This window comes from Manis javanica, chromosome 6, assembly GCF_040802235.1.
Source record: "Manis javanica isolate MJ-LG chromosome 6, MJ_LKY, whole genome shotgun sequence".
Taxonomy (NCBI): domain Eukaryota; kingdom Metazoa; phylum Chordata; class Mammalia; order Pholidota; family Manidae; genus Manis; species Manis javanica.
Window position 1 is genome coordinate 128,163,286 of NC_133161.1, and position 72,089 is coordinate 128,235,374.

General features: G+C 39.1%; 2 protein-coding genes across 2 annotated transcripts; one reads left to right on the plus strand and one right to left on the minus strand.

Moving 5' to 3' along the window:
• The first annotated feature begins 34,258 nt into the window (after positions 1–34,258).
• On the plus strand, positions 34,259–35,197 carry LOC140850281 (olfactory receptor 4P4-like). The gene has a single exon (XM_073240018.1). It carries the CDS (start codon positions 34,259–34,261, stop codon positions 35,195–35,197), a length of 939 nt encoding a protein of 312 aa, XP_073096119.1.
• A 4,902-nt stretch (positions 35,198–40,099) lies between these two features.
• On the minus strand, positions 40,100–41,035 carry LOC140850186 (olfactory receptor 4S2-like). Its single transcript, XM_073239954.1, has one exon. It carries the CDS (start codon positions 41,033–41,035, stop codon positions 40,100–40,102), a length of 936 nt encoding a protein of 311 aa, XP_073096055.1.
• Between the last annotated feature and the right edge of the window lie 31,054 nt (positions 41,036–72,089).

Consider the following 72,089-nt stretch of genomic DNA (forward strand, 5'->3'; position numbering starts at 1 on the left):
AGGAGGGAGAATACAGAAATAAAACAATCTCTGGAAGGACTTCAAAGCAGAATGGACGAGATGCAAGAGATCATTAATGGAATAGAAAACAGAGAACAGGAACACAGAGAAGCTGAATCAGAGAGAGAGAAAAGGATCTCCAGGAATTAAAGAATATTAAGAGAACTGTGTGACCAATCGAAATGGAACAATATCCACATTAGAGGGGTACCAGAAGAAGAAGAGAGAGAAAAAGGGATAGAAAATGTCTTTGAAGAAATAATTGCTGAAAACTTCCCCAAAATAGGGGAGGATATGGCCTCTCAGACCACAGAGGTACATAGAACTCCCATGACAAGGGATCCACGGAGGGCAACACCAAGACATATAATAATTAAAATGGCAAAGATCAAAGACAAGGACAGAGTATTAAAGGCAGTCAGAGAGAAAGAAAAGGTCACCTAGAAAGGAAAACCCATCAGGCTATCATCAGACTTCTCAACAGAAAATTTACAGGCCAGAAGAGAATGGCATGATATACAAACGCAAAGAAACAGAAGGGCCTCGAACCAAGAATACTGTATCCAGCACAATTATCATTTAAATATAAAGGAGGGATTAAACAATTCCCAGACAAGCAAAAGTTGAGGGAATTTGCCTCCTACAAACCAACTCGACAAGACATCTTACAGGGATTGCTATAGATGGGAGCACTCCTAAAAAGAGCACAAAAGAAAACACCCAACATATGAAGAATAGAGTAGGAGCAATAAGAAGGGAGAAAAATAAAGAATCATCAGACCATGTTTATAATAGCTCAATAAGCGAGATAAGTTAGACAGTAAGATAGTAAAGAAGCTAACCTTGAATCTTTGATAACCATAAACTTAAAGCCTGCAATGGCAATAATTACATACCTTTCAATAATCATCCTAAATGTAAATGGACTGAATGCACCAGTCAAAAGACACAGAGTAATAGAATGGATAAAAAAGCAAGACCCATCCATATGCTGCTTACAAGAGACTCACCTCAAACCCAAAGACATGCACAGACTTAAAGTCAAGGGATGGAAAAAGGTATTTCATGCAAACAACAGAGAGAAAAAAGCAGGTGTTGCAATACTAGTATCAGACAAAATAGTCTTCAAAATAAAGAAAGTAACAAAAGACAAAAAAGGACATTATGTAATGGTAAAGGGCTCAATCCAACAAGAGGATATAACCATTATAAATATATATGCACCCAATAAAGGTGCACCAACATAAGTGAAACAAATACTAACAGAATTAAAGGAGGAAATAGAATGCAATGCATTCATTTTGGGAGACTTCAACACACCACTGACTCCAAAGGACAGATCCACCAGACAGAAAATAAGTAAGGACACAGAGGCACTGAACAACACACTAGAACAGATGGGCCTAATAGACATCTACAGAACTCTGCATCCAAAAGCAAGAGGATACGCATTCTTCTCAAGTGCACATGGAACATTCTCCAGAATAGACCACATCCTAGGCCAAAAAAAAGAGCCTCAGTAAATTCAAAAAGATTGAAATCCTACCAACCAACTTTTCAGACAACAAAGGCATAAAACTAGAAATAAACTGTACAAAGAAAGCAAAATGGCTCACAAACACATGGAGGCTTAACAACACACTCCTAACTAATCAGTGGATCAATGACCAAATCAAAACAGAGATTCAGCAATATATGGAAACAAACGACAACAATAACACAAAGCCCCAACTACTGTGGGATGCAGCAGAAGCAGTCTTAAGAGGAAAGTATATAGCAATCCAGGCATATTTAAAGAAGGAAGAACAATCCCAAATGAATGGTCTAATGTCACAATTATCGAAATTTGAAAAAGAAGAACAAATGAGGCCTAAGGTCAGCAGAAGGAGGGACATAATAAAGATCAGAGAACAAATAAAGAAAATTGAGAAGAATAAAACAACAGCATATATCAATGAAATCAAGAGCTGGTTCTTCAAGAAAATAAACAAAATAGAAAAGCCTCTAGCCAGACTTATTAAGAGGAAAAGAGAGTCAACACACATCAACAGAATCAGAAATGAGAAAGGAAAACTCGTGACGGACCCTGAAGAAATACAAAGAATTATTAGAGAGTACGATGAAAACCTATATGTTAACAAGCTGGGAAACCTAGGGGAAATGGACAACTTCCTAGGAAAATAAAATCTTCCAAGACTGACCCAGAAAGAAACAGAAAATCTAAACAGACCAATTATAAGCAACGAAATTGAAGTGGTAATCAAAAAACTACCAAAGAGAAAACCCCAGGCCAGATGGATTTACCTCGAAATTTCATCAGACATACAGAGAATGCATAATACCCATTCTCCTTAAAGTTTTCCAAAAAATAGAAGAGGAGGGAATACCCCAAACTCATTCTATGAAGCCATCATCACCCTAATACCAAAACCAGGCAAAGACCCCACCAAAAAAGAAAACTACAGACCGATATTCCTGATGAACATAAATGCAAAAATACTCAACAAAATATTAGCAAACCAAATTCAAAAATACATCAAAAGGATCATACACCATGACCAAGTGGGATTCATCCCAGGAATGCAAGGATGGTACAACATTCAAAGATCCATCAACATCATTCACCACATCAACAAAAAGAAAGACAAAAACCACATGATCATCTCCATAGATGCTGAAAAAGCGTTCGACAAAATTCAACATCCATTCATGATAAAAACTCAGCAAAATGGGTATAGAGGGCAAGTACATCAACATAATAAAGGCCATATATAATAAACCCACAGCCAACATCCTACTGAACAGCGAGAAGCTGAAAGCTTTTCCTCTGTGATTGGGAACAAGACAGGGATGCCCACTCTAAACACTGTTATTCAACATAGTACTGGAGGTTCTAGTCATGACAATTAGACAAAACAAAGAAATACAAGGAATCCAGATTGGTAAAGAAGAAGTTAAACTGTCAGTATTTGCAGATGACATGATATTTTACATAAAAAAAACCTAAAGACTCCACTCCGAAACTACTAGAGCTAATATCAGAATTCAGCAAAGTTGCAGGATACAAACTTAACACACAGAAATCCGTGGCATTCCTATACACTAACAATAAACTAATAGAAAGAGAAATCAGGAAGACAATTCCATTCACAATTGCATCAAAAAGAATAAAATACCTAGGAATAAACCTAACCAAGGAAGTGAAAGACCTATACCCTGAAAATTATAAGACACTCTTAAGAGAAATTAAAGAGGTCACTAACAAATGGAAACTCATCCCATTCTCGTGGCTAGGAAGAATTAATATCATCAAAATGTCCATCCTGCCCAAAGCAATATACAGATTTGATGCAATCCTATCAAATTCCAACAGCATTCTTCAATGAACTGGAACAAATAGTTCAAAAATTCATATGGAAACACCAAAGACCACGAATAGTTAAGCAATCCTGAGAAGGAAGAAATAAGTTGGGGGGATCTCACTCCCCAACTTCAAGCTCTACTGCAAAGCCACAGTAATCAAGACAATTTGGTACTGGCACAAGAACAAAGCCACAGACCTATGGAACAGAGTAGAGACTCCAAACATTAACCCAAACATATACAGTCAACTAATATTCGATAAAGGGTTCATGGACATACAATGGGGAAATGACAGTCTCTTCAATGGATGGTGCTGGCAAAACTGGATAGCTACATTTAAGAGAATGAGACTGGATCACTGTCTAACCCTACACAAAAGTAAATTCAAAATGGATCAAATACTTGAATGCAAGTCATGAGACCATAAAACTCTTAGAAAAAAAACATAGGCAAAAATCTCTTAGACATAAACATGAGTGACCACTTCTTGAACATATCTCCCCAGGCAAGGAAAACAAAAGCGAAAATGAACAAATGGGACTACATTAAGCTGAAAAGCTTCTGTACAGCAAAGGACACCATCAAGAGAACAAAAAGGCACCCTACAGTATGGGAGAATATATTCGTAACTGACAGATCCGATAAAGGGTTGACATCCAAAATATATAAAGAGCTCACACAACTCAACAAACGAAAAGCAAATAATCCAATTAAAACATGGGCAGAGGAGCTGAACAGACAGTTCTCTAAAGAAGAAATTCAGATGTCCAGCAGACACATGAAAAGTTGCTCCACATCACTTGTCATCAGAGAAATGCAAATTAAAACCACAATGAGATATCATCTCACACCAGTAAGGATGGCTACCATCCAAAAGACAAACAACAACAAATGTTGGCGTGGTTGTGGAGAAAGGGGAACCCTCCTACATTGCTGTTGGGAATGTAAAGTAGGTCAACCAGTGTGGAAAGCAGTACGGAGGTTCCTCAAAATGTTCAAAATAGAAATACCATTTGACCCAGGAATTCCACTTCCAGGAATTTACCTTAAGGATGCAGCAGCCCAGTTTGGAAAAGACAGATGCACCCCTATGTTTATCTCAGCACTATTTACAATAGCCAAGATATTGAAGCAACCTGAATTTCCATCAGTAGATGAATGGATAAAGAAGATGTGGTATGTATACACAATGGAATATTACTCAGCTTTAAGAAAAAAGCAGATCCTACCATTTGCAACAACATGGATGGAGCCAGAGGGTATTATGCTCAGCAAAATAAGCCAGGCAGAGAAAGACAAGTACCCAATGATTTCACTCATATGTGGAACATAAGAACAAAAGAAAACTGAAGGAACAAAACAGCAGCAGAAACACAGAACCCAAGAATGGACTAACAGTTACCAAAGGGAAAGGGACTGGGGAGGACAGGTGGAAAGCGAAGGATAAGGGCTTGGAAAAAGAAAGGGGGCATTATGATTAACATGTATAGTGTGGGGGTGGGCATGGGGAAGGCTGTGCAACACAGAGCAGACAAATAGTGATTTTACAGCATCTTACTATTTGATGGACAGTGACTGTGAATGGTTATGTGGGGGGGACTTGGTGAAGGGGGGAGCCTAGTAAACATAATGTCCCTCATGTAATTGTAGATTAATGATACCAAAATAAAATTAAAAAAATATATATATATATATGTATATATACCAAAGGGGTAGGCAGTAAGTTGATTGTAATACCTGATTTGCATCCTTAAAAAATATCACGGCAGCAGTGTGTCCAATGGATTGGAATGAATGGGAAAGACAAAACCTCATTGTCCTTCTAGGAAAGATTTGTTCTTAGCATGTAAGCTAGTGACTGACCACCCAGGGTTCCCAGTTTCATCCATGGTTTTCTCATGGCATTTTTCACCTCTGCATTCCTCAAGGTGTAGATCAAGGGGTTTCACATGACGGTGATGATGGAATCACACAGCCATCACCTTGTCTAGGGGTAAGTGGCCATGGGCTGTATGTTCAGAAAAATGCATGGCACAAAGAACAGGACAACAGCAGTAAGGTGGGAGCCACAGGTAGAGAGGGCTTTGCACCGCCCCTCATGCCTGCAAGACTTCAGCGGGCAGAGGATGGCCACATAGGAGGCAATGAGGATGAGGATGATGGTCACATGCCTCACCCCACTGTTGAGGATGACCAAGAGGCCCCGGGTGTGGGTGTCCATGCAGGCCAGTTTCAACAATGGAAACAAATCACACCTAAAGTGACCAATGGCATTAGGGCCACAGAGGGTAGTTGATACATGAAGAGAAGTTGTACCCCTGCATGGATAAATGCCCCCAAACAGACCCCTCATAGCAGTCAGTAGCTCACCCGAGGGCTCGTGATGGTTGTGTAGTGCAGCGACTTACCCGTGGCCACGTAGCAGTCACAGGCCATGACAATGAGGAGGAAGATTCCCATGTCACCAAAGAAAAGCTCTGTTAGGAGCTGAGTCATGCAGCCTTCAGGGGAGCTGGTGGTGCTCTCAGAGAGGGAGTCCACAACTGCTGAGGGAGGGGTGACAGAAGAGTAGGGGCATCCACGAGGGACAAGGACGTAAGGAGAATATACACTGGTGATCTCAGACTCTGACATGTGATCACAGCTTCCACAATGAGTGGACATGTACATGTTTAGAAATATAACAGAGAGTATTTTTCACAGGTCAGGGTTCTCTGTGCCACCCAAAAGAATGAATTCTGTCACATTGTTTTGATATCCCATTTCTCAGGTGCATTCACTGTTCATGTCTCTGGGTAAGATTTCCTTAGAGAGGTGATTCATTTCATGTTTAAAAAGAATTGAAAGCCCCTGCTGTAAGTAAAAACTAATGCTCATCTGTCCTATGGCTTGGAGCCTACAGTGATTTCTCTATTGATACAGTATAGAACTGAAGTTCTCTTTAACATTCAACTTCTATCACAAGGCCCCCTCTCTTGCTTATTCAAATTCATTTCTCTCCTCTCTGCACTTTGTTTATTCCACTGTCATCCCATCCACTTCCTGCTAGACTCACACCTTTTCTTTCCACATCTGCCTTCTGTTTGCAGAGGGTGTCATTGGATCCAGACACAGCAAACCTACCTCTAGGTCAGAGCCAAGCCACTCACTGGCTTAGTACCTGAGACTTCCAAACCTCAGTTTCCATGACAGCACAGTTAGTAAATACAAGCCATAGATTCCGTGTGTATTGCTTCCTATTTGAAAGGAAGGCCCACAGGGCTGTTTCTCATTTAGTCATCACACACAGACACATGCTGTAAGTACAGCTGACCCTTGAACAACACAGGCTTGAATTGTGGAGATACGCTTGGACTTTTTTCAATAAAAAACTATTTTTATTCCTAGATATGCTTCAGCCAAAACTGCTTGCACCACTTGTTCTGCATCAGCAAACGTCAGCGGAATGTGCCATCTCTGGGTGACTTTACACATGGTTCTAGGGAATACTTGTCCTAGCTTCTTATGCGCCCATGGTCTCATATCCATAGGGGGCAGTTCCCAGTGCATACGAGCCCTGGTCAGGGTGCTGGTCCCGTCATTCCCAGGGCTTAATGCTGGGTGGTGTCCTGACACGTGATGTATCAGGGCACCTTCCTTTAACCCACGGCTCCACCGGTCCTTCCACAGGGGGCAATGGTTGATTCCCCAGTCCTGTGCTGCCCACTGAGGGCATCAGGCAGTGAGGCCCCAAACACAGCCCAACTGTCAGTGCAGACAGTTATCTGAACTGATTCCCTGGTCAAAACAAGCCACAACGGATGTAATTTAGCCCGTAGGCTAGATTGCCCTACCCCAGACTCATACCAGAGCTCTTTCTGTAAGGACTGAATGGTGATGGCCACCCTTGTTGGTGGGTGGCCCTTTGTGGATTCATCTGCATTACAGTGCTCCGCTGGTGACATCCCTGTCCCCTCCTCATAGAGGCTTACCATTGGCTCTTCCATGCTCGGTAAGGTGGCTGTGGGTTTGACTGCAAAGGTTAATGGTCCCAGGACTTGCTGCAATTCCTGTGAGAGAGGGATTTGGGGAATCTATCCTGTTGTTCTAAATAGACTTCCCACTTGGTCAGGGTGAGTGCCTGGGGAACCCCAGTACAGGAAGCTGTGGCCCAGGCTCGCACCCACCCCTCAATAGAAAGGGCAGTAATGACCTGTACAGCTTGTGTTCCTGTGATTCCTTCAGTCGCCAGAAGGCAGCATCTGCTGTTGCCAGCTGTTTTTCCAAAAGCAAAGAGCAATATCTGCTCCCTTCCACAACTGAAACCAAAACCCTATTGGGACTTTGAGGGCCCCGTTCTTCTGCCATAATCCCCACCCATAACATCCGTGCTGGCAGACACCATCAGCAGGAAGGGAATGGAGGCGCGAGTGACTCCCAGTGTCTGGGCCTGAGCCACTGCTCTTTCTGTCTCTGAAAAAGCCTTTTCTATCTCTGGCATCCAGCCCATGCTTCTCCTTGCTTTATAAGGTGATGCAGTGGCTTCAACAGCATGGCTAAGTGAGGGATAAACATTTTCCAATACCCTAACAAGCCCATGTGTTTGTAGCTATTTAACAGTTCCTGGGGTGGTGGTGGGTACTGCTGTATTTTAACAATCACTTATTCAGGTAATAGTTTTTTCTTACCTGACCAGACAGCACCCAAGAACTTGATGGACTAACCAGGTACCTGCTCCTTGTCTTCATTGATGGCCCATCCCCTGCCCTGGAAGGCCTGGTGCAAGCTGTGAGCTGCAGCTTGTAGATCTGGAAGAGAATAAGATGTTAACATTATATCATTAATACAATGGAACACTTGCACTGAGGGTGGATGGGGACAGGTGGATGGTCACTAGCCACCAAGCCATCACACCAAGTAAGACTGTGCAGGTATCCCTGTGGGAGGACCACAAATGTCCATTGGTGGCCCTCCCATGTGAAGGCAAATTGATCTCGGCTTTCCAGTGCAACATCAATGGAATAAAAGGCATTAACCAGATCCAACACAAAGTGATAAATCCTCAGAGTCACAGTCAGTTTATCCATCAGGTCAGTAACGTTCGGTACTGCAGCATGCAGTTGGGGTGACACATTGTTTTGTTCCGGAGAGTCTACTGTCCTTCTCCAAGTGCCATGTGGCTTCTTCACAGGCCACACTGGTGAATTAAAGAAGCTGTGTGCTGGGCAGTTGCTTCCTCCAACTGCAAAACAGTTTGACCGATTTCCTCCTGTCCACCAGGCACCTGGTATTGTTTAATGTTCACTGTATGGGTGGCTTGTGACAACACCTGAGGTATGTGGTGGGGATGACCTCAATGCACCATTGTCACAGGTTACACACACAACCGATACTCCTGCAGAGTTGTTTGCATCACTTGACCAGGCAGTATATCCGCACGATAGAATGCATTCCACTATTGGAGATACATTAACCACATATTGATGTGGGGACAAGTGTCCAGTTCTCAGAGTGAGAGTCACTTGTCACACATGCTCTGGTGCCCACCATAGCCCTCTATGGCTGCAGAGGGAGCCGGAATCTACCCGGGTTGCCATAAAGGAAAGTTGAGTCAGCGCTTATATCCACCACTGCCAACACCCGCCGACACATGCTGTACATACTCTGGGCAGCAGTGAATGGCAAGATTAACAAATGGCCTCTGGTCGTCTGGTGTCCCAGTACGCTGGGTACCTCGGGCTCACCCCTAGTCAGGGAGGAAATCAGTCAGTGCATAAGGTGTGAATTCCTGGTCCAGCACAGTATTTGCCTGCACCTGCTTTGGGGGCTGTGGGTGATAGCTTGGGTCAGGATGCAACTGTCTCCATAGCCCCATCAAGACCTCTAAAGGCTGTCCATCAAGCTTTTTATGAGCCAAACCAGCAGCCAAAAGGTCAGTCCATACCTGTCTGTGGCTCAATTTCAGCAGTCCCTCCACGGCTATCCCCAGAACTGTTTGCTGCTCTTTTTCCTTTTCCCTTGTGCTGCTTCACCACGGACCTGCTTGAGCTCACTTTACTTCTGTGTCCCCCAAGCAAGCTAACACCGACACTGCTTCATTTATTGGGCAGTCAGTATATGGCACTTGCAAGGCAGCAACAGTTCCAGAGGTTCCTGCGGGACCATTGGCTAGAACAAGATCTTTCATATGAGACGTTAACAGTTCTTCATCTGGACTGCGGTAATGGGGAGCAAGCATCATCTGCCTCACAGCCATTTCACTGAGCACACGCATGAGCTCCAGTTACATGCTGCACTTTGTTATGTGTAACAGCATGTCCCTCCCCCGGGGTATCCCACACCTCCTTTGCTGCAGCCATTAACCAATTTATCAGGATCTGATTGTCAGCATGTGCATCTGTGCACCTAGTGCCCTGCAGTACATGCTGCAGAGAGGGCACAGCTGTTGTGCTGGCATGTTGCAACACCTCAGAAGGTGAGAGCTGCATATTTCCAGTGTCCTCATCCCACAGCTGAAATAGCCAGGCACACACAGATTTCCCCAAATGTTGCTTCCACTGCTTAGCCAAGGCCCACAATTCCATGGCCATATATGTCATGTACATCATTTGCCAGGTAGCTATTTGGGAGCCGCCTGGCTTCACCCTGTGGCTACAGGGTCTGGTATCCCCACACTTTGCTACACAGAGGGTGAGCATACAAACCCAATGGTGCAGTTCCACACTCAGAGATTTCAGCCCACGATGATGGGGCAGTACTCATGCATCCCTGTAACATGTTTGGCTGCCTCCAGCTGTTGCTGCAAGTCTTCTTCCTTCCATTGGAGACTCTGCACTCGCTGCTGCTACTCTGGTGTCTCCAGTGCAGTCCACATAGCCTCTGGGGACAGCTGTATGGACATCCAATCTTCCGGTGCCACCTAAGCGGTCAAGCACAAAGAGGCTAGGGCCACATCTTCTCCACCCGCCTCTCCGTGTACAGGGAAGCAGAAGGACTATTGTTCTTGTGACCATCTACCTCAACCTGCTCACAGCACCAAGTGTCAGGGTCTGGGGGTTGCTGCTGAGGTCTTAGGGTAGTGCAAAGAGCAAAGAAAGAGGCTGGAGTCATCATGCAGGGTGCTCAAAAGAAGCCACTTTATTCTGCATAAAGCTGTACTTTTTATACTGCTGTAATGCTGATTCATGGTTGCATAAGTATTGAAGACATGAATGCATGTGGCCTTCGGCACCTTCAAGGCCCTTATGTAGCTCCTTACTCAGGGGTACAACACACTGTTTTCAGTGGTTCATGGTCAAGACCAGACATATCTGGCTCCATTACAAAGTCAGACACATCTTGGGTGAAGCAGCAGAATGCTGTCCTCATAGAACATAGGTAAAGTGGGAGTGACGGGTCCTCCTCCACAGTGTTGAATGGCATTTACTTCCATTCCAAGAACCCACAGGCCCTAAGGTTAGAATTTTCCACTCCAGTACTGAAATGACAAAGAGTGGGATGATGACTCCAAGTCTCATCAACATCCACTCCAGTCTGAGAGCACATTTCATGGTGGATTCTTATGCCCTAATGGCAGGGTGGGGTGGGGGTAGGAAGGGCTCTGATTCTGTGTTCCCAGAGGCCTGGGTTCCCACACAATGTGCCCCACAGAGCCGACCCAAAATATCTCTCATGAGCTAACTTTCCCATACACCACTGATATGACAGTCACCTCCCTACACACTCCCCAGCACCCTTCTCTGACGCCACACAGCAAGAATAGGAGTTTTGGCAATTGTTAGTTCTTTAGTCTTATCCTAGCATCTGGGAACAATAGGTCAGTTTCTAATGCAACATGCCCTGCTGAGAAGCAATCCAGAGAGATCATTTTGGGTACTGGAAGGAATACCCAGAACACCCACCATCCATCTGCAGGTGGTCGTCCCACAAACTGATTATTTTTCTTTCCTCCAAAGATTGTGCATTTTTACCTTGACCCATTTATGTTTCCTCTTCTTCCTTTCTATCTTATGCTGGAAACGTTCCTCATCATCTCATCAGAGGAAGTTACCAAAACACCTTCCAATGGTCATCATGCTCTACAAATACCCAAACTGAACAAAAAGTAAAAATGTTTCTAAAAGATAAATTGCATATACTGCAAGAGATTTAAATATTATAGAATTAAATCCTACAATTTAAATAGTATTGAACTGTGCTAGACTTATCAACTTATCAGATACTGTTGTTAATTAGCTAAAGTCAAGAAAAAAATGGATTCCATCTTTATCATGAGATGTTAGGTTAAAAAAATGAAAATGTGCAATATCATTTTACTTGTGATCCTATTTATATTTGTTCTTGAAGTGATTTCCTGCAAACTGCAGCAGCGGCTGTCACATCTGTGTTCACATTTTGGAAAACAGGTTAGTATTATAATTGTTAATAATATAAGAATATTTATGTGCTTAATATTTCATATTCAAAAGAAAATCAAGTGGAAAAACAAGGAGATGCATTCCCAGTCACACCTAGAATGTTCACCCATATTTTAGAATAAATATTCATATGTTAACAATCTAAATGCTATGAGTAATTTGTAATAGTACCATTATGTAGAGCGGACATGGGGGTAACCTATGCATTCATATCCCTGAAAGGCAGAGATACTGGAAATGACACCGATGTAAGGACTCGGTTCTTCAGCCTTTCAGACACTAGAGTGTAAGCTGTTAAATGATTTTGGCTCAGTACCAAGCCTGATGCTGCACTTCAGAGCATCCCTGTTAAAAATCTTCAGCAAGATACTCAAATTTGTGAAAGAAGTGTCCACACCTTTATAAGGTACCCTTGGGTGCCATATATATAAACAATGGTAACGTCAAAGGGACACACAGTCTTGAATGTGAAGATGGCAGGGTTCCCATGCTCTGAATGGCAGGAAGGGTAAGAAGAGGGATCTCAGGAAGATGTTCTGTGTAAAGTGAGAGTTGGCGTGGACTCATGGACAGGGAGAAAGGAAAGAGGTCTCAGTGGCACCTCAAGGCACTGGAGACAGAGACACCATTCAAAGGACTGATGTAATGTCTTCAGAGAATCCTTTATTATGTTGGGGAAATTGGAGCAAGCTAATAGGAGCCATTTTCTGTAGCTCAGTAGTAGGATTCAGCTCTGAAGATTCTTGCCAAGAAAGCACTGGTTGCTAGAAGAAATCATCACAGGGGAATTGATAAACCAAAGGGCCTGTTAGTGTACAAGTGGTTTTGGCACCAAGTATTCTGTATAATTAAAGCATTGCATCATCCTTGGAGATGCAGAGATCATGGCATAAGGAGATACTGACCACAGTTGGCTGTGAACCTGAGGGAATCCACTTTTCCTTCACTGCTTCAGGAGCCACAGGCAGGGCCTGGAGTTGCAAGGCATCTGTAAGGAAGGCTGATCTAAAGAGTACATCATTGCTGCTGGCTCAGTATAGCTCATCACCCCAGGAAATTACACCTTTGAGGAATACCTGGCATATGTGTATAACAGTATATAAATCAGCTAATAAATCATGGTAGATTTTTTTACTAGAGACTTAATTTTTAGAGCAGTTTTAAGCTCATAGCAAAATTGGGCAGAAAGTTCAGAGATTCCCCATTTACCCCCTGTCCCTGACACATACATAACCTCTCCCATTATCAACTTCCCCTACTAGAAAGGTACATTTGTTACAACTGATGAACTTATATGGACACATCCTAATCACCCAAGTCCACAGTTTACTTTGGGGTTCTCTCCAGGTGTTGAACATTCTTTGGACTTGACAAATGCATAATGACTTGTGTCTATCATTGTATATCATACAGAGAGTTTTAACCACCCTAAAAATCCTCTGTGATTCACCAATTCATCTCCTCCCCTCCTCTTCATATTGTGTTTTTAAATTATGAAACAGGATAAAGGGAAATATATCTTTAATTAGGCCATCTCTTTGGGTTCCTCATTCTTAAGGAATTTCTTATAGGCTAAATAACCTGCAGTATTTCACTGGAAGGCATCAGGCCTGCTTAGAACTCAAGGTTCTTTAAGTTCCTCTACTTATAAAATTCTGTAACAAGTCAGTAAGAGAGTAAAGGTGATACATCTTATTATGATTTTCTATATAGAAGATCTTTTTCTATTTGGAGAGGCTTTTGAGACCAGACTGTATTCTGAAGAACAAAGAACTTTCTGATACTATGTAATACTCTGAGGTCCTTCATTACCATGCCTTTCCTAACCTCTGTAAGCTATTTTGAATTAATATGTAGATATGCAGGAGTAGATGGAAATATTTTTATAAGTGTATTATAAATTTTAATACATTTTCACAGATACTTGTACATTTTTTATATTTTTATAAATATTCTCATTTATAGAAGCATACTTATATTCGCTCAAATCAAACTTTCAGGATCACTATTTTAATAATATTTAATAAGAAAGGGGAACTCTTTTTGACTCAAAGAAACTCCTTCCTTCATGGGAAATGTCTTTTTTAGTGTTCAGAAATTTTTATTTTAAATATGACACAGATGAAGTGGCTAAGAAATTACAGTTTTTAAATTGACATTAAAAACATAAACCCAGATTGTTTTGTGAATTACAGATTTATCCATGTTCTTAATTAAAACAACAAGAAAATAGGACATTCTTTTGCTTAATCCTTCACTCATTGTGTGGCAGTTATTAGATCTTTTCACAGATAGTCTAGTTCTCTTCTTTTTTGGCACATAGTTAGATTGAACTTTCTGGAATCCTTCTGGAAATTTATGCTATAATCTCATAAAGCTGAATATTACCACATCTTGTAACCTACCAATTACAGTGTCCTAGGAGACATGCTTAAAAATGTTCAGAGTTACTTTTCATAGCAGTTAAATATTCATTGACAGGATAATGGATAAACACATTTTGAAATAATCACACAATAGCATAAGTTATAGCAGTGACAATGAGTCTACAGCTATATTCAGCAACCAATATTAAACAGTGCATCATATTCAATGAAAACACATGAGCAGTTCCTAGAAGTCCGCATACTGCATGCTAAGTTCTTTAAAATTCAAAACCAGCAGAGCCAGAATGGTGGCGTGAGTAGAGCAGTGGAAATCTCCTCCCAAAAACACATAGATCTATGAAAATATTACAAAGAAAACTCTTCCTAAAATAGAGACCAGAGGACACAGGACAACATCCAGACCACATCCACACCTGCAAGAACAAAGCGCCTTGCAAAGGGGCGCTTCACCCTTTTGGAGGAGTAGTACCAGCAAGGCCACGCCCAGAGCAACAGGGGAGATAAATTCCATAGCTAACGGCAGGTAGCAGAAGCCCTCTCTGCGCAGAGCTGACGAGCATAACCCACTAGAGGTCGCTATTCTCCCAGGAGAGGAAGGCCACAAACCAACAAGAAGGGAAGCTCTTCCAGCGATGACTCGTACCAGCTCTGCAAACTATATCTATCACCATGAAAAGGCAAAACTACAGGCATACAAAGATAACAGCAACAATTCCTGAGAAGGAGACAGACCTAACCAGTCCTCCTGAAAAAGAATTCAAAGTAAAAATTATGAACATGCTGATGGAGACGCAGAGAAAAATGCAAGAGCAGTAGGATGAAGTCCGGAGGGAGATCACAGATGTCAGGAAGGAGATCACAGAAGTGAAACAATCCCTGGAAGGATTTACAAGCAGAATGAATAAGATGCAAGAGGGCATTGAAGGAATAGAAACCAGAGAACAGGAACATATAGAAGCTGACATAGAGAGAGATAAAAGGATCTCTAGGAATGAAACAACACTAAGAGAACTATGTGACCAATCCAAAATGAATGATATTTGTATTATAGGGGTACCAGAAGAAGAAGAAAGAGGAAAAGGGATAGAAAGTCTCTTTGAAGAAATAATTGCTGAAAATTTCCCCAAACAGGGGGAGAAAATATTCGAACAGACCACAGAATTACACAGAACCCCTAACAGAAAGGATCCAAGAAGGACAACACCAAGACACATAATAATTAAAATGGCAAGGATCAAGGACAAGGAAAGAGTTTTAAAGGCAGCTAGAGAGAAAAAGGTCACCTATAAAGGAAAACCCATCAGGCTAACATCAGATGTCCCAACAGAAACCCTACAGGCCAGAATAGAATGGCATGATATATTAAATGCAATGAAACGGAAGGGCCTTGAACCAAGGACACTGTATCCAGCACGACTATCATTAAAATATGATGGCGGGATTAAACAATTCCCAGACAAGCAAAAGCTGAGGGAATTTGCTTCCCACAAACCACCTCTACAGGGCATCCTACAGGGACTGCTCTAGATGGGAGCACTCCTGAAAAGAGCACAGAACAAAACACACAACATATGAAGAATGGAGGAGGAGGAATAAGAAGGGAGAGAAGAAAAGAATCTCCAAACAGTGTATATAACAGCTCAATAAGCGAGCTAAGTTAGGCAGTAAGATACTAAAGAAGCTAACCTTGAACCTTTGGTAACCACGAATCTAAAGGCTGCAATGGCAATAAGTACATATCTCTCAATAGTCACACTAAATGTAAATGGACTTAATGCACCAATCAAAAGACACAGTAATAGAATGGATAAAAAAGCAAGAGCCATCTTATATGCTGCTTACAAGAAACTCACCTTAAACCCAAAGACAAGCACAGACTAAAAGTCAAGGGATGGAAAAATACATTTCAGGCAAACAACAGTGAGAAGAAAGCAGGGATTGCAGCACTAATATCAGACAAAATAGACTTCAAAACAAAGGAAGTAACAACAGATAAAGAAGGACACTACATAAGGATAAAGGGCTCAGTCCAACAAGAGGACATAACCATTCTAAATATATATGCACCCAATACAGGAGCACCAGCATATGTGAAACAAATACTAATAGAACTAAAGAGGGAAATACACTGCAATGCATTCATTTTAGGAGACTTCAACACACCACTCACCCAAAGGATAGATCCACCGGGCAGAAAATATGTAAGGACACATAGGCACTGAACAACACACTAGAACAGATAGACCTAATAGACATCTATAGAACTCTACATCCAAAAGCAACAGGATATGCATTCTTCTCAAGTGCACATGGAACATTCTCCAGAATAGACCACATACTGGCTCACAAAAAGAGCCTCAGTAAATTCCAAAATATTGAAATTCTACCAACCAATTTTTCAGATCACAAAGGTATAAAAGTAGAATTAAATTCTACAAAGAAAGCAAAAAGGCTCACAAACACATGGATGCTTAACAACATGCTACTAAATAATCAATGGATCAATGAACAAATCAAAATAGAGATCAAGGAATATATAGAAACAAATGACAACAACAACACAAAGCCCCAACTTCTGTGGGACGCAGCGAAAGAAGTCTTAAGAGGAAAGTATATAGCAATCCAGGCACACCTGAAGAAGGAAGAACAATACCAAATGAATAGTCTAACAACACAATTATCGAAACTGGAAAAAGAAGAACAAATGAGGCCTAAAGTCAGCAGAAGGAGGGACATAAAAAGATCAGAGAAGAAATAAACAAAATTGAGAAGAATAAAACAATAACAAAAATCAACGAAACCAAGAGCTGGTTCTTTGAGAAAATAAACAAAATAGATAAGCCTCTAGCCAAACTTAATAAGAGAAAAAGAGAATCAACACAAATCAATATAATCAGAAATGAGAATGGAAAAATCACGACAGACTCCACAGAAATACAAAGAATTATTAAAGACTACTATGAAAACCTATATGCCAACAAGCTGGAAACCTAGAAGAAATGGACAACTTCCTAGAAAAATACAACCTCCCAAGACGGACCAAGGAAGAAACACAAAAGTTAAACAAACCAATTACGAGCAAAGAAATTGAAACGGTAATCAAAAAACTACCCAAGAACAAATCCCCGGGGCCGGGTGGATTTACCTCGGAATTTTATCAGACACACAGGGAAGACATAATACCCATTCTCCTTTAAGTGTTCCAAAAAATACAAGAGGAGGGAATACTCCCAAACTCATTCTATGAAGCCAACATCACCCTAATACCAAAACCAGGCAATGACCGAACCAAAAAAAAAATTACAGACAAATTTCCCTGATGAACATAGATGCAAAAATACTCAATAAAATATTAGCAAACAAAATTCAACAGTATATCAAAAGGATCATACATTATGACCAAGTGGGATTCATCCCACGGATGCAAGGATGGTACAACATTCGAAAATCCATCAACATCATCCACCACATCAACAAAAAGAAAGACAAAAACCACATGATAATCTCCATAGATGTTGAAAAAACATTTGACAAAATTCAACATCCATTCATGATAAAAACTCTCAGCAGAATGGGAATAGAGGGCAAGTACCTCAACATAATAAAGGCCATATATGATAAACCCACAGCCCACATTATACTGAACAGTGAGAAGCTGAAAGCATTTCCTCTGAGATCGGGAACTAGACAGGGATACCCACTCTCCCCACTGTTATTTAACATAGTACTGGAGGTCCTAGCCACGGCAATCAGACAAAACAAAGAAATACAAGGAATCCAGATTGGTAAAGAAGAAGTTAAACTGTCACTATTTGCAGATCATACGATGCTGTAAATAAAAAACCCTAAAGACTCCACTCCAAAACTACTAGGACTGATATCGGAATACAGCAAAGTTGCAGGATACAAAATTAACACACAGAAATCTGTAGCTTTCCTATATACTAACAATGAACCAATAGAAAGAGAAATGAGGAAAACAATTCCATTTACCATTGCATCAAACAGAATAAAATACCTAGGAATAAACCTAACCAAAGAAGTGAAAGACTTATACTCTGAAAACTACAAGTCACTCTTAACAGAAATTAAAGGGGACACTAATAAATGGAAACTCATCACATGCTCATGGCTAGGAAGAATTGATATCGTCAAAATGGCCATCCTGCCCAAAGCAATATACAGATTTGATGCAATATCTCTCAAATTACCAGCAAAATTCTTCAATGAATTGAACAAATAATTCGAAAATTCATATGGAAACACCAAAGACCCCGAATAGCCAAACAATCCTGAAAAAGAAGAATAAAGTAGGGGGGATCTCACTCCCCAACTTCAAGCTCTACTACAAAGCCATAGTAATCAGTACAATTTGGTACTGGCACAAGAACAGAGCCACAGACCAGTGGAACAGATTAGAGACTCCAGAAATTAACCCAAACATATATGGTCAATTAATATTTGATAAAGGAGCCATGGACATACAATGGGAAAATGACATTCTCTTCAACAGATTGTGCTGGCAAAACTGGACAGCTACATCTAGGAGAATGAAACTGGACCTTTGTCTAACCCCATATACAAAGGTAAACACAGAATGGATCAAAGAACTGAATGTAAGTCAGGAAACCATTAAACTCTTGGAAAAAAACATAGGCATAAACCTCTTAGACTTAAAAATGAGTGACCTCTTCTTGAACATATCTCCCAGGCAAGGAAAACAACAGCAAAAATGAGCAAGTGGTACTACATTAAGGTGAAAAGCTTCTGTACAGCGAAAGACACCATCAATAGAACAAAAAGTAACCCTACAGTATGGGAGAATATGTTTGAAAATGACAGATCCGATAAAAGCTTGACATCCAGAATATATAAAGAGCTCACATGCCTCAACAAACAAAAAACAAATAACCCAATTAACAAATGGGCAGAGGAACTGAACAGACAGTTCTCTAAAAAAGAAATTCAGATGGCCAAGAGACAGATGAAAAGATGCTCCACATCACTAATTGTCAGAGAAATGCAAATTAAAACTACAATGAGGTATCACCTCACACCAGTAAGGATAGCTGCCATCCAAAAGACAAACAACAACAAATGTTGGCGAGGCTATGGAGAAAGGGGAACCCTCCTACACTGCTGGTGGGAATGTAAGTTAGTTCAACCATTGTGGAAAGCAGTATGGAGGTTTATCAAAATGCTCAAAACAGACCTACCATTTGACCCATGCATTGCAGACAGGTATAACTTCTATTCACTGATGTAATACTTGCAATTTGCAAGTATTTTTTTAATGGCAATCATATTACAATGTATTCATGTATCTAATTAACATGTTGTAACCTTAAATTTATATGAAATGTTAAGAAGGAAGACACAGAGCCAATATTGTGTCACTAAGCCAAGTCACCAAGCCAGGGCCTAATGATAAACACAATCCGAGTTTCAAGCTCCTCCAGAAATGTAGTCAGGGATATTCTGGTCGGCATCAATGATAAGATCCTCTGTCACAGGAGCTTCCCCATCTTCTCTAAAAGAAGAGGATGTGATCTGCATTATAATTCCCCTGCTCTTCCTCATAAGAAGAAGTGACCTTGCCTGAAACAATCCCTTCTTTTCCTTTGCTAATAACCTTTCTCCCTTCCTCCTTTCTATAAAAACCTTCCATTCTGTCCAGTCTCCCTGAACATCTCTATTTGCAGGATGAATTGCTGACCAATTCATGAATCCCTTGATAAAGCAAATTAGATCTTCAAATTTATTTGGATGAATTCTGTTTCTTAACAAATGTTATACATCAGGTATATTTCAATTAAAACAAGGAATAGATTCTTTTTAAAAGGACCATCTTGAAGATAAATCTCAATTCAAACTTTAGAGGAACTAAGGTAACCTTGAAGGACAGTGGAAAAACCACAATCTCCTATGTGAGATTCCTTAAATAAAAATTTATTGGCTTTAAATAAATTTGCCTATGTTACATATAATTAAAAAAACCTTTACACTTAAAAAATACCGATATGTAGTCTGGAGATTGAAGAGATTTTTGATATGAGGCATTCACCCATGACTTGGAATTTGATGTTGTCATGGGTTGAACTGTGTCCCCCAAGAAAAGAATATATTGGAGTCCTAATCCCCAGTTTAGAATGTGACCTTCTTTAGATGTAGGGCTTTATGTTATAAGTCCCTGATGTCAGGCTTTTTGATAATAATGCAAGTGTTAGATATTAAGCTTTGGATTTCTGAAGAAACCATTTCAAATACACCCATTTGGAACAAACATATGGCCATCTGCACTTTAGATAAGGAGCAAAACTGCCTTACCCATGAAGCTCCCCATTTAGAAAGCCCTGGATGACCTATACCTGAGCGTTAGGGTGTCTCTGCATTTTATTTTAATCCTACTTCTCTGTTTTGATTCATCAGTAAAAAGTGAACCCTTGAAACCTTCAGCCCCCCCAGTCTCAAACCCAACGAAGGCAGAACTCCAGGTTCACGGATCCCACATCCCACCTCACTGTGTGTCCCAGCCACACCCTGGCTCTGGACAGTGGGTTAAATGCCCATAAGGATGTTGCCCCAGGGCAGAGGCCCAGGTGAGTGTCCCCAGGTGTTCTAGTGAATAGCATCACTATCTATAGGCTGTGACCTACATAAACAGGTCTTTCCAAAGGTATACAAGTTAATATAAGGTCTTTATGGTAAGCCCTAGCCCAATATGACTGGTGTCCTTATAAAAAGGGGAAATCTGGACACACACAGACACACACACAGGGAGAATGCCTTGTAAAGATGAAGACAGAGATCGGGAGTGACCATCTACAAATCAAAGGAAGTCAATGGCTGTTAGTAAACTACCGGAAGCTAGAAGAAGGGGCGCGGACCAGATCGTCCCGAGCTCTCAGAGGAGCGAGCCCTTCTAGCACCATGGTCTCAGGCCTTTAGCCTCCAGAACCGTAAGACCAAACATTTGTAGTGCTTGAGCCACCCAGTTTGTGGTCCTTTGTTATAGCAGCATTAGGAAGCTAATATGCATGTTCTAGAAGCATCTGGAGCTGGCCATCTAGGCACATACAGGTCGGGAGCTGCACTGGTTTTCTAGTGTTGCTGTAATAAACAAAACCTATTAGCGAAAAATATCACAGGTTTATTATCTCACAGTTCTGTAGGTTGGAAGTCCCACAGAGATCTCACTGGGCTAACAATCAAGGTGTCAGCAGGGCTGTGTTCCTTTCTGGAGGCTGTAAGGGAGAAGCCGTTTCCTTGGCTTTTCTAGCTTCTAGAGGGTGCCCACATTCCTTGGCTTTGACCTCTCAGTTCCTTCTTCATGCAACCAATGTTGCATTTTTGACTATGCTTTCATTGTCACATCTTCCTCCGACTTTCTTCTCTGCCCTTCACCCCTTCTACTTTGAAGGACCCTTGTGATTACACTGGGCTCACCTGAATAATATTGGATAATATCCCTGTTTTAAAGTCGGCCTTAATTGTCACCCCATTTGCCATGTAAACCAGTATTTTCATAGGTCCCAGAGATTAGAGTGTAGACATCCTTAGGGGCATTTTTCCGCCTACCACAGTAGAGCTCAGTAAATGCAATGGAGATACAGGAAGTTTCTTGGCATAGTGTTGAGGAAGACTCACACTAATAGTAGAATCTAAAGCCAGAGAGCCCACAAGCTGACTGCTAATGCTTTCTGGGAGGGCCCAGAACACACCCCCTTTACTAATGCAATAGCTGTGTACTGGTAAGGGGAGCACAAACATTTTTGAGAAGTTTGGTAGGATTTAGAGGTAAAGATGCTTCCCTAGACCTTTGCTCCCAGTTATCATTGGGAATGGTGGGATTCCAGAATGGCAGATGGTGACAGTTGATATCTTTTAGAGATAAGGTAGATATAATTAGATTGACAACAAAATCAAAGTGTAACCGGGTGCCTTTTCTCATCTGGCTCTTTGACAATGGCAAATACATCACGGTGTTTCTAGGGGCAAGATGGACAGAAGCCAACTGGATGAATAAACAAGCAACTGGGACATTGCAGGACCTGTTTAATAATAGCAAGAAAAAGAGCTGATGAGAACTGTAATGTCAGTCACCACACTGGAAAATTGTGGCTCCTGACCCAAGTCCAGAGTTAACTGAATTTTCAGAGCCCAACAATTGGATGTTATTTTAAATCTCTGAGGAAGTGTTAGAGTAGGTAAATCACCAGATATGAGCATGGAGAGGGAGGTGGACTTTGGCTGACTGTTTACATTCCACCCATTCTGTGTAAGCTCTTGTTATGGTAAGGGATGTGTTGAGTGAGGGTACAGATAACAGGCCAAATCTGACTGATTACAACATGGAGGAGAAGTTGACCTACACTTCACCCCAATATGTATTGTACTCTCATTAACATAGCACAAATCACACCTCCCCTTTCCATAAGAGTTCTGGTGAGAATCAAACATTACCAAAACTCCCCCATCTGGCAGGAGATTGGAGCAAGCCAGGAGTCTGAAAAGACTGCTCCTATTCCCTTAGTTCCCCACTTAGTGAATGTACATCTCCCTTTACATAGGAAGCTCCATAGAGTGTCCTCAAGTGAGTCCTACTGGGTCTTCCCGAGCTCAACCATTAGATGTGTACTTTTTTTTTCTCTATATGACTCTTTTCCAATAAATTTCTAAAGCTCAGTTCTTTTTGTGTCCATTCTTTAATTCTTTCTCAAGACAAGACCAAGAACCCATCTCTGTTAGCAGTACTACTGAGCAGAAAATATATAAGTATCTCTTTGATCCTTCCCCCAAAGGGCCTGTACCACCAGGGCAAACTGTGTAATATGTGGGTAAACCTGTGCCATGATGTGCATAAAATTTCAGTATTTCCAGAATCTCTCACTGGGCCTTAGTCCATCTCCATTCCAATAGATGTTTACAAGGGGGTGGAGAGAGGTGTTAGGCATGTATTGTGTATTTTCCTTTATTCTTGTCCCCTCTGCAACAAAGAATTGAAGGCCTAGACAGAATAGTGAAACAGGGTAAAAGTTTTATTTAAAGTTACTTAAAGAGAGAAAAAGTATAGGTGACCTCAGGGAGGGAAGCCACCTTGTAAGGTTTAAGTTTTGTTGAAAAAAAGTCTATGCACTTAGAAAGGGTGGCTGATCTCAGAGAGAGGTGTGTGCTTAAAGATATGGAAAAAGTCAAAGTTATGCACTCACAAAGTGTGGGCAACATCAGAGAGAGGAGCACCCTGAAAGGCTGGGGGTTCCCCCTTTGGAGAATTTTTCAGGAATGTGACAAAGCGCTGGGGGTGCAGACTTGTTAAGTGGTTTCAGGATGTTTATCTTTGATTTGATGAGACATTAAGTTTCTTATCAGTCCTCAGGGTAATTCTGCAAAATTAGTTTAACACACGAAATTTACTGCTCTGGTTCCCTCCCAGGATAGTAGCGTTCTGGTCTGGGAGCGTATCAGTCAAGACCGCCTGCCCTGCCTCGAAGATGGGCTGAGTTATTGTCTGTTTGGTAATGAGAATGTTAAGTTACTTCTTAACTTCTTGGGTTTTAAAATGCAATTTTAGCTTTAAGAGGAATCTTCCTGTCTTTATAATTCTGTTTATAGCTGGGCCTTTTAGCAGGCCAAAGTAAATCTTACAATGGTATGATCTAATTGACACAATGAAGACGTAGTCTGTGCTTAGATATTTCTCCTTATCTGGGAAATATTCAAACATCCCAGGCCAAGTTGCTCCTGGCTTTTTGAGCTTTAACTGATTAATTCACTAGTTCTGAGTATTTTCTGGCTTTCCTGTTTTAACTGGTTAACTCTTAGTACTTTCTGGTGGGATTTACTGACCTATTCTCCTTCCACCCTGCTCATAACTTTTTTCCTGCCTAACAGAAGTAGTCCATCTCCACATCAATAGGGGTGGCAGAAGAGGTGAGATTGTGCTTTGGACTGGAGAGGTTTATTGGGTGCCTCCCAGCAAGGATGGTGGAGATGTGGGCCAGCAGGATAACATGAATGGAGCCAGGATTCATCAAGCAATAAAAGACCTCTTTTTCCTTCAACTGATTTCAGTTTCACTGTTTTGTGGTTTATTTACCCTGTGCTGGGAACATATTTTTCCCCTGGAGTTACACCTCGCATAATTGGCAGGATCTCTGGACCTGAAATCTATCTTCATAGGTGGTGTGATGCTTGGGCAAGCTGCCTCTAGAGATGGTGGCGAGATACCCAGAACCCTCCCTGTGGATAGTGGGGAGCCCCGAGTTGCTGCTGCAGTGGGGAACCACCATGTTGATGGTGTGGCCTCACCCAGGGAGCCCCCATCCATGTGTCTTCCATTCGCGGAGCCTCTAGTGGTGAACTGACCTAGGGTAAAGTGCCTCCTAGACATATGGGCCCTTGCATAGAAATGGGGATGGGTGGAGACACTGGAAGCTGTGGAGTTAACCCTCCTTGAGGTAGAAGACTGCTTAGAGGCCCTGAGTGGTTGTGTGGCAGTTGGAATTGTGGGTTTTTTATTTCTCAAGATACTGGAAAGGGTTACCAAGGAAAGGGTCTGTTGGAGGAGCTGGGTGATGAGCTATAGGATGCCTTTAAGAAAGAGAGACAGCTATTGGGATCTGAGGTTGCTTTGCTGAAGGACATGTTAGCAGGGAGGGAGGAGGCAGCAGGAGAGTCGTGCTGCAGGAGGTCACAGGGGAGAGGAAGGAAGGAGTGGGGACCTCAGGCCTGGACATGGTTATTAAATTTTTACAATTGTATTTGATATACTTGAATTATTTGTGTATGTGTGTCTCTGTGGGCCTGGACTACATAGGAAAAACAATTTGTTCTAAAAGCGCTCGGCTATTTTAAAGAAAACTATCACAAAATCTATTACCTTTATTCTAGTATTCCTTGCTAGAGCTCAGGTAAATTGATAACAAATACTGAAGATACATTTAAACTTATCTTGGGTAATAAATCAAGCTTAATAGATAGTAAACCCAGAAGGTAAGTAGTTATTGTGATTGTTTCAGATTTCTATTGCTGCATATCAAGTCACCATAAAGTTAATACCCTAAAAAACAACCACTTGTAATCTCAGTGTGCTTCCTGCCAGGAGTTTGAGTGGCTGGTTTCTGTCACTGATAAGGCTAACATCGAGGATCCACTGGGCTGAGCTCCCAGGTATTTCTGGGGAAGAGTTTCTTCCAGGTTCCCATTCAGGTTGTTAGCAGAATTCAGTTCCTTGTGATTACAGGACTGAGGCCTTAATTTCCTTGCTGCCGCTCACAGACTAATAAGAAATTTAATGTCTCTTCAAAGATAAACATTTTGGGACCACCTAGCAGGTGTAAGTCCCTAGCCCTTTGTCTCTCAACTGCCTGTAAAACCCCTAGACAGCGAACCACCCTGGTTCTCCCCTCCTGGCATGAGCCGGAGCTCCTTCCTCTCGCTCTCTCTAAATGAAAGCCACTGCCTTCCGCTCACATCATGCTCTCTCAGGAACTGAACGTCCTTGCGTGTGGCCCCTGGGTGTTCAAAGACAGGGATGGTGCATTTAAGTCTTCTTCTACTTTGAATCTCTCTACTTACTCATCTGTTCATAACCAGAAAAAATAATTCTCTGTCTTTAAAGAGTTTATGGAATTAGGCAGGGTCTATACATATAAAGGTCAACTGTTTGGTAATATTAATTATATTTTGAAATCCCTTTTCACACATAATTCAACCTAGGTGTGTTATATTATCACATTTACACTCCCAGAGGATATCGAAGGAAACCTTGAGGGGAATTTTGAAATTATGTCTGCCACAGTGATAATGGAGTTTGGAAAAATCATAGCTTTAACACAGGAATCAGAGAATTTAAGACTCAATATTTCTAAAATGGGAATAATTCTACCCCTTCTATTAAATATGCTACCTTTGCACCCTCCTTCAAAATGTTATCTGTGAGAAAACATGACATTCCCTTAGGCATGGAAAAGAGTCTTGGGGGAAACAGAAGTGACATTTTGTATTAATTTAAACAGTCACTGGATCCAATTAAATATATGATGATCATCAAATATCTTACAAATCACTTTAATATAACAAGTTATCTACATGGATGAACATATAAATTCCATGATTGGGGCCCTAAGTGGGAAACTGAAATTCCAATTTCACATAGTTTTGTATTGTGAGCTATTGTTTTATTTTATCCTTATATATCATGTATTTCAGCCTGAAGATTGTAATCTGAATACTTTGTCTTTTTAATATTTCCAAGTTCTCTTCACTAACTTTCTTGGAAATTGCTTCAATGTTTCTGATAACAACAAATATAATAGCAACAACACTAATTATAACACTAATAGAGAATACATATTACCTATGTATGGTAAATATTCATTCTTACTATAGTTTTAGGTGAAGAATCTGAATTCCAGTGAAATAACATCTTACCCACAGTCACATAGCTGGTTAAAGGCACATCTAGGATTCAAACTCAGATATCCTGGCTTCACCATCTTAGGTGGTAAACATTAAATCATCCTGGACCTCTGGTAAATGCATCTCACATAAAATAGCCTCTTTTTCTTTTGAATACTTAGGATGTATATCTAATTATTTTGGCTCTGTTGCTGTGTTGCAGCTTTTAGTCACCTTCCTCTTACCATTCACACCCATGTGCTCACTCACACACACAGCTTGAGGATAACCATTCCTCCTTGTAGTTCTTTCTGACATCAAAAGCATAGAAACTAAGTTGTTTAGGCAGTGAAATAAAACTTTCAGTAATTCAAGAAAAATCTGAAGTAATTCCTTTAAATTGTATGTTACTTTTCCATCATTAAATATTAAACTGAAGATTATCTTAATAATTTATTTTGTTATTGCTATTAAAGTTCTACTATGAGTGGACTAACAATTTGGAGAAAAATGTATAGCTTGAAACTTAACTGCATGATTAAAAATATAAACATGATTTTGAAATATTCAGGACATTATCTTAATATCTCATTATAAAGTTAAAATCCAGATACATTTATTAGGTGCTTACTATTTGTAAAGTGTTAGTAAAGCATCTTAGCCAGGGTTAAATTCTAACATTAGTTACCAGCTTGGTAGCCTTGTCACATGACCTCTTTGTGCCTCTGTGGAAATATTAATAGGATCATCTTATGTAAGTTTTTTATGTGCCTTACATGTGAACATCCTTTTAAAGTCCTTACCACGATTACTAGCACAATGTAATGACTGTTTCCAATTATTTATATTATTCTTTCTACCATTAAAATTTAAATTATTAGATACAAGAGTTCTCCCCTCCTGGCATGAGCCGGAGCTCCTTCCTCTCGCTCTCTCTAAATGAAAGCCACTGCCTTCCGCGAATAAGAACCCTGGCATCATTGGGAGTCTAATGGGATGACCTGGGGCATGAAATTTGGTTGTAGGACAAGTAACATAATGAGGATACACTTTTTGGAAATGAAGAAATTTAAATTTGGACTGATTATGTAAGAAAAAACTGAATACTTTCAATATTAACAAATAATTTGCTTTGATAATGGAAGCAGAGAAAGACTCAATAAATATAATGAATGTTATAGTTTATTCCCTGTGTAGAAAGTAATAAGGCTACTTGTAAAACATTTTGGTCACTCACCATAAAACCTACATTTGATATTTAGCATCATTTATTTGAAGCAATCTAAAAGAATCTATTTTTAAAAGGACAGTTGAAAAACCAAAGCAATAGTAAATTAAAATCACCACAGTTGATTTTTACTAGCCTTGCCAAGAGTTGGCAGAGGGATTGCCAGACGCATTGCACCAGTCCCTCCAGTGCCTTTATATATTCTTCCTCTTTTCGTGCAGCTTCTCCAAGGGACACGAACGCCGTGCGTTGTGGGAACTGGACCCCGCTGCTCCTGAGTGCATGGAACGGTGAAAGGACAAGCCAGGAAGGTTCAGGTGCATTTGACGTTTCCCCTGCAGTGCTGGGATATAATTCCCATTCCCATTCCGGGTATGCATAAAGTAAGCTCTTACGATCTTTTTATTTTAGACACAATTTGAAAGCTAGAAACAAAGCATGAGATTTCTGTCCTTTATTTTTTCCCCTAAGAGATTTATTGATTACTTTGTAGAACAGATTTTTTTTTCATTTGTTGTCGTGAGTTCCAGAAGACAAAGACATCCCTTCAAATACTGATTGGATTTGACTATTAATAAGTGAGGTTTTTTTTCCTTTTTCCTTCTTTTTTCTTCCTTTCTTGTTTTTGCATGCTGGGTGTATGTAAGTTCATCTCTTTAAATAGCTGTGTAACCATTTATCCTCACCTCTCTGTTTTCTAAGGTAATTATTTTTTCCGTGAACATGTATTCTAAAAATGTATCTGCTTGGTGACTATTTATTTCTCTTAGGACTTTTACAGCTTCAATTCATGTCACAATTTGGCATTTTAATAGTTTACAGAAACTTTGAAGATGTCTATTCCAATAGGAAATGGAAAAGGTGAATGCTACATTGAAATCCTGGTTTCAAACTAGGGTTTGCTAGATGCTACGCTAGTTCAGGAGGCTAAGAGAAATTGTGGAATGCTTTGTACTCTACTTTGCATAGAAAAATAATGATTGAAAAAACTATAAAAATTCAAAAAAATCAAATAATTGAATAAGGCAAACAAACAGAATAAAGATAGGAAAATGGTGGAAATTAATAATTTTGATAAATGATTTATTTAATTGGTTGATTTATTAAAATTTAGTTATTTGCAACTAAGAAGAACCCATAAAAATACGATTCCTCACATTCTTAAGGATATGAATGCCTACAGAATTTGAGGGGCTTTTTCCTAAGTCACGTGTCAGAGAATGGCGATCAGGATCAGAACCTCCTTCCTTGCCATATTGCATCAAAGGTGTGTCATACTTTGCGATGATTCCTAATGTTTGAAATGAATATGGGTTAGTACAGAAGGAAACATTAGTGGATACAGTTGGAAAAGTTCAAATTATATAATTAATGGCTATTTCCTTTACAAAGCCAGATGATACACATATTATTAAAATTAAAAGAAAACTACAAAATGACCTAAGTAAAAAATGAATAAATAAAATAATTCTTTTCCTTAAATATAGGATATTAAAAAAATTTAAAAAAATAAGTAAATAATTATTTTCCTTAAATAGAAGATTCAATTACTCCCAATTATAAAAATGAGATTTTCCTTTGTAGTGTAGGAGATCTTTACAAATAAATTTGTACCTTGATTTCAGTTTTCCAAACTGTGAAATGGGAAATCTTATTTTCTGCCCTATGTCCTGGTATTAGTTTGGGATTTTCAGTAGTGGTTAGTTGTAAAAATAGTCTGTAACTTCTGTAGAAATCTGTATTTGGTGGCATGTTAGACTCACTGAAGAAAATTTATTACTCGAGTCCTTCTTATAGATGGGAAAACATTTATACAGTAAAAATCATTTTAAATTAACAGTGAAAGAGTTCATATTTGGTTAATTCTTATAATGTATGAGATGCAATATCTGTACCTAAATGTTTTATATGGATCTTTTGATTTGATTCTCACAGGTACTTTAAGGGCTAGATATTATTATCACTATTGTAACAATGAAAACCCCAAGGCTCAGAGAGCATGTAACTTATCTAAGGTTATTCAGCTGTTAAGTAGTAGGCATTTATTGGAACCCATTTAGACCCAAGGCTCAGAGAGCATGTAACTTATCTAAGATTATTCAGCTGTTAAGTAGTGGGCATTTATTGGAACCCACTTAGTCTCATTCAAGCAATCTCACCGCCCACCCACCCCCCATGAGAATCTGTTTCTCTTTTGGATAAAAAAGCCAATTTTATTTTAGTCAGTCTTGTTTCCTAAGAAATATTTTCTGTGAGACAAAACTAGGATGATCCTTACCATCAGGGTCTGAGTTATTTTTCTTTTTCCTCTTTCTACCCGTTTTTAGAAGGCAGGGTGACATTAGTGTCCTGATATCCCTTCAGGATGCTGTCCCGTGTAGATTTTCTTAATGAATTTTTGCAGCAGAAATGATGATTTCAGGGAATTAGAAGTTTTAAATCTGGTTGCATTTTATTAAGTCCATGCATGCACGTCAGAAGCTGTGAACCTTGCTGTAGCACACCCTGACTACTTGGCATCCTCTGTTACGAATTTGTTTACTTCCATTAGAACTAAATAAGAGCTAGTAGTGTTAGCTCAGCAAAGCAATGAGCCATGAAAAAGAGCAAATTATGAACTTCAGTTCTCAGAAATAGCAGCTGCTAGATTTATCAGATCACCTTGGAATTTATTTAAATCTATTCAGGATTGTAAAAGTGTAACTAGATGTTGTATGTTGATGTGAAACCAAATCCAGATATGGGTATAAAAAGAGATGCAGTTATTGGGATAAATGTAGATGCAGATACAAATGTGTCTCCTGTGTCCTTCTGTCAAATAGCAACCTGTGGAGTAATGGGGGAAGACAGAATGTTATCTGTCTACTAATGCTTACTTTTATATGACAGTTGACGGCACACAGTGCTTGGGGAATAGCATCTGTGCATGCATTTTTCCAAATGTAGTAACTGAGGAAACAGTGTGGTAACTAGTGAAGACCAAGTTATCTGAGTTTACTGAATTTCACTAAAGGATCATGGTTTATTTTTATTTTGTTTAACTTCATTCAGTATGTATTGTGTTCTTCTTAAACCATATTATAAAATAATGTTTTTAAATTAATTATTTAAGTATGGAATACTGAAATATAACCTCTTTAATAAAGAAATCAAAATATTGTATAGATCTAAAATTCCCTTTGACCATCACTCCCTTTATTTCTGAGAGGTAAATCTTTCCTTCCTCACCTTTTCCTATGAATTTACAAACACACAAGTTCTCATAGAAACCACATGGTGTTCTGTGGGTGTTATTTTTTTAAACATTTAAGTTTCACTTTATTATTTTTTGCTCAAATATATGCCCTAGTGTCTTATGGATACAACATTTAAGTTTCTCTTTTGTTCCATAATAAGAACATACCACACCTTATTTTCATTCTATTGTAGGTATTTAGATCACTTCTATTTTCCATATTTGAATCTATCTGCAATGCATATCCTTTTGAATACTTTCTGGGGTAGTTTTGCTGGGACACTCATTTAATTTTATATGGACAGCCATTTAGATTTTTGATGTTAAATTTATTTTTATGACATTGATGAATGGAAATAGTATTTCATTATTTAATTTGCACTTCCATGATTCTAATGATGTTGAATATTTTTTCCTTTTTTAAAATTGAAGTATAGTTGAAATATAATCTGATATCAGTTTGAAGTATACAACACACTAGTTTAAAAAATTACCCATATTCTTATATACTCACCCCAACTAGTGCACTTACTATCTGTCCAACATAGGAAGATGTTACAGAATCATTGGCTGTATTCTCCATGATGTACTATGAAATTGAGTATTTTTACATATGCTTTTGACCAGTTGTAATTTCCTTTCTGTGTATTACCTACTCAAGTGTTTTGCTGTTAAAAAATTGTGTTACTTATCTGTATATTACTGATCTATAGGATTTATAAACATTTACTTCCATATTGCCACTTTTTAAAATATTTGGTTCATATGGAATTTGTCAAACAGAAATTTTAAGTGTATACTTTTTATTTGCTTTTTGTAAACTGTTCCTATTTTAGATATAAACTGAATCATTTCTCAAATACTTTTTCTAGTTTTTCTTGATACACTTGTATCTTTCAACTATCTGGAATATAATTTTTTGTGCCTTGTAATGGGTATTTCTTTTCTTCCAGATGAAGATTCAAAGTCAGTTACCAGAAAGTACACTATTTCACATCAATTTAAATTTTCAGCTTAAACACAGAATAAATTCCAATATACTCATGTGTTTATTTACTGACTATCCTCAAGGCCAGTAACCTCTTTTTTCCATCAACTCCTTAATTTCCAAAATTTTGCTGTGCTTTTTTCAGTCTGTCTGATGGGCTTAATTTTATTTCATTTTTTTGATTTTATTATTAAAGTATAGTTGATATATGTATAATATTATATGTGCTTCAAGTGTACAGCACAGTGATTTGACAGTTACATACATTATTCAGTCCTCACCCCAATTAGTTACTATTTGTCATCATAGAAAGATGTTACAGAACCATTGACTATATTCTCTATGCTGTACTTTATCCCCACTGACTAATTTATATTATGACTGAGATTTTGTGCTTTATCACCCTCACCTATTTCACCCACCAGACCCAACCCTTCCTCCGTCGTAACCACTCTTACTTCACAGTGTCTGAGTCCACTGCTGTTTGGTTTATTTTGTTTTCTTTTCTTTTAGATTTCACATACAAGTGAAACCATAAGGTATTTGTCTTATCCAGGTGGTGTATTTCACTTGGCATAATACACTTCAATTCTGAAAATGGATGTCTCTCCTCTTTGTTCTTCCTTTTAAACAGGTGGCTTATTTACTCTGAATATGAACTGTTTCTGAAATTTGAAATCAGTTTTTTGGATTTCATGAGAACTTTGGTCAGAATTTTCATTTTAATTTTTGAATGTTTTGATTAATTTGGTAAGAATTGACATCTGTCTTATATTGCTTCTCTTTAACTATAAACATGGTATATATTTTTACTTGTTTCAATCCTTTTATGTTTTTTAGTACAATTCTAACGTCAATGAGGGAACTCTATTTTAAGAACAGAATAAGAAACTAATCATCAAAGTACCTTTAACACTTCCTTTTAATTAAATCACACCATAGCTCAGAACCACTGAAATTGACATTGTGTTTGTGTGACAGAGGTATTTCCAGAGATTTTGCAAGATATTAGACTACAGGTGGGTGTTAACTTGAAGTTCATGGATGGAACTCAAATCAAAAGTTCACGAACTCCCTAAAATCCTATAGATATATGCCAAATGGGTGTTTTTCTAAGACTATTTCATAAGAACTCACATGAAATAAAGGTCATTGGTCAATTGCTATTATAACACTTCACAACCAGGCTGCCAAATTTTATCAGGGTGTAGGGTTTATTTTTTTATAAAACTGAGCCTTGTATTTAGAAGTTTTGTGATACGTTTTAGATCAGGTTGCCAAAAAGAAGTAAAAGATATAGTGTTAATATTTTGCACAGAAGAAACATGTTATTTTTAACTAAAATATTCCAGGATATGAGCCCATGAGCAAATGGTGAGCCTGGTAGGAAAGAAAGTGGTGCAATTCAAAGAGATACAAGGCGCTGACACAGAGCAAGTGAGAAAGAATTTGTAGGTGCAGTTTGGTACTTCAAGGGTGCAGTCCTAAAAGAAAGTTCCAGAAAATGTGATTAAAGGGCAAAAATGAGGGAAAATCCTGGGTTAGACTGGAGAGTGAACTGGGAAATAACATCAATTCCAGGAAACCATAAATGTCCCAGAAGCCCATACAACGGAGCAACCCTTTCCCCAATAATCTGACTGGTGCTCTTTCTCTCCACTAGTTTAAAAAAAATGTTCATGACAAGGTTCTGAAGCCACTTTATGAAATTGTCAACCAGAGGTCCGGTATTTAAAATTGCCAGCTCACTGAAGCCTGATGACATTATGGGACTTTGGAGGATTCAGCACAGATTTAGTCACTGGGAAGGACTGAGAATAATACTGATCTCCCTGGCCTTGGAGAACAGAGAAATGCACTGCTGCTTTATACAAGCCAAGAATCAAAAATCACTCCAAAGTGTAATACTGAAATTGCATCTCAAAATTAACCTGAAACACAACGTTTAACCTTTTAAGTTTTTGTCCTGTTGCACGTGGTATGTCTGAGGCTTTGGGATTGATCAAACTTCCAATTAGCTGGTGTTAAATGTGCTATTTTTCTAACTATATGACTTCTTTAATGAATTGTACTCTTCTTGTGGGTAGAAAGTGTACATACTCGGTACACTGCTGTACCCTTAGCACTAATTATAGTGATTGTATCATAAACAATAATTATCTTTAGTGAATAAACAAGTAACCTTAAAAAAACAACAATTTTAAAAAGTTCATGTTTCAGGTATACTAACTGCCACTTCTAAATGGTCAAGCCGCAGAAGCAATGGGACATGAGAACATCACAGAATTTATCCTCCTGGGACTCTCTAGAGATGAGGATGTGGAGGTTGCCTGCTTTGTGCTTTTCTCACTTTGCTATATTGCAATTCTCTCAGGAAACCTGCCCATTCTTTTCACCATCACGGGCAGCCTCCTCAGGGAGCAGCCCATGTACATTTTCCTCAGCTGCCTGTCCTTCATAGATGTCTGTTTCACCTCCACGGTGGCCCCCAAACTCATCACAGACTCGCTGGCTCAGAGGAAGACCATCTCCTACAACAGCTGCATGGCCCAGATGTTTTATGCCCACTTTTTTGGTGCCGCGGAGATCTTCATCTTGGTGGCCGTGGCCTACGACCACTATGCAGCCATCTGTAGACCCCTCCGCTATACGGCCATCATGAGCAGACAGGTGTGCTATGCCCTTGTGGTGGCCTCCATTCATGTATTGGTCATCACAGTGCTGCCCTTCTGTGGCCCCAATCAGATAGACCACTATTGCTGTGACGTATACCCCTTGCTGAAGCTGGCCTGCACCGACACTAGCCTTCTGGTTATTGCGATCATTGCCACAACGGGGATGCTGTCCATTTTGACTTTTGTTGCCTTGGTGATTTCCTACATCATCATCCTGTCCACCCTGAGGACCCGCTCGTCCGAGGGCCGCCGCAAAGCCCTCTCTACCTGCGGGACTCACGTCACTGTCGTGTTCATGTTCTTCCTGCCCCTCATCTTCACCTATGTTCCCATGGCTCATTCTGTCAGTAATGACAAGGTGTTTTCCCTATTTTACACCATGATTGCCCCCATGTTCAACCCTCTCATCTACACACTGAGAAACATAGACATGAAGAATGCCATGAGGAGAGTGTGGTGCCGACACAGACTGAAGGGAAATGAACCATTGGTGGTCCAGCCCTTTGCTGGATCTGTTCTATCCTGAGAAACATCAATGCGAACAATAAAGCCAGTGCGGGGGAAATGTGTTGTCATCCAAGGTTGCAAGCCTTGAAGAGGGAAGCTCTCTCAGCCGTGCTTTTCCTGTTATGCTACTGCCCTGAGGCTGAAGCCAAGGGGAGGGGACCAGACAACCTGCAGGTCCCTTCCAGCTCTGACCTTCTGCCACTTAGTTCTGGCATTCTGGAACATTCTATACTTCATGATCACAGGCAGAGTGGGTATTAAAGCACTTTTATCAGAGGATATTGTAAAGACTGCATAGCTGTGCAATTGTACTCTGCTTTAGGACATAGATACCTTGACTGAGACACATCTCCAGATAAAAAGAGGTGCTAAGCCCTCTATTTTCCGGAGGTATCCATTGCAGTTAAAAAATACAGCAATGCAAAAATTTACAAGTGTTGTTGTCAATTTTAACACTTTCACTAACAAATCATGCTTCTAAAATAATGCAGCACATGCTGTTAGACTGTCCACACTATACTTAGAGAAACCGTTATGAAGTATTCTTAGTAACCTATTGGTGGTACAGTCCAGGAATTAGAGGTTTCAGATTGGTTGATGAACACCCATTTCAAATTCTATAAATGTAATTCAACGACTGTACTTATAATGTCATTTTAAATTCTTCATGAGTATACAAACTGATGCTTTTTGTAAATAGGTAACCTAGAAAATATTCCACCCTATGAAAGGACCTGAGCTCACAAAAACATACAGCTGAATATATGGGTGTTCTGGCTGCATTTAATTAATACTCAAAGCACTTTATGCTAAAGGCATATTTTGAGGTTTTCTTCCACCATTCAAACTAAAAACTGGTTCATAGGCTGGGATCATCTTTGGTACATTGAGGAGTTCCCTTATTTGTACAAGAATACTTAAGTAAAAGGACACCTGAGAACTGAGGCCTAGAGAGAGTTTACACCAACCTTTCACATATGAGACCCAGAGATCTGACATTTTTCTGGTGCTCCATCCTCTTGACCACACCACTAAGAAATTGAAATGCATGCACTTCGAGTATTACTGGTGACAAGAATCTAAGTTTTAAGGTGGGCAGTGCATTTACAGAAATTAGCCAAGGTTGATGAAGGTTTCAGCAGTATTTTTTCTCTTCCAAAATGACCCTAACAGTGTACTGCCTAGAAGATTAAGGAACTTAGAACCTAAGCAGAGGCAGGAAAATAATAAAGTACACTGAAAGCAATATAAGAAAGATGATAGCAGATCAAGTCATGGCTGTGTTTGATGTTGGAGTGGTGGCAAATACCTCCTGGTAGGATTGTCCACTTCTGGAAGATGAAATTGAACAGGAATGTCTAGAGCTGCTTAGGCTGATGTCTAATTGTGCTGTTACTGCTGTGTATGTAAGCCACATTTTTTGATAATGAATTAAATGTGCTTATTGTGTCATGTTTACTATGTGGTTTCCCCCAAAAGAAGATAGGTCTTTCAGAAGTCTCTTTGAACATGCCTCAAATTTATCTTCTGTAAACTCTCTTCTTATAATTTATCAACAAAGGAGGGGTAAAAAGAATCCTCCCAGGCATGGGTAACATTCTGCCCCTCCCTTCCTATGTGTTCTCCATAGACAAAGTAGCAGGAGACAGGCTGGCTGCATAGTTAGGTATTGATGCTTTGACATTGGTGTGTATAATGAAGGTTATATGCTGTCTCTCATGTCCCCTCTCTCTAGCTTGGCCTTTTACACTCTTCCACTCCAAGTAATGTGCACTAAAGGTATGAGAAGTTTTTTCAATTTAAGAATGTGCCTCAACAAGGAAGGCAGTACATCTTAATATGCTCATGGACAGTGACTGTAATGGTGTATGTGGTGTGAACTTGATAGTGAGGGGAATCTAGTAACCATAATATTACTCATCTGATTTTATATTAATTATAACAAAACAAAAATAATTAAAACTAAAAAGAAAAAAGAAATCATGAGAAAAAAAGAATATGCCTCAGAATCCACAATTCTGCAACTTGACTTTGCTGTTCTTGGGTCAGCCAGATTAATAGTGCCATGTAACAAGCCATCATACCTCTTGGGGCTCATACAATAAGCATTTAATTCTCACTTGTGTGTCCATGGGCAGCTGGTGTCAGCCTATATACATTGGGCTTGACTGGTCTTAATTCCAAACCTCAGGGTGGGCTCAGAAATATGCCATGTAGCTGTTATTATTCTCGTGTATAAAGTAGCAGTGTTATCTTAGTCTTTGCTGAAATCGTAGTGTTTGACCAAAGATTGACTGTTATGCAAGCTCAGCATCATCTCTCTCTCGCTCTACATTGTGGATTGAGTTTTTACACTAAAATGTAAACAATATTTTGATGATCTGAATCAAGTGATGAAGTTACACCATAGCTCATAATGAAAGAGAACCAACTGGTCCCCATGAAAGAAGTGGACACACCAGGACACTATAAAACTGAGGGGTTCCCACACAGGTCCCATAAAAATAATGAAGTTCTGGAGACTCTGACAGGTGGTAAATGTTTTAATCTCCTGGATATGCCTAAATGAAAAAAGGCGGCGTATGAAGGATTGTGGAAGCTATCTTTATATATTCAATTGAGCAGTGCATGGTAGCATGTATGAAATATGTAATTGCTACTCAAGGGACAAAAGGAAAAGCATCAGTTAGAATTAAGAGACATTGTTTCCACATTGAATTAAATTAATTCATTCATCTGCAAGTGAGGAGGGTTGCCATTTATTTTCATCCACGAAGCTCTAATCAAAGTCACATCTTCCATCTTGTAACTGCGAGGTAGTAAAAGTAAAAAATGATAAAACTACATGGATGTCAGCCGATTTGGTGATCTCACACCTGTGACATGAGGTGGTGCTGTTGACAGAGTGACAACAGACTTATGTCCTGAACTGAGTGAATTTTGACTTCTCCCGATAGATACTTGGTCACCTCCCGCCAAGGAACCAGAAGGAGGTTCCCTATTGCTCTGACTGGGATTGTTCTGAGGCGCTTTGTGAACAGGAATATGTTTACACAGTCCCTGGAGGAACCTTGGGTACTACTTCATATATTCCACTTCTTGCTCTTTGAGATGAATGAACCTGTCAGCTTTTACCTTCTTAGGGACTGCAGACCATCAGTATCACTAATATCCCTCGATAGTCAAGACTTTAATGCAAAGACATAAAAGAAAGTGTATTGTGGAGAATGATTATCAAGTGGGTAACATTCATCTATTCCATTATTTTATAAATCCAGGTCAGGGTGCCTTTCCTCTGTGTCGCTTAGCAGAACAGATGGGGCTGTACATCAGAGGGAGGGCTCTGTAGGTTTCATGGACTCATAGGCCCCTTGCACTCCATGAACATCAAGTATCTGGTCCCAGTGCTCCCAGATTTGAGTTCCCTGATGTGCCACTGCTGGTATAAAAATTATCAGAGGAACCTGTTAAAAACACAGAGATTTCTATACCTTTAACTCTGCCCTTCTGGATCAGAAAATCTCAGAATAGATACTGTTCTGCTTCAAAAATCCTTCACGATAAGATAAATTTGAGCAGCACTGACACAGTCATCATTTTATGACTGAGCAAGTGCAGCCCCATAGAGATCCAGGGTGTGTCGAAGCTGGATCAATAAACAAATATTTGTGTGATTCCAGGGCTAGGGTTTCTTAATTATAACTTGTAGTCCAGATGTCTTGCTGTCTTTGATGTTTATCTTTTATATGACCTCATTAAAGTCAATATCAAAGGTCTTTCTTTTAAAGCACTAACTATATGCTGTCCTTAACATAATTTGTGTATATAAACAGACACATTCCATAGCCATAAACACATCCCAGGGATAGGCAGTAACTTGAATAATCAGATTGTGGTAAAGACAATGAAGCAATAGCAGAGAGATGATCAGGGATGTGTTTATTTGTTAAAGGAAGAAAAGCCCAGCTTGCTGGATGTCAATGATGAATGTATCTTTAGTTTAAGTGTCATTTCACATAGGAAAGACATATTTGCTTGTTTGGAATAAGTGTCTCTGGAATCCACAGCTGGAAATCAGGTTACATTAGTAAAAGAAGCAAATGGCCTCACTGTATTGAGTTAAGCTCATTAGGGGAAATACATTTTCCCTACCATACATTCCAGCTAATTGTGCTTATCTTGTAGATTGACTCAGAGTGACCTATTCATCATGGATGTCTTTGTTTTCATTCATTTTCTTTAGTTTTTTCTAGTAGTCATTTACACTAGTCAGGACTGCTGCCTACAGACTGCAAGGAGAGATTAGACTCAGCAGGAGCACATTAGTGGGATGCTAGAGTTAAAGTGGGCATTTTAGAGGTAATCCTTCTCCTAATCCCTATGTTTTTTATTTAAAAAGAAAAGAATAAATCCCAGAGAAAAGAAAAGCTTTTCCCAAGAGGATGAGAACAGGTCATCTGTTTTTCTAAGCCTGTGATTTTTCTCTTTCACATCCTGCACTCACCTTCTTGCCATTCCAACCTACTGGGCTCAGTTTTCACTGTGTTTTGGAAGACTGACATCAGAATGTTTTAACCCCAAGAGCTGTTATATTCCCAGTATGCTTTTTCTGTTCACACAATATATATGTATTGAATGCAACTATGATCATGCTGAATTTCTGAGTTGAATATGATTTTTGTGTCCTAGATATGTCAGAAAATTTTCTGAATGTGAAACGTTAGAACCAGTATAATCAATTATTATTACATATACATTTTAAAATAAATAATTATAATTAGATACATAATACCTTCTTTCTGTAGAATGTGTTATTCTTTTGTGTGTTCCTCCAAGGAAATCCTGTATGGTTGCTATTACTCTCTTCATTGTACAGATGAGGACATTTAAGAGCATCCAGCTTAAATTGTTACTTTTACAACTATTTTCCATTAGCCTCCCAGAAAACCTTCCTGTCCCACAGTTTCTTCATTGCATTCTTTACTTCTGCGTTTCTCAGTGTATAAATCAGGGGATTTAACATGGGGGTGATAATTGTGTAAAATACAGCCACCATCTTATCTTCTTTAAAGGTAGTATCAGGGCGCATATACATGAAAGTACAGGGACCATAGAAGATGATGACCACAGCGACGTGGGATCCGCAGGTGGAGAGAGCTTTGCGCCTGCCTTCTGCTGACTGCTTTCTCAAGGACACCAGGATGATGGTGTAGGAGATCAGCAGGATAACAAAGCTCCCCAGGGCGATGGTACCACTGTTGGCTGTCACAACAGCGCCCACAAGGTATGTGTCTGTGCAGGCAAGTTTCAGCACAGGGTGCACATCACAAAAGTAGTGATCGATCTCTCTGGGCCCACAGAAGGGCAGCTGGACTACCAGAGCCACCTGGACAGCAGAGTGTAGGAACCCACCTACCCAGATCCCCAGCAACATCTTAGTGCATCTGTCACGGTCCATGATGGCCGTGTAGTGCAGGGGTTTACAGATAGCCACATAACGATCATAGGCCATTACAGTAAGGATGAAGATCTCAGTGCCCCCAAAGAAATGAGCCCCAAAGAGCTGCAACATGCACCCCACATAAGAGATAGTTTTTCTCTTGGCTAGTAGGTCAACAATCATCTTAGGAGCTATGAATGAAGAGTAACAAATATCCACAAAAGACAAGTAGCTGAGAAAGAAATACATTGGAGACTTGTGAAGGCCACCCACATACACTGTCAGAATGATGAGGAGGTTTCCCAGGAGAATGATTGTGTAGAAGAAAGAAAACACCACAAAACAAACTTCTTCAGCCACTGGGTTCTGAGAAAGACCCAAGAAAATAAATTCAGTTACATTGTTTATTTTTTCCATAGAATTAGCAGCCCAAGGTTCCAGGAGTCGATTTGATAATCTGAAAGAAAAACATAACAAGGACCAGCAACATTTACTTCTAACTCAAAACACATACATGCTCACAATAGCTGAAAATGGAATCTGGGTGCTTACAGACGCTTGGCATGCATACGTGTCATAGTCCATTTGTTCACTTGAGATGAGGAAACAAAGACCAGAGAGAGAAAGCAAACTCTGTATGTCACACAACTAAGCAAGAGTCTCGCTTCCCTCACCTTTTACTGAGGTTTTCTCTTCTGTTTGTTCTAAAATTTACCAGTTCCTGTTCTGTTTAAGGCATTTTGCCCAATTTTGAAACAACTTGTATTTTTGGTAACATAGTAACAATGAATTATCTTTTAGGAAAAATGTGTCCTATTTTTGACACGGAAGTGTAAATGTGCCCACATTTTTCCTTCTGAATATTCCCTGAGTGTTCAAGCTCTTAGTCAGGAGGTGGTGTCATGTTGTAGAGAGAGGACCAAAATTACACAAATTTGATTCTGAGATAATGGTGCTGGATAAATCCTTTTATGTCACAGGTTGTCTGTTATCCCATTTGTGAAATGAGAAAGTTTCAATTTCCCTGTTATATTAATAGTTATTTTGAATATGATATTTAAAGAGCTGTGTCAGCCTGGAATATGCAAAAACACTGACAAGAAGGCAGAGATTAAAATATATATATATAAAGCAATAAGAGAAATCTGGGGACACATCAAGACCTGTTTGATTCAAATGGAGGGGAAATGAAATCTCTGGTATATTCTCCATCTTCAAACTCAATGCTGAGGATGCTCCAATAAATACATTTACTTGGTATTAAATTTTTTTATTGTTAACTGAAAAACAGAAAAAGAAGGCAAGCCAAAAAAAAGAATAAAAGGAAAGACTCTGTCCCTCATCTCACCATTCCTTCATTCATCCTTTTAATCTTCTAAGTCATGGTGGTTTATATTAGTTGTTTCACTTAGGGTGCACTCAAATTCCTGAAGGAAGTTGTCAGTGAAAAGTAGTTTACATTGGCTAAAGAAGAAGACAATTTTTAATTTAAATGGAGAAATCTTCAGTGGTGAAATTTAATAAGGCATTAGATGTGTATGGAATAAATTTGATTCCAGTGCTTTACAGGTTATTCCTCAAACCATGCCACAGACATAAATGATTCCTTGAATCATATAGGTTAGGATAGAATTACACAGTATCGTAAGTAATGATGAGAAATTTCATTCATCTAAGGTCACATCCCCTCCAGATCTGTCAAGTTTAGTGCTTAGAACTCCTACTGAACCTTTGCTGTTCTCTGTCCCTTTGCTCTTCACTGTGGACTCTCCAGGTTTTGGGAAACCACAGGGCTGGGTTTCCCCAGGTCTATATATTACAGTTGAAATAGTAGGCAATGCAGGTGTTCCTTCTCTTATACAGTACAAAATAGGATACTAACAATAGTCATAACAGTAGTAGAAATAACTCAAATTTGTCCTGAAGCACATCCTTGTTTTTCTTGTTCATTCTCTTTGTTTTTTATTTCTGAATGTTGAAAAGATTACTGTTCTCCACTGTATGAACTCTTCAATTTAAGAAAGCCCAGTCATAGCAGTTTTTGACAACTGTGAATTATGTTGCTTGGTTCTCATCTAGAATAAACTAAGCATTGAAATATTAGCTTGGAAACTGTGCCTCCATTGTCCACACCGTAAACCCTAGAGGAACCCTTATTTCTCCTTGAATCAATTCCTTCATCCACTTTCTCAGCATTTAAATGTGATAATGCCCCAAATTCTTTTGAAATTACTGATATTTTCTTATTCCCATTCATGCTACCCCATCTCATGATCATACATAGATGCATATTATTTCTTATCATCTCAATAATTCTATTCTCCCCTTCTTTCTGAGAATGGTATCTTGGAATTATATCACAAGCATTCAAAATATTGTAATTTGATTGAATTCCCTTTCTCTACAAACCTTTCACATAAATATTAGGAGAACAAAAATCTCACCAGTTTTGTCCAGGGCTGGGATTTTGCTTTATTTTCCTATTTCCTCTGCTCATGTGGGTAGAGCTTTCCAAAATAAAGTAGACTGATGCCTTAGGAATTGCTTTTTGAATAATTAGTACCAGAGAAACCCTGGCATCCCAAACTCAAAGGCTGGTACAAGTCAAGTCTTTGTTGTTCCTGATTCTGTCTCTTGACTACTGAAAACTGCCATTTCACAGTGTCTTTGGCAACAAATGCTCTTTTATTTACTTCTTATTAGGTCTATTTAAAGAGAATGATGCAAAATATTAATGACCTTGGGGAAACCCTTTCTCTCAAAGTCTCCCTGCATTATAGGAATGACATCAGAGAACTAACAATGAGCTGTAACTTCCAGATATCTTTTAAATTAAAAATAAGTTTTCTAATTCTCTTTGCTTGTTAAATTTAAAACCCATTAGGACTTTGGGGAAAAGATGGTAGAGTAGGAAGGCAACCACGTCCCATATACACACCAAAGAAATACACCTAACCTAGAAAATGACCTTAAGTCTTTAAACAGACCATCTACACTTGATGAAGAAGAGAAGACCACAAAGAGAACAGCAGTATGGTGAACAGTTTGGATCCAAGTCCTTCCCCCATCCTAGCCCATGAACTGGAGGGGGAAGAATGGAGCATGGAGGGGGCACACCTGGCCCTGGAGATCTACCCTGGGAACACGAATACAGAATGCATTGAGCTTTGGTGGTTAATCAGGCTGGACACCAGGGAGAGCTGGAATACTTTGGGAGGCTGAGACACCTATAATTTGTGGGAGACAGTCAAGCTCCATCAGTCCCACTGAGATGCAACAAAGAGGTGGCAATTTGAAAGATTTACCAGCAGCAAGAAGGGTGGCAGAGGCACGGGGGTTGGAGGGAGTTCTCTCCAGAGGAGAAAGGGCAGGTATGCTTTGCCAGCCTTCCCTTAGGGCAACTGTCAGGCAGTCATGGAAGCTTGCCCCAAATGCTCCACCACCCTCACTGCTGGCTCAGCCCTGAAGGACTTCATTGTACCCACCTTCCCTCCTGATATACTTGACCAAACAGCCATCAGACTTTCCTGCCTGGCAGACAGAGAGGGAAGCTTGCCCAGCTTTCAGAGCCCTCTCTCAGACAAACTGGGGAGGCACCAGCTCCAAACACTCCTACACCCTCACTGGTGGCACAGCCTCATGCTGTACTCCCCTGTGCTCCTGCCCCACCTATACCACAAGGCTAGCAGTTCAAAGAGGCACAGGGCAGCCACACCCACAACAATCCCAGAAGCACTAAAGCTTGGCTCATGAAAGGCTAACTGAGGCAAGCTGTCAGCTTCTGTTTACAGAATTCAGCCACTTCCAGCACACAGGCAGACAGGTGGCTCTCCCACAGTCCACCAACATTAACTGTGCTCCACTGCAAAGGAAACCAGGAGCTGGAGAGCAGAGTCCTGAGCTTCTGGGCACCACAGGACGCCATCATCATAAATCTGTTACTCTCTAGGCAAAGAGATCTACCTAACACAAAGAAAGAAACATGGAAATGCAGACAAAATGAGGAAACAAAGGAATATGCTTCAAACAGAAGAACAGAAGAAGACAGCAGAAAGAGAGCTAAGTGAAACCGAGATCACCAATCTTTCTTGAAGAAGATTTCAAAGTAAGTCATAAATTTGCTCACTGATCTGCAGAATAGAATGGATGATCTCAGGGATAACTTTGACAAAGAGAAGATTTGAAAATGAACTACTCAGAGCAGAAAAACACAGTAACTATATGAAAAATACAATTGAGGGAATGAATAATAGATTGCTACAAGGAAAGGGGAAAATCAATGAGATGGAAATTAGAGAACAGGAAAACAGCTATTCCAAGGAACAGAGAGAAATAAGAAACTCTAGGAATGAAAGAATGCTAAGAGCTGTGTGACCACCACAAATGAAACAATATTCACGTGATAAGGATATCAGAGGGAGAAGAGAGGGACAAAGATGTACAAAGTCTCATTGAAGAAATAATAGCTGAAAACTTCCCCAGTCTGGGGAGGGAAATAGACACCAAGTTCCTGGAGTTCAGAGAGCCCCAACAAAAGGAACCCCAGGAAAACAACACCAAGGTACAAAATAACAAAAATGGCAAAGATTAAAGATAAGGATCAAGTACAAAAAGCAGCGAAAGAGAGGCAGGCAGTTATCCATAAGGTTATCAACAGATTTCTCAGCAGAAAATTTACAGGCCAGAAGGGAAGGTCATGAAATATTTAATGTATTGCAGCAGAAGAACCTTCAACCAAGATGCCCTGTACCCAGGAAGGTTATCATTCACAACTGAAGGGCAGATTAAAAGTTTCCCACAAAAATTAAAGATAAAAGAATTCACTAACACTAAACTGGCCTTACAGGATATGTTAAAAGGACTTCTGTAGATGGAAATGTTCTTAAGCCTAAGTATTTTTTATAACTGAAAATGAACTTACAGTCAAGGTAGTAGACCAATTACTTACTAAACAAGTATCTAGTTAAAAAACAAAAGTAGTAAAGCAAACAATACACAAAATCAGACAAGGGATACACAAAAAATACAAATTAAGACATCTAATGAAATGTGAAGGAAGAAGAAAAATAAAGAACTTTTAGATTGTATTTGAAATAGAGTAACCATCAACTTAATATAGAGAGTTATATATTTAGGAACTGTGTATGAACCTTATGGTAACCACAACCCTAAAGCCTATAATAGATCCACACACAAAAAAATCATAATATTAAATAAACCATCAAATCACAAGAGAAGAGTATATGAGAGGAAAAATGGAACAAAGGGGAACTAAAAAACCCAAAATAAAACAATTAATGAAGTGGCAATAAATACATACCTAACAACAAGTACCTTAAATGTAAATGGACTGAATGCACCAATCAAAAGACACAGGGTGGTAGAATGGATAAAGAAACAAGGCCCATCTATATAATTCTACAAGAGACTCATTTCAAACCTAAGAACATACGTAGAATGAAAATAAACAGATGGAAAAGATATTTTATGCAGGTAATAGAGAGAAAAAAACAAGAAGAACAGTACTTACATCAGACAAAGTAGACCTCAAAACAAAGAAAATGCAAGTGGCAAAGAAAGACATTACACAAAGATAAAGTAATCAACACAACAGGGGATATAACAATTATAAACATGCATGCAACTAAAATAATAGAACCTAAATATGTAAAACAAACACTACCAGAACTAAAGGGAGAAATAGTTTGCAATTCACTCATATTTGGGGAGTTTAATGCACCCCTTACATTAATACACAGATAATTCATACAGAAAATATATAAGGAACCAGAGGCCCTGAACTACAGAATAGATAAGATGGATTTAACAGATATATACAGAACATCCCAACCAAAAGAAGCAGGTTACACATTTTCCTCAAGTGTACATAAAACATTTTCTGGAATACATCACATACTAGACCACAAAAAGAGCCTTAATAAATTAAAAAAGATTGAAATTGTATCAAGAAACTTCTCAGACCACAAAAGTATAAACTAGAAATAAATTACATGAAGAAAACAACAATAAAAAACCCACCACACATGGAAACCAAACATTCTTCTAAATAATCAATGGATCAATGAACAAGTCAAAACAGAAATCAAGCAACACATGGAAACAAATGAAAACAAGAATATAACAGTCCAAAAGTTATGGGATTCCACAAAAGCAGTTATAAGAACAAAGTACATAGCAAACAGGCCTCCCTCAAAAAACAACAATCTCAAAATGTCTAAACTCATAATTAAGGAAAATAGAAAACAAAGAACAAATGAAACCAAAATTAATAGAAGGAAGGATGTAATAAAGATCAGAGCATAAATAAATAAAAAAAGAGAAGAATAAAGCAATAGAAAAAAATTAGTGAAACAAAGAGCTGGTTCTTCGAGAAGATCAAATAGAAAAACCCCTAGCCAGACTTATCAAGAAAAAAAGATAAGATTTAAACAACATCAGAAATGAAAAAGGAATTGTCTCAATAAATACCACAGAAATACAAAGAGTTATTACAAAATTCTATGAAAATTTTTATGCCAATAAATTGGACAACCTGGAAGAAATAGAAAAATTCCTAGAAACATACAGCTGCCAAGACTGATCCAGGAGAAACAGAAAATCTGAACAAATCAGCAATAAGGAAATTGAACTGGTAATCAAAAATCTCCCAACAAAATTTCCAGGATCAGAAGGCTTCACAGCTGAATTTTACCAAATATTTAAAGAAGAGCTAACCCATCATTCTTAAAGGATGCTGAAATGTTAAAAAGGAGGGAGTACTCCCAAACTCATTCTATGAGGTCAGCATCACTCTAATACTGAAACCAGATAACAGCAATAAAATAAAATTGTAGACCAATACCTCTGATTAATATATATGTAAATATCCCTTACCAAAATATAAGCAAACTGAATTAAAAAAATACATCAAAAGGGTCAACTATCATGACCAAGTTGGATTTATTCCAGGAATGCAAGGATGGTACAATATTCATAAATCAATATGATACACTGCATTAACAAAAAGAAGGATAAAAAACATATGATCAGCTCAGTAGATGTTGAAAATGCATTTGATAAAATTCAACATCCATTTGTGATATAAACTCTCAATATAATTGGCATAGAGAGTATGTACGTCAGCACAATAAAGACCATATATGACAAGCCAACATCTAACATCATACTTAATGGTGAAAAGTTGAAAGCTTTTCCTCTAAGATCAGAAATAAGAAAAGGATGTCCACTCTCACCACTTTTACTCAATGTAATACTGGAGGTCCTAGCCATGTCAGTCAGACAACACAAAAAGATAAAAGTTATCTGAATTGCTAAGAAGTTAAACTGTCACTACTTTCAGATGACATGATATTATACATAGAAAAACCTAAAAACTCCACCAATAAAATGGTTAGAACTAATGAATGGATTCAGCAAAGTTTGAGGATACAAAACTAATACAGAGAAACCTGTTGTAATCCTATATACTAACTACCAACTAGCAGAAAGAGAAATCAGGAAGACAATTCCTTTACCAAGTGCATCAAAAAGAATTAAATACCTAGGAATAAACCTAACCAATGAAGTGAAAAACCTATCTTCTGAAAACTATAAGACACTCATGAAAGAAATTAAAGAAGACAAAAATAAGTGGAAATCTATCCCATGCTTACGGATAGGAAGAATTAATATTGTAAAAATGGCCATCCTGCCCAAGACAATATACAGATTCAATGCAATCCCTATCAAAATTCCAACAGCATTTTTCAATGAACTGGAACAAATAGCTCTAAAATTCACACAGAACCACAAAGATCCTGAATAGCCAAAACAATCTTGAGAAAGAACAAAGCCAGGGGATTACAGTCCCTGACTGAGCTCTATTACAAAACTACAGTAATAAAAACAATATTCTGCGGGCACAAGAAGAGACCCATAGATCAATGGAACAGAATAGAGAGCCCAGATATAAACCCACACATATATTTTCAGTTAATACATGATAAAGGAGCCATGAATATACAGCGGGGAAAAGACAGACCCTTCAACAACTGGTGTTGGAAAAATTGAACAGCTACATGCAAGAAAATGAAACTGGTTTACTTCCAAACTCCATACACAAAAGTAAATTCAAAATGGATCAAAGACATGAATGTAAGTCATGAAACCATAAAACTCTTAGAAGAAAGCATAGGCAAAATTCTCTTAAAACATAAATATGAGCAAGATTTTCCTGGACACATCTCCTTGGGCAAGGGCAACAAAATAAAAAAATGAACAAGTGGGACTACATTGAGCTAAAAAGCTTCTGTACAGCAAAGGACATCATTAGTCGAACAAAAAGGCAACCTACAGTATGGGAGAATATATTTATCTCCCATATGGGAGAAAAGATTTATCCGATAAAGGGTTAACATCCAAAATATATAAAGAGCTCATGTGACTCAACACCAAAAAACAAATAATCATATTAAAAAATGTGCAGAGGAGAGTGGAGCCAGGATGGTGGCGTGAGTAGAGCACTGGAAATCTCCTCCCCAAAACACATAGATCTATGAAAATATAACAAAGAAAAGTCTTCCTAAAATAGAGACCAGAGGACACAGGACAACATCCAGACCACATACACACCTGCAAGAACCCAGCGCCTTGTGAAGGGGGTAAGATACAAGCCCTGGCCTGGAGGGACCCGAGCGCCCCTCCCCCCAGCTCCCGGCAGGTGGAAAAAAACCGGAGCGGTTTTTTTTTTTTTTTTTTTTTGGCAAGTGGTTTTTGGAAGCCTTGAAGGGACAGGGACCCCGGTGCTAGGGAGGCAGGGCAGCAGGACCAGTGAGTGGGTGCCTGGGACCGGCGCCTGAGGACAAAAAAAATCGCGTGTTTTTTCCTTTTTTTTTTTTTCTGTTTCCTCTCTCATTGTAGCTGTTGTTGTTTTGGTTTGGAGAGTGCTTTTTGGAAGTCTTAAAGGGGCAGGACAGGACACTTAGACCAGAGGCAGGGAATCCAGGGATCTCTGGGCACTCTAACCCACTGAGAAACAGGGAGCACAGAGGCGCCTTATGGAGATAAATAGCCTCCTGGCTACTCCCCCTCCAACGGGGCTCCACCACTTAGGAGGAGCAGCCCCAGCCAGGCCACACTCACAGCAACAGCAGAGATAAACTACATCGCAAATGGGCAGGTATCAGAGGCCGTTTGTGCGCACAGCAGACAAGCATAAGCCACTAGAGGTCGCTATTCTCCCAGGAGAGGAAGGCCACAAACCTACAAGCAGGGAAGCTATTCCAGTGGTCACTCGTACCAGCTCTGCAAACTATCTCTATCACCAAGAAAAGGCAAAACTACAGGCACACAAAGATCACAAAGACAACACCTGAGGAGACAGACCTAACCAGTCCTCCTGAAAAAGAATTCAAAATAAAAATCATGAACATGCTGACAGAGATGCAGAGAAAAATGCAAGAGCAATTGGAGGAAGTCCGGAGGGAGATCACAGATGTCAGGAAGGAGATCACAGAAGTGAAACAATCCCTGGAAGGATTTATAAGCAGAATGGATAAGATGCAAGAGGCCATTGAAGAAATAGAAGCCAGAGAACAGGAACGTATAGAAGCTGACATAGAGAGAGATAAGAGGATCTCCAGGAATGAAACAACACTAAGAGAACTATGTGACCAATCCAAAAGGAATAATATTCATATTATGGGGTACCAGAAGAAGAAGAAAGAGGAAAAGGGATAGAAAGTCTCTTTGAAGAAATAATTGCTGAAAACCTCCCCAAACTGAGGGTGGAAATAATCGAACAGACCATGGAATTACACAGAACCCCCAACACAAAGGATCCAAGGAGGACAACACCAAGACACATAGTAATTAAAATGGCAAGGATCAAGGACAAGGAAAGAGTTTTAAAGGCAGCTAGAGAGAAAAAGGTCACCTATAAAGGAAAACACATCAGGCTAACATCAGACTTCTCGACAGAAACCCTACAGGCCAGAAGAGAATGGCATGATATACTTGATGCAATGAAACAGAAGGGCCTTGAACCAAGGATACTGTATACAGCACGACTATCATTTAAATATGATGGCGGGATTAAACAATTCCCAGACAAGCAAAAGCTGAGGGAATTTGCTTCCCACAAAACACCTCTACAGGGCATCCTACAGGGACTGCTCTACATGGGAGCACTCCTGAAAAGAGCACACAACAAAACACACAAATTATGAAGAACGGAGGAGGAATAAGAAGGGAGAGAAGAAAAGAATCTCCAGACAGTGTATATAACAACTCAATAAGCGAGCTAAGTTAGGCAGTAAGATACTAAAGAAGTTAACCTTGAACCATTGGTAACCACAAATCTAAAGCCTGCAATGGCAATAAGTACATATCTCTCAATAGTCACCCTAAATGTAAATGGACTTAATGCACCAATCAAAAGACATAGAGTAATAGAATGGATAAAAAAGCAAGACCCATCTATATGCTGCTTACAAGAAACTCACCTTAAACCCGAAGACAAGCATAGACTAAAAGTCAAGGGATGGATAAACATATTTCAGGCAAACAACAGTGAGAAGAAAGCAGGGCTTGCAGTATTAATATCACACAAAATAGACTTAAAGACAAAGAAAGTAACAAGAGATACAGAAGGAAACTACATAATGATAAAGGGCTCAGTCCAACAAGAGGATATAACCATTCTAAATATATATGCACCCAACACAGGAGCAACAGCATATGTGAAACAAATACTAACAGACCTAAGAGGGAAATAAACTGCAATGCATTCATTTTAGGAGACTTCAACACACCACTTACCCCAAAGGATAGATCCACCACACAGAAAATAAGTAAGGACACACAGGCACTGAACAACACACTAGAACAGATGGACCTAATAGACATCTATAGAACTCTACATCCAAAAGCAACAGGATATACATTCTTCTCAAGTGCACATGGAACATTCTCCAGAAGAGACCACATGCTAGCTCACAAAAAGAGCCTCAGTAAATTCCACAATATTGAAATTCTACCAACCACTTTTTCAAACCACAAAGGAATAAAAGTAGAAATAAATTCTACAAAGAAAACAAAAATGCTCACAAACATATGGAGGCTTAACAACATGCTAGTAAATAATCAATGGATCAATGCACAAATCAAAATAGATATCAAGGAATATATAGAAACAAATGACAACAACAACACAAAGCCCCAACTTATGTGGAACGCAGCGAAAGCAGTCTTAAGAGGAAAGTATATAGCAATCCAGGCACACTTGAAGAAGGAAGAACAATCCCAAATGAATAGTCTAACATCACAATTATCGAAACTGGAAAAAGAAGAACAAATGAGGCCTAAAGTCAACAGAAGGAGGGACATAATGAAGATCAGAGAAGAAATAAACAAAATGAGAAGAATAAAACAATAGCAAAAATCAATGAAAACAAGAGCTCGTTCTTTGAAAAAATAAACAAAATAGATAAGCCTCTAACCAAACTTAAGAGAAAAAGAGAATCAACACAAATCAACATAATCAGAAATGAGAATGGAAAAAACACGACAGACTCCATAGAAATACAAAGAATTATTGAAGACTACTATGAAAACCTATATGCCAACAAGCTGGAAAACCTAGAAGAAATGGACAACTTGCTAGAAAAATACAACTTCCCAAGACTGACCAAGGAAGAAACACAAAAGTTAAAACAAACCAATTACGAGCAAAGAAATTGAAACAGTAATCAAAAAACTACCCAAGAACAAAACCCCGGGGCAGGACGGATTTACCTCGGAATTTTATCAGACACACAGAGAAGACATAATACCCATTCTCTTTAAAGTGTTCCAAAAAAATAGAAGAAGAGGGAATACACCCAAACTCATTCTATGAAGCCAACATCACCCTAATACCAATACCAGTCAAAGACCCCACCAAAAAAGAAAATTACAGACTAATATCCCTAATGAATGTAGATGCAAAAATACTCAATAAAAAATTAGCAAACAGAATTCATCAGCATATCAAAAGGATCATACACCATGACCAAGTGGGATTCATCCCAGGGATGCAAGGATGGTACAATATTCGAAAATCCATCAATATCATCCACCACATCAACAAAAAGATAGACAAAAACCACATGATCATCTCCATAGATGCTGAAAAAGCATTTGACAAAATTCAACATCCATTCATGATAAAAACTCTCAGCAAAATGGGAACAGAGGGAAAGTACCTCAACATAATAAAGGCCATATATGATAAACCCACAGCCAGCATTATACTGAACAGCGAGAAGCTGAAAGCATTTCCTCTGAGATGGGGAACAAGACAGGGATGCTCACTCTCCCCACTGTTATTTAATATAGTACTGGAAGTCCTAGCCACGGTAATCACACAAAACAAAGAAATACAAGGAATCCAGATTGGTAAAGAAGAAGTTAAACTGTCACTATTTGCAGATGATATGATACTGTACATAAAAAAACCCTAAAGACTCCACTCCAAAACTACTAGAACTGATATCAGCTTACAGCAAAGTTACAGGATACAAAATCAACACACAGAAATCTGTAGCTTTCCTATACACTAACAATGAACCAACAGAAAGAGAAACAATTCCATTCACCATTGCATCAAAAAGAATAAAATACCTAGGAATAAACCTAACCAAAGAAGTGAAAGACTTATACCCTGAAAACTACAAGTCACTCTTAAGAGAAATTAAAGGGGACACTAAAAAATGGAAACTAATTCCACGCTCATGGCTAGGAAGAATTAATATCATCAAAATGGCCATCCTGCCCAAAGCAATATACAGATTTGATGCAATCCCTCTCAAAATACCAGCAACATTCTTCAATGAATTGAACAAATAATTCAAAAATTCACATGGAAACACCAAAGACCCCGAATAGCCAAAGCAATCCTGAAAATGAAGAATAAACTAGGGGGATCTCACTCCCCACCTTCAAGCTCTACTACAAAGCCATAGTAATCAAGACAATTTGGTACTGGCACAAGAACAGAGCCACAGACCAGTGGAACAGATTAGAGACTGCAGAAATTAATGCAAACATAAATGGTCAATTAATATTTGATAAAGGAGCCATGGACATACAATGGCAAAATTACAGTCTCTTCAACAGATGGTGCTGGCAAAACTGGACAGCTACATGTAGGAGAATGAAACTGGACCATTGTCTAACCCCATATACAAAGGTAAACTCAAAATGGATCAAAGACCTGAATGTAAGTCATGAAACCATTAAACTCTTGGGAAAAAACATAGGCAAAAACCTCTTAGACATAAACATGAGTGACCTCTTCTTGAACATATCTCCCCGGCCAAGGAAAACAACAGCAAAAATGAGCAAGTGGGACTACATTAAGCTGAAAAGCTTCTGTACATTGAAAGACACCATCAATAGAACAAAAAGGAACCCTACAATATGGGAGAATATATTTCAAAATGACAGATCCGATAAAGGCTTGACGTCCAGAATATATAAAGAGCTCACACGCCTCAACAAAAAAAAACAAATAACCGAATTAAAAAATGGGCAGAGGAACTGAACAGACAGTTCTCTAAAAAAGAAATACAGATGGCCAAGAGACACATGAAAAGATGCTCCATATCGCTAATTATCAGAGAAATGCAAATTGAAACTACAATGAGGTATCACCTCACACCAGTAAGGATAGCTGCCATCCAAATGACAAACAACAACAAATGTTGGCGAGGCTGTGGAGAAAGGGGAACCCTCCTACACTGCTGGTGGGAATGTAAATTAGTTCAACCATTGTGGAAAGCAGTATGGAGGTTCATCAAAATGCTCAAAACAGACCTACCATTTGACCCGGGAATTCCACTCCTAGGAATTTACCCTAAGAACACAGCAATCAAGTTTGAGAAAGACAGATGCACCCCTATGTTTATCGCAGCACTATTTAGAATAGCCAAGAATTGGAAGCAACCTAAATGTCCATCGGTAGATGAATGGATAAAGAAGATGTGGTACATAGACACAATGGAATACTACTCAGCCATAAGAAGTGGAAAAATCCAACCATTTGCAGCAACATGGATGGAGCTGGAGAGTATTATGCTCAGTGAAATAAGCCAAGTGGAGAAAGAGAAATACCAAATGATTTCACTCATCTGAGGAGTATAAGAACAAAGGAAAAACTGAAGGAACAAAACAGCAGCGGAATTACAGAACCCAAAAATGGAGTAACAGGTACCAAAGGGAAAAGAACTTGGGAGGATGGGTGGGCAGGGAGGGATAACAGGGGGGGGAAGAAGAAGGGGGTATTAAGATTAGCATGCATGGGGGGGAGGGAGAAAGGGGAGGGTGGGCTGAACAACACAGAGAGGACAAGTAGTGATTCTACAACATTTTGCTATGCTGATGGACAGTAACAGTAATGTGGTTTTTAATGGGGACCTGATATAGGGGAGAGCATAGTAAACATAGTATTCTTCATGTAAGTGTAGATTAAAAATTAAAAAAAAAAGAAAGAAAGAAAGAAAAGGGGGATTACTCCTTGATAGGATAAAACTATTGGTGAATCAACGATCAACACATGCTTTAAATATCCTTAATGTTGATCACTTAAAGGGTGTCAGATGATCAGCTATGGAGGTACTCTTTTCTGATAATATTCCTTTCTCTTAATAAAAAAAAAAGAAAAGCAGTTCCTGTGTGCTGACATCCAATGTATAGAGGGCATGTCAAATGAGGGCAAAGGGTCTGTTTGTTTCTATGCAGAAGATCAAGGCCTAGCTTGGATACCCAGAGAATAAACTAAGATACGATATGAGGAGGAACTTCTGGCATCAGCACTCTCTGGAGGACTCGTGCCGGGGGATGATCATCAAAAAGCCTCCACAGGGATCTGGGCGATGCTGCGGTTGTGTCTGCATCCACCCCACCATTTCCTGGACTTGCCATTGGAATGAGGAGGGAGATGTCTAGGCTGGCATGTGCTTACAGTGAGACAACGAAATTGACTGGATCTGTACTGTTGGAACTCAACCAGGAGTTGGGAGGGGTGCAAGTCGTAGCACTCCAAAATCTTATGACTATAGACTATTTATGGTTAAAAGAACATATGGGATGTGAACAGATCCCAGAAATGGGCTGCTTTAATTTGTCTGATTTCTCTCAGACTGTTCAAGTACAGTTGGACAATATCCATCATATCATAGAGAAATTTTCACAAATGCCTAGGGTGCCTAAATGGTTTTCTTGGCTTCACTGGAGATGGATGGTAATTATAGATTTGCTTTGTTTATGTCACCATATTCCTATTATGTTAATATGTGAGTGCAAATTAGTTGGTAGTTTAAGACCTATACATGCTTAAGGTACTCTACAAGAAGATATGTCAAAGAAATAATCAATCCTCCCATGTTTTCTTCCATATGCTACCTCTATATCTTTTCTTCTTCCTTCCTAATTACAACCCTTAAATAGAATTCGTGCCTCATATCGAATTTACCGAGTATCATAATTCCTCCAGGTAGTAAAGATACCTCGAGACAAGTGCTGGGCATAGAAGCCACAGGGCATAAATCTGCAAAGAAGTAAAAAGCTAACCTTTTCAAACAATATGGCTTCTCTCTCACTTACCAATTTTACTTTTCCCTGTATGGCCCCGGAAGATGACTGGTTAGCCAGAGACGGGTAAGATTCCTCAATGGAGGAACAACCTAAAACAGGCACAGTCGTAGGGGGGCCATCAGGTGAGAAATTGGGGATCAACAGAGGTGAGGCTCAGAACCTCACCCCCCCCTGCTTTGAGAGAAATCTTCTGCATCTGCGGATGTTTTGCTGCCCTTATCTAGCTTGGATTAATACTTAGTCCATAGGCACACACCTGATCATCTACATTTGTCCTCTTACAGCACTAAACTATGTTTTCTACCTTTATCTTGCATCTACCTACCACTTCAGTATTTTATTAAAAATAAAAATAATAATAATAATAAAGGGAGAAATGTGGGATCAACATATAAATCAAGTATAAAAATCAAACAAATATTCATATTTGACTTGATTGTTTATAGTTCATAATGCGTGATCAAAACCAAAATTTTCTGTGATGAATGCCCTTGTACTCTTCACCATGTAAGAATTTATTCACTATGTAAGAATTTGTTCACCATGTAAGAACTTGTTCTTTATGCTTCAGAAGATTGGAGACTGACGAGAATTAGGCTTGAAATGGATTAATGATTGTGCATTGAGCATTGATCCCCCTATACAGAATTTTATTGTTGTTAACAACCATTTGATCAATAAATATGAGAGATGCCCTCTCAAAAAATATATTTTATGCTACTATTGCTATTATTTACTTTTACTATTGTTACTAAAATTATATGGGGTAGATCAGTTCACCTCTGTGAACTTCAGGTTGGTCATCCAAAGAATCAGTCCTTTTCTTAAAAAGCTCAAAATAGAAATACCATTTGACCCAGGAATTCCACTTTTAGGAATTTACCCTAAGAATGCAGGATCCCAGACATATGCACCCCTATGTTTATCACAGCACTATTTACAATAGCCAAGAAATGGAAGCAACCTAAGTGTCCATCAGTAGATGAATGGATAAAGAAGATGTGGTACATATACACAATGTATTATTATTCAGCCATAAGAAGAAAACACATCTTACCTAGCATTTGCAACAACATGGATGGAGCTAGAGGTTATTATGCTCAGTGAAATAAGCCAGGCGGAGAAAGACAAGTACCAAATGATTTCACTCATCTGTGGAATATAAGGACAAAGAAAAACTGAAGAAACAAAACAGCAGCAGAATCACAGAACCCAAGAATGGACTAACCGATACCAAAGGGAAAGGGACTGGGGAGAATGGGTGGGAAGGGAGGGATAAGGGCAGGGAAAAAGAAAGGGGGCATTATGATTAGCATGTATAATGTGGGGGGGCATGGGGAGGGCTGTACAACACAGAGAAGACAGGTAGTGATTCTACAGCATCTTACTAAGCTGATGGACAGTGACTGTAATGGGGTTTGTGGGAGGGACTTGGTGAAGGGGGGAGCCTAGTAAACATAATGTTCTTCATGTAATTGTAGATTAGTGATGACAACAAACAAACATAAAATACATGACTTTAAAATACATCCTAAAAAAAAAAATATGTGCAGAGGACCTGAACAGACATTTCTCCAAAGAAGAAATACAGAAGCCAAGAGGCACATGACAAGTGCTGTATGTGGTTAATCATCAGGGAAATGCAAATCAAAATGAGATATCACTTCACAGCAGTCAGAATGGCCACTATCCAAAAGACAAGAAATAGTAAGTGTTGGCAAGAATGTGGAGAAAAGGAAACCTTCCTCCACTGTTGTTGGAAATATCAATAGGTACAGCCACTGTGGAAAGCAGTATGGAAGTTCCTCAAAAAACAGAAAAACAGAAATACCGTTTGACACAGCAATTCCAGTTCTGTGAATTTACCCAAACAATTCACTTATCCAAAAAGATATATGCACGTCTGTTTATTACTGCATTATTTACAATAAATATACAGAAGCAACCTTAGTTTACATTAATAGATGAATGGATAAAGAAGTATGTGTATATATATATATGTGTGTGTATATATATATATATGCATACACTGTGTATAGATATACACAATGGAATATTATTCATCCATAAAAAGAAAAATCCTGCCATTTGCAGCAAGATGGATGTACCTAGAGAGTATTGTAAGAGAAATAAGTGAGGTGAAGAAAGATAAATACCATATGATTTCACTTATATGTGGATATAAAAACAAAGCAAAATGGAATGAGCAAAATGGCAGCAGAGTCATAAACACTGAGAAGGTGCTGGGGAGGATGAAAGGAGGTGAAGTGGATAAAGGGGAACAAAAATTCTCAGTCATAGTGTAGGTTGGTCATGGGCATGTAGTACAGCATGGAGAATATGGACAATGATTCTGTAACATATTTCTGTGTTGACAGATAGTAGTTATACCTAGTGGGGATGAGGATTTAATAATATGGGTAAGTCTTGTACCACAGTGTTATATACTTGGAACTAAAATAAGACTACATATCAGCAAAAAGGATATAATTCACATATTACACAATTCAGTTATAAAGGTGTATAATTTAATGTTTTAGTACAGAAAGCTGTGAAACAATCAACATTATCTAATTTTACAGTATCTCTGCCTTCCCCAAAAGAAATCTCATACCCATTAGCTCCTCACTCACTTCCGTCACTGTCATCAGCAGCCTTGGCAACCAACAATCTACTTTCTTTAAATGTAAATTTGGTTTTTTGGATGTTTCACTAAAAGGAATTTTATAATATGTCATCTTTTGTAAACTGCTTTTACTTAGTGTAATGTCATTGAAGTTTCATGCATGTTGTAGAAAATATCAGTATTTTCCTTTTTATTGATGAATAATATTCCAAATTATGAGCATATTACTTATCCATTCATCAGATGATTAACATATGTGTTATTTCCCCATTTTAGCTATTATGAATAATGCTGCTATGAATATAAGCATACAAGTTTTTGTATGAACACATGTTTTTATTTCTCTTTGGTGGATACTTAAATGTAGAATTGCTGGGTCATTGGTAATTGTATGTTTTAACATTTGAGGAACTGCCAAACCGTTTCCCAGAGTGGTTGCACTATTTTATGTTATGACCAGCAATATATGAGGATTCCAATTTCTCCACATCCTCACCAACACTTGTATTTGATTGTCTTTTTTGATTCTAGACATCCTAGTTGTGTGAAGTGGTATCTCACTATGACCTAGGCATGTATTTCCTAATATATAATGGTACTGAACGTCTTTCAATGTGATTTCCTCTATTTGCACATATTCTATGTGCTTATTTAGATGTTTTGTCAAATTTTTAATTGGGTTATTGTCTTTACACTTTTTATTTTTTGTTTCTTAATATTAAGGTATCATTGATATGCAATCTTATGAAGGCTTCACATGAGCAATGTTGTGGTTACTATATTCACCCATATTATCAAGTCCTCCCACATATCCCAGTACAGTCACTGTCCATCAGTGTAGTAAGATGCTACAGAGTCACTGTTTTCTCTGTGCTATATTGCCTTCCCCATGTTCCCCTACATTATGTGTGCTAATCATAATACCCTTTAGTCCCAGTCTCTCTCCCCTCCCAACCCCCTCCCCAGTCCCCACCCCCTTTCCTTCTAATAACCATTAGTCCCTTCTTAGATTCTGTGAGACTGTTGCTGTTTTGTTCCTTCAGTTTTTGCTTTCTTGTTATACTCCATAAATGAGTGAAATCATTTCACTTTCTCAGCTGGACTTATTTATGTCACTGAGCATAGTACTCTCTAGATTTATCAATGTTGTTGCAAATGGTTGGATTTCTTTTCTTCTTATGACTGAATAATATTCCATTGTGTATATGTACCACATTTTCTTTATCCATTGATTTACTGACAGACACTTAGGTTGCTTCCATATCTTGGCTATTGTAAATAGTGCTGTGATAAACATAGGGGTGCATATGTCTTTTTGAAGCTGGGATCTTGTTTTCCTTGGGTAAATTTCTAGGAGTGGAATTCATAGGTCAAATGGTATATCTATTTGTAGTTTTTATTTTTTTTTTACATTTGTCAAAAGTGGTTTATTAACGCAAAAATTGGAAACAACAGTTTTCACAACAGGAAATTGACCAAAGTGTACTAGTTCCATAGACTAGAATACTATATTAACTGTTAGGGCTGATGGTGATGTATATCTGTTGATTGCCGTGGACATATGATCCCAATATATTCTTTTTTTTCTATGTTTTTTTGGTATCATTAATCTACAATTATGTAAAGAATATTATATTTACTAGGTTCCCCCTTCACCAAGTCCCCCCCACATACCCCTTCACAGTCACTGTTCATCACCGTAGTAAGATGCTGTAAAATCACTACTTGTCTTCTCTGTGTTGCACAGCCCTCCCCATGCACCCCACGCACTATACATGCTAATCGTAATGCCCTCTTTCTTTTTCCCTGCCCTTATCCCTCGGTTCCCACCCATTGTCCCCAGTCTCTTTCCATTGGTAACTATTAGTCCATTCTTGGGTTCTGTGATTCTGCTGCTGTTTTGTTCCTTCAGTTTTCCTTTGTTCTTATACTCCACATGTGAGTGAAATCATTTGGTAATTATCCTCCGCCTGGCTTATTTCGCTGAGCATAATACCCTCTAGCTCCATCCATGTTGTTGCGAATGGTAGCAACTGTTTTTTTCTTATGGCTGTGTAATATTTCATTGTGCATATGTACCACTTCTTCTTTATTCATTCATCTACTGATGGACACTTAGGTTGCTTCCATATCTTGGCTATTGTAAATATCACAGCTATAAACATAGGTGTGCATCTGTCTTTTTCAAACTGGAGTGCTGCATTCTTAGGGTAAATTCCTAGAAGTGGAATTCCTGGGTCAAATGGTATTTCTATTTTGAGTATTCAGAGGAACCTCCATACTGCTTTCCACAATAGTTGAACAAGTTGACATTCCCACCAGCAGTGTAGGAGGGTTCCCCTTTCTCCACAACCTCAACAACATTTGTTGTTGTTTGTCTTTTCAATGATGGTGATACTTCTGGTGTGAGGTGATATCTCATTGTGGTTTTAATTTGCATTTCTCTGATGATTAGCGATGTGGAGCATCTTTTCATACACCTCTTGACCATCTGGATTTCTTCTTTAGAGAACTGTCTATTCATCTCCTCTGCCTATTTTTAAATTAGATTATTTGCTTTTTGTTTGTTGAGGCATGTGAGGTCTTTATATATTTTGGATGTCAGTCCTGTATCAGATCTGTCATTTATGAATATGTTCTCCCATACTGTAGGATACCTTTTTGTTCTATTGATGGTGCCCTTTGCTGTAAGGAAGCTTTTTAGCTTGATATAGTCCCACTTGTTCATTTTTGCCTTTGTTTCCCTTGCCTGGGGAGATATGTTCATCAAGAAGTCACCTATGTTTATGTTCATGAGAATTTTACCTATGATTTTTTCTAAGAGTTTTATGGTTTCATGACGTACATTCAGGTCTTTGATCCATTTGGAGTTTACTTTTGTGTATGGGGTTAGACAATGGTCCAGTTTCATTCTCTTACATGTAGCTGTCCAGTTTTGCCAACACCATCTGTTGAAGAGACTGTCATTTCCCCATTGTATATCTACAGTTCCTTTTCGTATATTAATTGGCCATATATGTTTGGGTTAATGTCTGGAGTGTCTATTCTCTTCCACTGGTCTGTGGCTCTGTACTTGTGCCAGTACCAAATTGTCCTGATTACAGTGGCTTTGTAGTAGAGCTTGAAGTAGTGGGGCGAGATCCCCCCCACTTTATTCTTTCTTATAAGGATATCTGGCTATTCGGTGTCTTTGACTGTTCCATATGAATTTTTGAACTTTTTGTTCCAGTTCATTGAAGAATGCTGTTGGTAATTTGACAGGGATTGCATCGAATCTGTATTGCTTTGGGCAGGATGGCCATTTTGATGATATTAATTCTTTCTAGCCAGGAGCATGGGATGAGTTTCCATTTGTTAGTGTCCTCTTTAATTTCTCTTAAGAGTGTCATAGTTTTCAGGGTATAGGTCTTTCACTTCTTTGGTTAGGATTAGTCCTAGGTATTTTATTCTTTTTAATGCAATTGTGAATGAAATTGTTTTCCTGATTTCTCTTTCTATTGGCTCATAGTTAGTGTATAGGAAAGCCACAGATTTCTGTGTGTTAATTTTGTATCCTACAACTTGACTCTATTATCATATCAGATCTAGTAGTTTTGGGGTGGATTCTTTAAGGTTTTTTATGTACAGTATCATATCATCTTCAAATAGTGACAGTTTAACTTCTTCTTTACCAATCTGGATTCCTTGTATTTCTTTGTTTTGTCTGATTGCCATGGCTAGGACCTCCAGTACTATGTTAAATAACAGTGGGGAGAGTGGGCATCCCTGTCTAGTTCCCGATCTCAGAGGAAAAGCTTTCAGCTTCTCGCTGTTCAGTATAATGCTGGCTGTGGGTTTATCATATATGGCCTTTATTATGTTGAGGTACTTGCCCTCTATTCCCATTTTGCTGAGAGTTTTTATCATGAATGGATGTTGAATTTTGTCAAATGCTTTTTCAGCATCTATGGAGATGATCATGTGGTTTTTGTCTATCTTTTTGTTGATGTGGTGGATGATATTGATGGATTTTCGAATGTTGTACCATCCTTGCATCCCTGGGATGAATCCCACTTGGTCATGGTGTATGATCCTTTTGATATACTGATGAATTCTGTTTGCTAATTTTTTATTGAGTATTTTTGCATCTACATTCATTAGGGATATTAGTCTGTAATTTTCTTTTTTGGTGGGGTCTTTGACTGGTATTGGTATTAGGGTGATGTTGGCTTCATAGAATGAGTTTGGGTGTATTCCCTCTTCTTCTATTTTTTTGGAACACTTTAAAGAGAATGGGTATTATGTCTTCTCTGTGTGTCTGATAAAATTCCGAGGTAAATCTGTCCGGCTCCGGGGTTTTGTTCTTGGGTAGTTTTTTGATTACTGTTTCAATTTCTTTGCTCGTAATTGGTTTGTTTTAACTTTTGTGTTTCTTCCTTGGTCAGTCTTGGGAGGTTGTATTTTTCTAGTAAGTTGTCCATTTCTTCTAGGTTTTCCAGCTTGTTGGCATATAGGTTTTCATAGTAGTCTTTAATAATTCTTTGTATTTCTGTGGAGTCTGTCGTGATTTTTCCATTCTCATTTCTGATTATGTTGATTTGTGTTGATTCTCTTTTTCTCTTAATAAGTTTGGCTAGAGGCTTATCTATTTTGTTTATTTTCTCAAAGAACCAGCTCTTGGTTTCGTTGATTTTTGCTATTGTTTTATTGTTCTCAATTTTGTTCCTTTCTTCTCTGATCTTCATTATGTCCCTCCTTCTGCTGACTTTAGGCCTCATTTGTTCTTCTTTTTCCAGTTTCAATAATTGTGATGTTAGACTATTCATTTGGGATTGTTCTTTCTTCTTCAAGTGTGCCTGGATTGCTATATACTTTCCTCTTAAGACTGCTTTTGCTGCATCCCACAGAAGTTGGGGCTTTTTGTTGTTGTTGTCATTTGTTTCTCTATATTCCTTGATCTCTATTTTGATTTGTTCATTGATCCATTGATTATTTACTAGCATGCTGTTAAGCCTCCATGTGTTTGTGAGCCTTTTTGTTTTCTTTGTGGAATTTATTTCTACTTTTATTCCTTTGTGGTCTGAAAAAGTGGTTGGTAGAATTTCAATATTGTGGAATTTACTGAGGCTCTTTTTGTGAGCTAGTATGTGGTCTATTCTGGAGAATGTTCCATGTGCACTTGAGAAGAATGTATATCCTGTTGCTTTTGGATGTAGAGTTCTATAGATGTCTATTAGATCCATCTGTTCTAGTGTGTTGTTCAGTGCCTGTGTGTCCTTACTTATTTTCTGCCCGGTGGATCCATCCTTTGGGGTGCGTGGTGTGTTGAAGTCTCCTAAAATGAATGCATTGCAGCCTATTTCCCTCTTTAGTTCTGTTAGTATTTGTTTCACAAATGCTGGTGCTCCTGTATTGGGTGCATATATATTTAGAATGGTTATATCCTCTTGTTGGACTGAGCCCTTTATCATTATATAGTGTCTTTCTTTATCTCTTGTTACTTTCTTTGTTTTGAAGTCTATTTTGTCTGATACTAGTACTGCAACCCCTGCTTTCTCCTCGCTGTTGTTTGCCTGAAATATGTTTTTCCATCCCTTGACTTTTAGTCTATGCTTGTCTTTGGGTTTGAGGTGAGTTTCCTGTAAGCAGCATATAGATGGGTCTTGCTTTTTTATCCATTCTTTTACTCTGTGTCTTTTGATTGGTCCATTAAGTCCATTTACATTTAGGGTGACTATTGAGAGATATGTACTTATTGTCATTGCAGGCTCTAGATTCGTGGTTGCCAAAGGTTCAAGGATAGCCTCTTTAGTATCTTACTTCCTAACTTAGCTCGCTTACTGAGCTGTTATATACACTGTCTGGAGATTCTTTTCTACTCTCCCTTCCTGTTCCTCCTCCTCCATTTTTCATATGTTGGTTGTTTCGTTGTGTTCTCTTTTTAGGAGTACTCCCATCTAGAGCAGTCCCTCTATAAGATACTCTGTAGAGGTGGTTTGTGGGAGGCAAATTCCCTCAACTTCTCCTTGTCTGAGAATTGTTTAATCCCTCCTTCATATTTAAATGATAATCATGCTGGATACAGCATCCTTGGTTCAAGGCCCCTCTGTTTCATTGCATTAAATATATAATGCCATTCCCTTCTGGCCTGTAAGGTTTCTGTTGAGAAGTCTGATGACAGCCTGATGGTTTTTCTTTGTAGTTGACCTTTTCTCTCTCTCTGGCTGCCTTTTATACTCTTTCCTTGTCCTTGATCTTTGTCATTTTAATTATTATGTTTCTTGGTGTTGTTCTCTTTGGATTCCATCTCTCAGGAGTTCTGTTTGCCTCCTTAGTTTGAGCAACTATTTCCTCCCCAATTTTGGGTAAGTTCTCAGCAATTATTTCTTCAAAGACACTTTCTATCCCTTTTTCTCTCTCTTCTTCCTCTGGTACCCCTATAATGTGGATATTGTTCATTTTGGATTGGTCACACATTTCTCTTAATATTGTTTCATTCCTGGAGATCCTTCAATCTCTCTGTATCATCTTCTATGCATTCCTGTTCTCTTATTTCTATTCCATCAATGGCCTCTTGCATCTTATCCATTTTGCTTATAAATCCTTCCAGAGATTGCTTCACTTCTGTAATCTCACACTGGATTTCTGTAATTTCCCTCCGGACATCTGTAATCTCCCTCCAGACTTCATCCCTTAGCTCTTGCATACTTTTCTGCGGCTCTGTCAGCATGTTTATGATTTTTATTTTTAATTATTTTTCAGGGAGACTGGTTAGGTCTGCCTCTGCAGATCCTTTCTGAGGTGTAACTGTCTTGGACTGGACCAGATTTTTTTGCCTTTTCATGGTGATTGAAGTGGCTGTAGGCAGGTTGCTGGTGTGTCAGCTGGGAGAAGAAAGTCCTTTCCTGCTTGCTGGATGCCTTGCCTTTCTATGCTGCCTGTGACAGTTACCCGCACTCCTGGAGCAGCCACTGGGTTAGTCCCCTAAGCTTCTGTGGGTGGGGTGTCCGTCAGAGCAGTGTGGAGCCCTGCAGGGAGTGGCAGGCACGCCAGGTGCGCTTCTCCATGCTAGTGGCAACCCTGCCGGGCAGCTGTGTAGCAGCAGCAGCCTTTGGGTCTGGCCCGGGCAGCTGTGTGTTGGGCTGGGATTCCAATCGGCCGCTGGGAGTGTGTCTGCTCTCTCTGGCTCCGCTGCAGGTGCACGCCGGGCACTTCCACGCAGGCTTGTACTGGGTTCCTCTGGCTTCACTGCCGCCAGTGCATGCAAGCTGCACTGGGGCTGTTTGTTTGTGAAGCTACGGGCTAGCACAAGCCTCTTCTGTGGCACATGGATCTGCTCTCGGATGCTTCCAATGCTGTCATTCCCGGCATGTGCTGCCACTCTCCCGCTACTGGGCTAGAGTGTAGGTGTCCACTCCATTTGGAGGAATGTCTGGCAGGCTGCTTAGTGCCATGAGGAGCTTCAGAGGTGCACTGCTTCCCTGGGGTTTAGGGCACCTAAGTTTCCCCAGTATTCCCAGCTGCCGGGACAACTTCATCCAGCTATGGGGTCCCTGTCTCTTTAAGACTTGCAGAAAGCACTCGCTTTTCTTTTGTCTCAGGGGTGCATGTTGTGGGGACCTGCCCACAGGTTTTTGCTTTTCTGTTTCTCTAATATCCAGCACCCCATGCACCTTTTGTCTGTGCTCCAGATGTGGATTTCTAGAGCTGGTTGTTTAGCAGTCCTGGGCTTTCACTCCCTCCCCATTCCAACTCCTTTCTTCCTGCCGGGTTTTTGGGTGGGGGTGTGTTCAGGTCCTGCCTGGCTGCAGCTTGTTTTTTACCCCCTTCATGTGATGTTGAGTTCTCACAGATGTAAATGTATCCTGGCTGTTGTGCTGCATCCACTGCTGTCTCTTTTAGGAATAGTTGTATTATTGTATCTTCATAAATATATATGTTTTGGGGAGGAGATTTCCTCTGAACTACTCACGCCGCCATCTTCCCATGATCCCGTATTTGTAGTTTTTTGAGGAACCTCCATACTACTTTCCACAATGGTTGAACTAATTTACATTCCCATGAACAGTGTAGGAGGGATCCCCTTTCTCCACATCCTCTCCAGCATTTGCTGTTGCTTGTCCTTTGGATGTTGGCCATCCTAACTGGTGTGAGGTGATATTTCATTGTGGTTCCACTTTGCATTTCCCTGATAATTAGCAATGTGGAGCATCTTTTCATGTGCCTATTGGCCATCTGAATTTCTTCTTTGGAGAAGTGTCTGTTCAGATCCTCTGCCCACTTTTTAATTGGGTTATTTGCTTTTTGTGTTTTGAGGTGTGTGAACTCTATATATTTTGAATATTAACCCCTTATCAGATATGTCATTTCCCAATATATTCTCTCATGCTGTAGGACGCCTTTCTGTTCTGCTGATGGTGTCCTTTGCTGTACAGAAGCTTTTTAGTTTGATTTAGTCCCATTTGTACATTTTGTTTTTGTTTTCCTTACCTGAGGAAATATATTCAGGAAAAAGTTGTGCATATTTCTGTTCAAGAGATTTTTGCCTATGTTTTCTTCTAAGAGTTTTATGGTTTCAAGACTTACATTTATATCTTTGATCCAATTCAAGTTTACTTCTGTGAATATTGTTAGACACTAATCCAGTTTCATTTTCTTACATGTAGTTGTCCAGTTTTACCAACACCAATTGTTGCAGAGGCTGTCATTTCCTCCTTGTATATCCATGGCTCATTTATCATATATTAACTGGTCATATATGTGTGGGTTTATATCTTGACTTTCTATTCTATTTCATTGATCTTTGGATCTCTTCTTGTGCCAGTACCAAATTGTCTTGATTACTGTGGCTTTCTAGTAGAACTTGAAGTCAGGGAGCATAATCCTCCCAGATTTATTCTTCCTTCTCAGGATTGCTTGGCTATTTGGGATTTTCATTGGTTCCATATTGAATTTGAGAACTATTTTTTACAGTTCATTGAAGAATGCTGTTGGTATTTTGATATGGAGGGCATTGAATCTGTAGATTTTGACAGATTTGGCCATTTTGATAATGTTTTTGTTTTCATTAATTCTTTCTATTGTTTTATTCTTCTTGATTTTATTATTTCTTCTCTGATCTTTATTATGTTCTCCTTCTACTGACTTTGAGTTCATTTGTTATTCTTTTCTAGTTTTATTAATTGTGAATTTAGATGGTTCTTTTGGAATTGTTCTTCCTTCTTGAGATAGGCCTGAATTGCTATATACTGTCCTCTTAGAACTGCCTGAATTGCTATATACTGTCTTCTTAGAACTGCCTTCACTGCATCCCTCAGAAGTTGGAGCATTGAGCTGTTGTTTTATTTGTCTACATATATTTCTTGATCTCTGGTTTTATTTGGTCATTGATCCACTGATTATTTGGGGCATGTTATTAAGCCTCCATGTGTTTGTGGGCTTTTTTTTTTTTTGCACAATTTATTTCTAGTTTCATACCTTTGTGGTCTGAGGAGTTGCTTGATACAATTTCAATATTTTTGAATTTACTGAGGCTATTTTTGTGACCTGGTATGTGATCTATTCTAGAAAATGTTCCTTGTCCACTTGAAAAGAATGTGTATTCTGCTGCTTTTGGGTGGAGTGCTCTGTAGATGTCTGTTAAGTACACATCTTCTAATATGTTGTTCAGTGTCTTTTTCTCCTTACTTATTTTCTGACTGGTTGGTCTGTGTTTTGGAGTGAGTTGTGTGTTGACGTTTCCTAAAATGAGTGCACTGCATTCTATTTCCTCCTTTAATTCTGTTAATATTTGTTGCACATATTTGGTTGTTCCTATGTTGGGTGCATAGATATTTATAACAGTTATATCCTCTTGTTGGACTAACCCCTTTATCATTATATAATGTCCTATCATTATATAATGTCTCTTGTTACTTTGTTTTGAAGTCTATTTTATCTGATACAAGTATGCTACTCCTACATTTTCCCATTATTTGCATGAAATATCTTTTTCCACCCCTTCACTTTTAGTCTGTCTATGTCTTTGGTTTTGAAGCAAGTCTCTTGTAGGCAGCATATAGATGGGTTTTGGTTTTTTATCTATTCTGTAACTCTACATCTATTGATTGGTGCATTCATTCCATTAACATTTAGGGTGTTTATCGAGAGATAGGTACTTACTGCCATTGCAGGCTTTGGATTTGTCATTACCAAAGGTTTGAGGGAAGTTTCTTTACTATCTAACAGTCTAATTTAACTCCCTTATTACATTATTATAAACACAATCTGAAGATTTTTTTCTCCCCCTTCGTTTTCTGCCCCCTCTACTCTTTATATGTTAGGTGTCATATTCTGTACTTTTTGTGTATACCTTGACTAATATTGTGGGTACCTGATTTAATTTTGCATTCAGTTAGAAATTAACTGGTCTCCTTACTTTACTGTATTTTTTTCTTCACTGATGACAGCTATTTAGCCTTAGGAGTACTTCCATCCAGAGCAGTCCCTTTAAAATACACTGTAGTGACCATTTGTGAGAGGTAAATTCCCTCAACTATTGCTTCTCTGGAAATTGTTTTATCCCTCCTACAAATTTACATGGTAATATTTCTGGGTGGAGTGTTCTTGGTTTGAGGCTCTTCTGTTTCATTTAATTACATATATCATGCATTCCCTTCTTTCCTATAAGGTTTCTGTTAAAAGTCTGATGATAGCCTGATGCGTTTTCCTTTGTAGGTGATCTTTTATCTCTCTGGCTGCTTTTAATACTCTGTCCTAATCCTTGGTCTTTGTCATTTTCACTGTTATATGTCTTGGTGTTGTCTCCCTAGGGTCTCTTGTGTTGGGAGATCTGTGTACCTCCATGGCCTGACATACTATTTCCTTCCCCAGATTGGGGAAATTTTAGCTATTATTTCTCCAAAGGCACTTTCCCTTTTTCTCTCTCTTCTTCTTTTGGTATCCCTGTAATGCAAATATTGTTCCATTTGGAATGGTTACAGAGTTGTTTTATTATTCTTTCATTTCTAGAGATCCTTTTTTCTCTCTCTGCCTCAGCTTATTTGTATTCCTGTTCTCTAATATCTGTTCCTCTACCTCTTCTAGTCTGTCTTTATGTCCCTCTATTTCATGTTTCATTTCAGATCTGTATTTTCAGTTTCTATCTCTTTCTTGAATTTGTCCCTAACATCCTTAATATTTCTCTGTAGCTCCTTTATCATGTTTATGATTTTTATTTTGAAATCTGCATCAAGAAGATTGGTGATTTCAGTTTCACGAGCCCTCATTCTTGTGTTTGATGGATTTGGGATTGAACAAGGTTCTTCCTTCTTTCCATAATCCCACTGAATGATGACAAATATTAGTTTTGTGTAAACATCCCTCTAGTGCCCAGAAACACTGTTCTTCAGAGCTTCCCAGCACCTCGAGCAATGTTTGTGGTCACAGGCATGTGGTGCCAGTGAGTACCTTAAAGAGAGAGCTCTTTCCTGCTTCCCAGCTGCAGTGCCTGCCTCTGCTCTCAGGGCCAGTGAGTCATGCATGCAATGATCAGCCTCTGCATTAAGACCCTAAGCTGTTGTTGGAAGGCCTGCCCTCTTGCTGGCTTGGAGCAATGGTGGGGTCACAGGTCAGCCATGCCGGTGCCTGCTGGGAGGACAGAGCTCTTTCCTGCTTACTGCAGCAGTGACTGCCTCTGCTGTCAGGGCCAGTTACCACACACAGGGAGTAGCCTCTGTGTTAAGCCTGCATAGTTGCCATAGGTGGGGCTGCACTCTGGCTGGCCTGGGGTGATGGTGGGTGCAGCAGGCTTGCATGCAGGTGCCTGCAGGGAGGAAGGAGTGACAGGCTGCTTATTGTGGTGAGGTCCTGTGGGGCTGCATTACCTGCCAAGGGGGATGGAGCACCTGAGACTCCTGAAATTCCAAACCTGCTGGGCTAAGTGTACCAGGACAATTTTGTCCACCTGTTAGTTCTCCTGAGCAGCAAGCTTTGTGTACTCTTTGCTCCCTTAGCAGCCCTCTCACTATTGGAAAGTCTTTCAAAGTGCCCACCTTTCTTTTGTCCCAGAGCTGCCGATTGAGGGAGCCTGTTCTCCACAAGCGGCTGAAACCTCAGTCTCTGACCTTGCTTTTGAACCACTCTAATTCCAGAGCACCATGCAGTGTGAGCTTGTGCTCCCAGAGTATATTTCTAGGGTTGGGTATTTAGCAGTCCTGGGCTTCTACTCCCTTCCTGAACTGTTTCTCTTCCTCCTGCGGGTGAGCATCGGTGGGAATAGTGCTTGGGTCATGCCGGGTCATGGTTTCGTTACTTTACCCTTTTCCATGACGCAGATTTTCTGTAATGTAGATTTTCTTTTCTCTTTTACCATATGCAAACTGCTTGATACAATCTTATTTCTGGTCACTCTTTTAGGAATAGTTTTACTCACTGTATTTTCATACTAAATGTGGTTTTGGGAGGAAATTTATGCTTCACTTCTTATGCCACCATCTTTTCTCCTCCACTTGTTCATTTTTTAGTTTGTTTCCCTTGTCCAGGAGGATGTCTACAGAAAAAAATTATTTGTGCTGATATTTGAGAGTCTTGCATATGTTTCCTTCAAAGAGCTTTATCGTTTCATGTCTTATATTTAGTATTTTAATCCATTTCAAGTTTAGCTTTCAGTATGGTGTTAGAAAGTGATCCAGTTTTATTCTCTTGCATTTAGCTGTCCAGTTTGCCCAACACCATTTAGTGAAGAGACCATCTTTTACCTATTTCATATTCTTGACTCCTGTGTCATATAATAATTATCTACCTATGCATGACTTTATTTCTGGGCTCTCTATTTTATTCCAGTAATCTACAAGTCTGTTTTTGTGCCAGTACCACACTCTTTAAATCACTGTAGCTTTGTAGTATAGCATGAATTCTGGAATTGAGATACTCCAACTATGTTCTTCTTTCTCAAGGTTTCTCTGGCTATTAGGGTCTTTTGTGGTTCCATATGAACTTTAGGATTATTTTCTCTAGTTCATTAAAAATGCTATTGGTGTTTCTATAGGGGTTACATTGAAACTGTAAATTGCTTTGGGCAGGATGCCATTTTAAAAAATAATTCTTATTATCCATGAGCATGAAAGTATACTCTTTAGAGTATAAGACACTCATGAAAGAATTGATTTTGTATTCTGCCACTTTACTGAATTCAGTTCTAATTGTTTTTGTTGAAGTCTTTAGGGTTTTCTACATATGGTATGTCATATGCAA

What these genes read in the sequence shown, in the direction of transcription:
- LOC140850281 (XM_073240018.1), top strand. Translation starts at nt 34,259, where the DNA reads ATGGGACATGAGAACATCACAGAATTTATCCTCCTGGGACTCTCTAGA.
- LOC140850186 (XM_073239954.1), bottom strand. Translation starts at nt 41,035, where the DNA reads ATGGAAAAAATAAACAATGTAACTGAATTTATTTTCTTGGGTCTTTCT.